The sequence below is a fragment of the Eubalaena glacialis genome, chromosome 11 (genome assembly GCF_028564815.1).
Source record: "Eubalaena glacialis isolate mEubGla1 chromosome 11, mEubGla1.1.hap2.+ XY, whole genome shotgun sequence".
Lineage (NCBI taxonomy): Eukaryota > Metazoa > Chordata > Mammalia > Artiodactyla > Balaenidae > Eubalaena > Eubalaena glacialis.
This window is the reverse complement of record NC_083726.1, coordinates 53,282,358-53,333,639: the sequence shown is the minus strand read 5'-3', so window position 1 is coordinate 53,333,639 and position 51,282 is coordinate 53,282,358. Positions and strand designations below refer to the sequence as shown.

The window sequence follows — 51,282 nt, the reverse complement described above, 5'->3', positions numbered from 1 at the left end:
TACTTCTCATTTAGGGCAATGGATCACATGACTGAACATCAAGGCAAGGCGCCTCTGACGGTGAGCTTAGTTTATCTAATTTAAAGCTGGTCAAGGTAAGTTGTTTTTTTTTTCTCCAAACTGTAAATGCATAATGATTTATCAGGAAGGATTTTCTACATGGTGCTCATTCAGGGATACTGCGCAGCAGGGACCACACATATACGAACGAGGTTTCCAGGTAGGGACTATGGTACCCAATGCGGAACAGCCCATCTCCAGTACTAGGTGAGTGATTAAAACATTAAACAGTATACAGCAAAGAACATTTTGTCAAAATTATTACTTGTGGACTAAAACAAAGGACACATTCCCACTAGAACAGAAATAAATTTTAATTCATTGAAAAGTGCAGCAGTGAACAGGGTCCTTCAAAGGGCACTTTCTTAGTCAAATGACTGAGATGACACAGAGCCAGGGCAGAATAACTTCTAAGAACAGATGATGCAAACACATGAATACACAAATTTAGTTGGACCTAAGCAGTGGTGAAACAAAAGACCCAAATATTCCCACCTAGTTCCACTGGTGAATCAGTTTAAATACCGTTTGCTTTCTCTTAATAAGGATCCTGGGACAATTTATCTTCTTTCATTAAAACACTAGTCCTTAGACACAAAAATATAACCTTCCATGGCTATCAATCATTACTATTTTGTACAAAAACCCTACTGTTGTCAATTAAAATGTATTTTGCAACAGCACCATGGTCAAATTCAAAGATACTCAAAAGGCATTCCCTACTTTTTAGTTGTAGGGACTGTTATTTTACTTGAGGGAGAGCTTTGTAATAGGCAATCTTATAAGGCAAAATCTCTATTCTTCCCCAAGACCTCTGTTCGTTCCTAATGGTTAACAGTTTTCTATTACCAATACATACGGACCTGGTCTTCTTAAAAGGGAAAATGATCAAAATTCAAATCAGTACAATTAAGAGAGAAACAAGGCAAGCCTCTTGCAGTGGGGCCCTTGTACATATCATTCTGAAAAATTCCAGTGCATTTTGTGGTCTGTAGTATAGAAACTGAGGTCTCTTTATGAAAGATGATTTTAGTGTAGATCCAGAATGCAACCAGTCCAAGAGAAAAAGTCAAATTAGAGGCCATTCAAAAATTAGGGGTACAAAAAAAGGGCTTCACTGCATTCCGCCCCGCCTGCCCCCCAAACAAAAAGTCTGATGAATGTAATAATAGCAGTGGGACAGGAATACTATCAGCAGCTGATTTGTGTCACTCTTACGATGTCATCTGTTTTCAGGAACCAGCATCATAAAACTGAATAATATGACATCACAGTACAAGACCTGGTAAGAGTTGGTTTCTCTTTATTCAGGAATAACCATGGTCAACTTCCATTAATGTGGAAGCTGACTGACTGATTAATGTTAAGACTCAAAAGTGTAGAATAAAGCCAATACCCATACTCAACATTGTAGTTTGCTTTTAGTTAGTTACAAAATTGTTAGAATTTCTTTTCCTAAAATGGTCACAGCAGAGGTATTCATTTCACTTGCCCATTTCACCTCTAAATACCACCAGTTACTGGGATTGTATGAGGTAAAGGAATAAACCCAATGGCTATTAACCCAACATGGCTATCTGGAATTGTGATAGAAAAGTTACTTATGGCCATGTCTTACAAAGTGCTTAAAGCTCAACCTAGGACCTTACATAAAGCTAAAATCACTACTGCCTGAGTTGAACAGGTTATAAACCACAGTTCCTCCTCCTCCCCTGCTGCCACGTCACCAATTAACCTTCTTGTGAAGAAAACACAAGAAATGGGATTGGTCTTCGAGCCAAGAGACAAAAATGCAGGTGTTCTAAACAGTGAGGAAATCTCAAGAAGATTGGGTTTCGACAGAGGAATAGTGAATTAGGCCCAAATTACACAAGACTCCAAAAACTCAAGAAGTTTTCTGAAAGGGAAGAAGGTAAGTAGTTGGTACTCTGCATCAACTCTCAGAAATTCTTACATCTTATAAAAATGAACAGAATGTCAGCAATATGCAGAGGGAGTCTCACAACATCACACATGGGACTAGAACCCAGGCCCCCTGCTGGACAGGCACTTACTACACCCTGATTTATAGCCCTTCAACCTGTCCACCAGAGAGCCCTACCTACAGAAGGCCCTCAGAAAGCACAGCCTTCACCAACCCTTGGAAGTCCTTCTCTGCTGAAATACTTAACCCACTTTATATTTCAGATCCGAGAAAGGAAAGTATCAAGAGAAGAGACATTCCCCAGATACCCCTGGCGTTCCCTGGCGCTTCATGTGGTTAGCAGCCACTGGAAAGTAGATGTCCATCACCTTCAGTAACCACCTGGAATTAGCCTTTACCAAAAGCTTGCTACTGTTCTATTTCAATGTAGCACCAGCCCAGAATTTCCAAAAAATGAACAGAGCTTCATTGATGCGTTTTGAATTTGTGATCCACTGTGATGGATATTATAAACAGTGTACTACTACTGATCTAAAAACAATGGTATTTGTTCTTAATCAGATGGGTCAGCTCTGATGGTTATTCTTCAAGCCATGTGATATTAGTATTTTTGATAGTGAAGTGTTCAATCTCGAATGCTATGCAGGTCCTCTGATTTTAGGTCAAGCTGTATACCAAAAACCTTGCCCCCCTAAAGCATTGCCATTTATCTGAATGGATTTACAAATCTAGACTTTGACCACATGGGGAATAATCAAGAACTGTGGCCCCAGGACAGAAAGGGTTTGGTGAGAACAAAGACCTCAGGAGTATCATCATCAGTTGAATAAAGGGACCAGGGACAGCCACTCCTGACACACAGGCAGAGTTCACAGTTTAACACATTGCACAAGGAAGTCAGCTGATTGGGTTGCTTTTTCAAACAGGACTTAAAGCCAGTCCAGAAACCCTTCCAGGCATGGTCTTGAAGACTAGCTACAGACACCTACTACAATCACTTCATCAGAAAGAGGCGTGCAAGGGATCCAACCGCAGAGGTGCTACAGATGTTTTGAAAACCTTCGAGTCCTGACGCTGCCATGATTGTTGAACATGAGACGAGGGTCAAACCTGTATCTGGGCACAGAAAAAGAAAAAAAACGATGCCACATTAACTACAGTTAGCCATTGAGTACTTCATTCAGAATATTAACTGGAAAGAATGGCAGGAAGGGATACAAAAGGAACAATTAAGTCACCAGAAGGGGATCTAGTGGGAAAGTCTGTAGTACAAAGCAAGAGTACTTTTAGTAATGAAGAGCACTTCCATCGTAAGTCAGCAAGCACAAAATAATACAGCGGAAGTGGAGAGGAGAGGAGAAACAGAAGTAAGGCTAATCCTGCAAGGGGTTAGAAGGAAAGGTTTGAGCTTACTTTTTTTTTGGGGGGGGGTGATTCCTCAACTATAAAGCAGCCTGGGGAAGAGTCTAGTCCTTGCTGAAAGCCCTTCCAACATTTTCAAAGCCCTGTCTTCTTTTTCAGTTTAGACACACAGACTGTGGTGGGTAAGAACGTAAGTCTGCACCTGACAGGAGCTTGAATCTGGCTCATTATGAACTTAGGTAAGTCATCGACCCCTCTGGCCACCAGCAAAACAGGAAGGCAACTCATGTAAAACATGTGGCACATAAAATCACTTATTTACCACTCGTGGGGAAGTAAGAATGAATGCCAATGGTAACTTGAGTTGAGACCTGGCAGACATGAAGAACACAGACTGGGGACTTCTCTGGTGGTCCAGTGGTTAAGACTCCGAGCTTCCACTGCAGGGGACACGGGTTCCATCCCTGGTTGAGGAACAAAGATCCCGCATGCCTCAGGGCGTGGCCAAAAAAGAAAAAAACAAAAAAACCCCCACGGGCTGGCTGGACTTTGTGTGATCTGGAAATAACATTGTATTTTACTTTATGATATCAAAACCAGCAACTGTGAGAAGAAAAGAGTACAAATCCAGGATATTGGCAATGCATTTGAAATTAAAAGACCAGCAAATTAAAATAATCTTGTATATATATACAGACTGCTATATCAAAACCTCATGGTAAATGCAAACTGAAAATCAACAGCAGATACACACAAAAAAGAAAAAGGAATCCAAACACAACAATAAAAAGTCAGGCATCAAATCAGAAGAGAAGAGAACAAAAGAGGAAGGGGAGAAAAAAGACCTACAAAAGCAAATCCAAAACAATTAACAAAATGGCAAATTGATAATTACCTGAAATGAAAACGAATTAAATGCTCCAACCAAAAGACACAGACTGGCTGAATGGCTACGAAAACAAGACCCATATATATGCTGTCTACAAAAGACCCACTTCAGATCTATGGACACACATAGACAAAGTGAGGGGATGGAAAAAGGTACTCCATACAAATGGGAATCAGAAGAAAGCTGGAGTGGCAATACTCATATCAGACAAAACAGACTTTAAAATAACACCCCACTTTCATCAATGGACAGATCATCCAGACAGAAAATCAATAAGGAAACACAGGCCTTAAATGACACGTTAGACCAGATGCACTTAATTGATATTTATAGAGCATTCCATCCAAAAGCAGCATAATATACATTCTTTTCAAGTGCACATGGAACATTCTCCAGCACTTATCACATGCTGGGCCACAAAGAGAGCTTCAATAAATTTAAGAAAATTGAAATCATATCAAGCATCTTTTCCATCCACAACACTATGAGATTAGAAATCAACTACAAGAAAAAAACTGTAAAAAGCACAAATACGTGGAGGCTAAACAAAATGCTACTAAACATCCAATGGATCAGTGAAGAAATCAAAGAGGAAATCAAAAAATACCTAGAGACAAATGAAAACGAAAGCACAACGATCCAAAACCTATGGCATGCAGCAGAAGCAGTTCTAAGAGGGAGTTCATAGCAATACAAGGTTACCTAAGGAAACAAGAAAAATCTCAAACATCCTAACCTTACACCTAAAGCAACTAGAGAAAGAAAAACAAACAAAACCCAAAGTTAGTAGAAGGAAAGAAATCACAAAGATCAGAGCAGAAATAAATGAAATAGAGACGAAGAAAACAATAGAAAAGATCAATGAAACTAAAATCTGGTTCTTTGAAATGATAAACAAAACTGATAAACCTTTAGCCAGACTCATCAAGAAAAAAAGGGAGAGGGCTCAAATCAGTAAAATTAGAAATGAAAAAGGAGAAGTTGCAATGGACACCACAGAAATACAAAGGATCATAAGAGACTACTACAAGCAACTATATGCCAATAAAATGAACAACCTGCAAGAAATGGACAAATTCTTAGAAAGGTACAATCTCCCAAGACTGAACCAGGAAGAAACAGAAAATATGAACAGACCAAAATCACAAGTACTGAAATTGAAACTGTGATTAAAAAATTCCCAATGAACAAAAGTCCAGGACCAGATGACTTCACAGGCAAATTCTATCAAATATTTAGAGAAGAGTTAACAGCTACCCTTTTGAAACTGTTCCATTGAAACTATTCTCCAAAACTGCAGGGGAAGGAACACTCCCAAACTTACTCTATGAGGCCACCATTACCTTGATACCAAAATCAGACAGATACCACAAAAAATGAAAATTACAGGCCAATATCACTGATGAACATAGATGCAAAATCCTCAACAAAATACTAGCAAACCAAATCCAAAAATACATTAAAAGGATCATACACCGTGAGCAAGTAGGATTTATCTCAGGGATGCAAGGATTTTTCAATATCTGCAAATCAATCAGTGTGATACACCACATTAACAAATTGAAGACTAAAAATCATATTTTCATCTCAATAGATACAGAAAAGCTTTTGACAAAATTCAATACCCATTTATGATAAAAACTTTCCAGAAAGTGGGCCTAGAGGGAACCTACCTCAACATAATAAAGGCCAATGCCTACATTGTTAGGCCTACACCTAACATCATACTCAATGGTGAAAAGCTGAAAGCATTTCCTCTAAGATCAGGAACAAGACAAGGATGCCCACTTTCTCCATTTTTATTCAACATAGTTTTGGAAGTCCTAGCCACAGCAACCAGAGAAGAAAAAGAAACAAAAGGAATCCAAATGGGAAAAGAAGAAATAAAATTGTCACTGTTTGCAGATGACATGACACTATACATAGAAAATCCTAGAGATGCTACCAGTAAATGACTAGAGCTCATCAATGAATTTGGTAAAGTTGCAAGATACAAAATTAATACGCAGAAATCTGTTGCATTTCTATACACTAACAATGAAAGATCAGAAAGAGAAATTAAAGAAACAATCCCATTTACCGTCACATCAAAAAGAATAAAATACCTAGGAATAAACCTACCTAAGGAGTCAAAAGACCTGTACTCTGAAAACTATAAGATGCTGATGAAAGAAATCAAAGATGACATAAACAGATGGAAAGATATACCATGTTCTTGGATTGGAAGAATCCATACTGTCAAATGACTGTACTACCCGAAGCGATGTACAGATTCAATGCAATCCCTATCAAATTACCAATGGCATTTTTCACAGAACCAGAACAAAAAAATTTTAAATTTGTATGGAGACACAAAAGACCCTGAATAGCCAAAGCCATCCTGAGAAAGAAAAACAGAGCTGGAGGAATCAGGCTCCCTGACTTCAGACTATACTACAAAGCTGTCATCAAAACAGTATGGTACTGGCACAAAAATAGAAATAGAGATCAATGGAACAGGATAGAAAGCTTGGAAATAAACCCCCTCACCTATGGTTGATTAATTTTGACAAAGGAGGCAAGACTATACAGTGGAGAAAAGACAGACACTTTAATAAGTGGTGCTGGGAAAACTGGACAGCTACATGTAAAAGAATGAAATTAGAACATTCTCTAACATCATACACAAAAATAAACTCAAAATGGACTAAAGACCTAAATGTAAGACTGGATACTATAAAACTCTTAGAGGAAAACATAGGCAGAGCACTCTTTGACATAAATCACAGCAACATCTTTTTTTGATCCATCTCCTAGAGTCATGGAAATAAAAACAAATGTGAACCAAGGAAACCATAAACAAAATGAAAAAATAACTCACAGAATGAGAGAAAATATTTGAAAACAATGTGACTGACAAGGGATTAATCTCCAAATTTTACAAACAGCTCAGGCAGCTCAATATTAAAAAAAAAACCCAATCCAAAAATGGGCAAATCTAAATATAGACATTTCTCCAAAGAAGACATAAAGATGGCCAATAAGCACATAAAAACATGCTCAACATCACTAATTATTAGAGAAATGCAAATCAAAACTGCAATGAGGTTATCACCTCATACCAGTCAGAATGGCCATTATCAAAAAGTCTACAAACAATAAATGCTGGAGAGCCTGTGGAGAAAAGGGAATCCTCCTAAACTGTTGGTGAGAATATAAATTGGTACAACCACTATGGAGAACAGTATGGAAGTTCCTTAAAAAACTAAAAACAGAGCTACCATATGATCCTGCAATCCCACTCCTGGGCATATATCTGAGAAAACCATAATTTGAAAAGATACATGCACCCCAGTGTTCACTGCAGCACTATTTACAATAGCCAAAACATGGAAGCAACCTAAGGGTGCATCAACAGATAAATGGATAAAGATGTGGTACATATATACAATGGAATATTACTCAGCCATGAAAAAGAATGAAATAATACCATCTATAGCAACATGGATGGACCTGGAGATTATCATACTAAGTGAAGTAAGTCAGACAGAGAAAGACAAATATCATATGATATCGCTTATATGTGGAATCTAAAAAAAAAAAAAAAAAAAGATACAAATGAACTTATTTACAAAACAGAAATAGACTCACAGACTTAGAAAACAAACTTATGGTTATCAAAAGGGAAAGGCAGGGGGAGGGATAAACTGGGAGTTTGGGATTGACATATACACACTACTATATTTAAAATACATAACCAACAAGGACCTACTTACACAGGGAACTCTACTCAATATTCTGTAATAACCTAAATGGGAAAAGAATTCGAAAAAGACAGATATATGTATATATAGCTGAGTCACTTTGCTGTACACCTGAAACTAACAAAACACTGTAAATCAACTATACTCCAATATAAAATAAAAATTAAAAACAAAAAACAAAAAAACCAAACCTTGCCTGGAAGTCAAGAGATCTTGCTAAATCAGTTCCAAACGATTGACCTTTGGGCAAATCACAACTCCAAGCACTATTTCCTCATGTGAAATTTACCTGTTTGGGCTCTAAGGGCTATAGGGGAATTCTATGGTCGAGTCCTTCTAACACTTAACGGGGCTGCTGCATCTGACCTTCTGTGGCCCAACATTACAGTCCAAGATGTCCAAGTCTCATGACCCTCTATGCAAGATTTAGTTAGATGCTGGCTTTAAATTCCTAGAGTCAGTCAGCGACTGCTATAGACATCTAACTTTAGTTTGGTAAAACATTCTGAGCAAAGTAGCTGTTAGAAACTGCAAAATCAGCATGTGTCAATTAGAAGTCTAGTGCTTTTATCTTAGAGAATGAACTTCCTTTTTCAAGGAACTGCCACCAAGTGAGGATCCATTTCACTAACTTGGAGGAAAGATTAAAGCTGGGTGGTCAGAATGCTTGATCAGTTACTAATTACACATTAACAAGATTACCCATATAAAAGTTAATTAGCTTAAATGATATAAAATTATGATAAATATTGTCTTTTTATATTGTTACCTTTAGTTTGCTGGCATCCATGTCTCTTTGGCTCTATGTATACTATTTAAAAGCAAAAGTACTACATTTCTTTAATAAATAGTCTACAATCCCCTTTCTCTACTTATTCACATATATTCCTCACTGATTTGAAGATACCACTTCACATGAAGGTAGCTAAATAATTTACTAGTTTCCATCAGCTTAGGACATCATTCTTCCCTCTCTCCTATAATCAGAGTGTAAGAACTGAAATAATCCTTTCCCAATGGAAGTCTGATTTTGAATTTTATAATCTTCAAGCAAAAAATGACAGGCTTCTTGCCACACACAGCTCAAATGCATGGTGTGCTGACAGCCATGTTACTGATGAAAAGTTACTGTTTAAGAGGAATGAGAGTAGGAGGAACAGAGCTGACTTAGTAGGTAAGCGTTAAATATCTTTCCAACCTTCACATATTGCAGCGGGCTTATTTATTTAGACACTTGAGAGTTCATACTTTCTATTTCATTGTGTGTATTTAATATATTAAATTTACTGGCAAGTATTCAAGTTTCTGTAATTGGGGCTTCTGAGAAATGAAATGAAAGCATATGCTCTCAGAAGCACTAGGGAACAGGGTAGCCCTGGGTCAGCTTACGCTAAAGCAACCCCAGATGTCACCAGTGCCATCAAGTGGTACCATGACAAGCATCACAGGGGGGAAGAAGAGCCCCGTGTGGTATGGGCAGGGCTGCGTCTCCAGCTGTAGCACCAACTGGCTGTGGAGAGCAGCTCATTTTCCCAGCACAACTGGCTGCTGCGCTGGGACACAGTGTTCCCCTTGTAAAGCAGAACAGAGAGAGACAGCTCAGCTCAGAGCAAGGAGGACCCGTCAGGCTCCCTGTGCCTTCAAGAATGGCAGGACTGCCGGAGACCACTGAACAAAGTTTCTGAGGACGATGCAAACTTACCCGGGGTCAAAGACCCCTGGAGTGCGGCAGGTTGGTCCAGAACAGGACTGTAACATCATTAGACGATAGTTCATCTTTCCTAAAAGCTCTGGGTCTATACTTTTAGCAATGTTATTGATTTGGTGTGGGTCTGCAGTCAGGTTATAGACTTCTACAAACACCTACAGGAAATGAAAAGATGGAGGCAAGAAAAAAGCAAGGGTTACATTTGAAGAAATACTCATGTGAGTTATTTCTAAATGGGAACGGAGGAGGCAGGTTAAAGACCAAGGCCCAGGAGAATATCATCGGGTCTCAAGATTCTCAGAAAGCCCAAGGGTATAGAGGAGACAATGGAGCATCTGTTCTGGGGGTTGAATTGCTTTGGGTCTATGGCCCACATGCTGGAAAGGGGCCTCCAGCATCCCTGTGCCTTCAGGCAGTCAGGAGGGGAGAGAGGGGAAGAAGCTTATTACCTTCTGTAATTAAAGCAGAGAACCGAAGGCAGGACCCTCAAATGGCAAGGGCTCAGAAACTAGACTTAGTAATGAGGTTACTGAGTGAGAGCTGACATTTGAAGTTTATCTTTGCCTTACAATTGTGAAGATTCAAATGAGAACAGATACGAAAGTACTCTAACCTGTGTTACAAAAATGTTAAGTTTTCCTATTTTAAAAAGCAGTTTTGGATAAATAACACCAATTGAGGAAAGATACAATATTATTTCTAAAATTAGACACATCTAATATCACTATTTCCCCATAATCTGTACTTTGTTCTCCAAACGGGAGTTAGTGATAGGCTAAGAAGATGTACTGTAGATAAATTTTGCCTATAAAGGCTTCAAGTAGTTGCCCTCGGACTATCACTTTTAAAGCAGAAGGAACTGAGTTTGAGGGAAGCTCTCTTGCTTGCTGTCCGAAGTGCTCAGAATCTACAAATAAATAGTGAGCAAGTCAATTTCTGAAAAACACGACGGGCACCGGCTCCATATGGCAAGATGTGGGCTGCCAGATGGGGTAGGTGCACACTCGCTAATAAACAGTAAGAATCCACACGGGACGGCAGTCAGTGTGATCCCTTCAGATAATCCACGCTGATCCGGGCTGGCTGAAAGCCACCTTCCTCCAAGGATGCTGCCTTTAACCTTCTAATCTATTTGATCAGCACTGGACTGCACTGTGGTGGCGACAGAAGGGTCTGAACCAAGCTGGTTGCCAAGAAACTTTCTAAGAGAGGCCCCAACTCCTTTCATCTCCATAGAAGTTGAGGCATCTTACCTTCACCCCAAACTATCAGAGAAGCAAACAGACCAGGCATGTAGTATCCTGAAAAAGTGAACTGCATGCACTTAAAGTGTACGTGCGGGTGATGGTGGGAGTGGAGAAAACCCCACCCAGCGAGGTGAGTTAGAGAAGTCAAGTATGGCCTTGTGCAATCCTAGTTCCTTAACTGACGGAAACCCAAGGGCAAGTACAGATAAGAAACCCATCCTCCCCAGGGAGCATCCTTGGAATTGTTCTTCTGCCACGAAGTTCAGCCAACAAAGCCCTGGCAGTAGACACAACGGGTGGGGGAGGCAGCAGGCCCTCTTACCTCCTGGTCATCAAACTCGCAATACTGTAAATTCCACATTTCTGACATGGTCCTCACACAGGCATACGTGTTGTTATATGCATCTTCACACACACAGTCTGGGAAACATTGCTGTAGGGACATTTAAAAAGTTAACTGAAGAGCATTCTTCTATAGTAACGAATGCGACTTGCTTACCACAGCGGCCAGGCTGGCTCAAGACAGACATACAACTGGACAGAAGTGAGGAAGCCTTTTACGGAGAAGTAAATCAAAAATAGATGTGAGGCTTTGTTCCTTACTGAGGGCTGACTGGATTAAGGAACATGGGGTGTGGCTGCTTTGTCTGTAGACTTGCCATCCCTGCCTGCTACTCTCCCGACAAGAATTAGCTGTAATGAACACCTGTGAAACATATGGGTTGGTAAGGAGAAGAAATCAATACACGGATGAGTCACTACGAAGGTGTATTAGGATCTTTCATCCTAAAGGGTTGGAGAAAAAGGCTAAAATGAGCTTTGTGGAAACATCTGTAAGTAAGTTGTTTATGAGTGCTCTTATCACCAAATAGGACTTAGGTCTTATTCCATCCTATCTTCCATACCATCTTTTGGTTGGTTCTTTACTATATTGTAACACTCTGGTGTTCGGCTTCCATTTGGAGTTGGCTCTCCTATTTCCCATTCTCTAAAGAGAGGCTAATGTCACTGTTACCACCTCCACGACCAGCCTGGCTGCCACCAAATCAAGACACACGCCATGGCATGGTTACAGGTGGAAACCCCATCTCTCTGTTGGATGCCACTGATAACATCCCTAATGAAAAATGGTACCGCGATTGGGAAGGGTAGAAAAAGAGGAGGGGGTACTGATAAGGTAAGAAGATAAGCAGATATGTGAACTTGTTCCGAAAACTGGAAGAATTCGAAGTGCACCTTCTGACAACAGGTGGGAAGCATCATTTTTCAGGATTATTTTTACCTCTGTCTATCTCCTGATCTCCCAGAGTCAAGTGACAAAGTGACAGGAGGAGGACTGAGATGAAGAGTTTCAGCACTTGGCACATCTAAACCAATGCCATACTGTGCTGTCAGTGAGAAAGCTACTAAGCCAACTCGGGCTACACTCACGGACACTCCAGGACTCAGGGAAGGACACGTTGGGTCAGTGACGTTACGGCCTTCTCCTTGATATTCCACCAGGACATCCGATCGCCAAGTCAGATTACTGGCTCCTTTCTAGAAGGAAGAGCAAAAGTGGTTTCTGTGAGGCATGTAGACTGTGATAAAGATGTCATTCATTAATAGTTATTCATTCTACTGCTAAAGGGGACTTGGGAGTCAAGACACATTGGACTGTTCGTTCAGTAACTGAAGGGAATGACTAAAACAGAGACACGTGAAGGCTACTGAGTATCATGTTTGGTATTTATAGAGTCCTCACAAGTGATGTGAATTGCTTTGAGCATTTAATAGTTATTTCCCAAGACTACTTCTGTGAAGCAGGTCAGGAGCTAAGCAAGAATCAAAGTCACAGGGCAAGGTGCTGAAGGTTCAGATCAGAGTAAACAATACTGTCTGCAAACCCTGTAAGAACTCTTCTAAGCTCATACTGAGAAATTCAACAGGGCTGGTGTGCTAAGGACTGTATTAGGGTTGAAGTACTTCTTGATGGTCAGAATGAAGATACCATACATACATCAACTCATTTACTTTTTGCTGCACATCAGTGGAGCAGAAGGAAAGCAGCAGCAGCATTTGCAGTGGGGAAGTTTAAGACAGGTACACAAATGGTGAAAGGAGGAAGGCTCTAGGAGTAAGAGGGAGTTTGGGATCAAAAGAACAACGTGGGGCTTCCCTGGTGGCGCAGTGGTTGAGAGTCTGCCTGCCAATGCAGGGGACGCGGGTTCGAGCCCTGGTCTGGGAGGATCCCACATGCCGCGGAGCAACTAGGCCCGTGAGCCACAACTACTGAGCCTGCGCGTCTGGAGCCTGTGCTCCGCAACAAGGGAGGCCGCGATAGTGAGAGGCCCGCGCACCGTGATGAAGAGTGGCCCCCGCTTGCCACAACTAGAGAAAGCCCTCGCAAAAAAAAAAAAAAAACAAAAAAACAAAAAAACAAAAAAACAACGTGAGCACAGGATGGAAGCAGAACACCTGGTGGTACGGGTTCCTGATATCCAGCTTTCAGACCAGGAAGCAGTGCCAAGGCAGGTGGAGAGGCAGGCTGGTACCAAACAGAAAAAGGTCCTGATAGCAGGCTGCCCACTTGTTCTACAAAGAACAGCAGGTGATGGGAAGCTACGGGAAGGAGGGGTGGGGAAGGGGGTTTGAGCAGGGAAGTAACACAGCTAAGGCTGTGCTTTAGAAAAGTCAGCCCAGCAGCCGCAGAATCTGGAGATGGAGTGAAGACAGGGATGGGGAGGCCAGGTTAGAAGGGGCTCTTAAAATGGTCTACAGCCTTAGTAGTCAAAGTCTGGTTTGTGGTCTATCAGCAACACCTGGGGGCTTGTTAGAAATGCACAATCTTAGGCCCTACTTTAGCCTTAAGGAGCCAGAGTCTGCATTTTAATAAAATCCTCTGGTGACTCATATGCACTGTGAAATTCAAGAAGCACTGCTCCAAAACAATGGTGCTCAAAATGTGCCCCCAGCAGGATCAGTATCTGCTGGGAATGTGTTACAAACACAAATTCTGAATTGCCCATGGGGGTGGGGGGGTCATCTGCATTTGAACCAGCCCCACAGGCACTACTGATGAATGCTAGTTTGAGAACCACTGCTCTAAGGACCCGAATGGACCTATTTAGCCTGGTGACCACAGTGGGGAATGCGTGATGGCCTGCACAAGGCCATGGAATGCCACAGCTGCCTGGAAAGGGAGAGTCAGAGAAGAACGTATTTCCTAATCACTATGCTATGATGAAACCCGAACAATCCTGTGCCGATGAAGGTCTCAGAAACCGTAAGTCACAGGAGACTTCAGAAGGTGCTGCTCCCCTATAAGAAACCATTCTGCCAACCCCGAGCCACGGAAGCTGGGGGTCAAGGGAAAAGCTTATCTGTCAGATTTGAGTGGACCTCAAAACCCCACACTTAAATGTCAAAGTATGTAGGGGTAAAAAGAGTGCCTGGGAGGTCTAGAGCAGAGGCCTCTAACTTGGCTGCAAATTAAAACCACTGGGGGAGACTTGAAAATCCCAAGGGCCAGGTCACATCTTGGGCCAATTAATCAGGCTCGCTGGGGCTGGGACCCAGGTGTTAGTATTTTAGTTTCCCAGGTGATACTAATGTGCCACCAAGTTTAAGACTGATGGTCAGGAGGGGTCATGGTCTGTGGCTTTATAGTCTCTGTTGCAACTATTCAATTCTGCTGTTGTAGCAGGAAAGTAGACCAATCAATACATACATGGAGGCTGTGTTCTGAGACACCTTCATTTACAAAAACCGGGGGTGGGCTCGACTTGGCCCACAGGGGTTGGCCAATCCCTGGTCTACAGCAGCCCTATCCAGCAGAACTTTCTGACTGAAATGTTCTGTAACTGTTGCCCAATACAATGGCTTCTGAGCAACTGATATGTGGCTAGTGCCACTGAACAACTGAATTTTTCATTTTATTCTAGTTAATTTAAATAGTCTCACGTGGCTAGTAGCGGCCGTATTAGGGCGGAGCTAGAGGTATAACAGCCACAAACTGCTCTGCAGCCCTAATACATCAGAGGTTTCACTGGACCAACCTCCAAAACAAAACAACACGGCAAAGAGCCATGTCCTAAGTGGCATTTCCAAAACTTTGCAGAGAAATTAACTATGAAATAACATAATGATTTTAGCCCTGTAGTGAAGGTTGTTTTTTCCTAATTAGAAATAAATAAGGTATACAGCATAAGATTTGTATGGGAAGAGTTAAGAAATGTAAATTTCCCTCTATCTGATCTATAGATTCATTGTAATTCCAGCCGAAGCCCAAAATGATTTTTTAGGCCATCTGAAAAGCTGTTTTTAAAGTTTATAGAGAAGAGAGGTAACTGCCTCTTAGGATACCCCTAAGAACAATGAGAAAGGTGTGCCCATGCAAAGATTTAATTATACAGCTTTATAACAAGATAAAAAGATACTGGTTCAGGGAGAGACAGATCTGTGGAACAGAAAAGACAACTGAGTATTTACAGAGAAAAAAATGAAATTGGATCCCTGACTCCTACCACGCAAGAAAACCAATTCTAGATACATCAAGGACTTGAATGTAGAGGCAGAACTACAAACCTTTCAGAAGAAAATTTGGGAGCACTGTTTTCTGACCTCAAGGTTCAGAAGCATTTTTATAAACAAGACACAAAGAACACTAACCATAAAGTGAGATGATTTACACATTCAACTCCTGTGTTCTCATATCTTAATTTAGGGAAAAGACAACAAACAGCAAGAATATAATGGGCAAAGAGAGGCATTTCACAAGGGAAGAAGCACAAAAGGCATAATGAAAGATGATTCACTGATCAAAAACCCAATTTAAAAAAATGGGTAAAGGATCTGAATAGACCTGTCTCCAAAGAAGACATACAAATGTCCAATAAACATATGACAAGATATTCAACATGATTAGTCATTAGGGAAATGTAAATCAGAACCACAATGAGTATCACTTACACCCACTAAGACATAATAGAAAGACTGGTAACAGCAAGTGCTGGCAAGGACGTGGAGAAACAGGAACCCTTTTACACTGCTGGTGGGAATATATAAAACGGTGCAATCACTTTAGAAACAAGTCTGGCAGTTCCTCAAAAGGTTAAACATAAAATCACCACGTGACCTAGCAATTCTACTCTTAGGGATACACTCAGGAGAATGGAAAACATTAGTTTGCCCCCAAATTTATACACAAATGTTCACAGCAGTATTATTCATAATAGTCAAAAACGGGAAACAACCCAAATGTCTGTCAACTGATGGGTGGATAAATAAATGTGACACATCCACATAATGGAATATTATTCAGTAATAAAAAGAAAAGTACTGATCCATGTTACAATGGGGATGACCCTTTTCAGCCAATCACAAGAGACCACAGTACTGTATGATTCTATTTCTAGAAAATGTCCCCAGTAGACAAATCTATAGAGACAGAAAGTAGATTAGTGCCTGCCTGGTGCTGGGAGAGGGAGCAATGGGGGAGTGACTGCTAATGTATTTGGGGGTTTCTTTTTGGGGTGATGAAAATGTTCTAAAATTAAGATTATGGTGTGGCTGTACAACTCTGAATAACTGTAAACTTTAAACTTCTGACTTGTATAGTAAGTGAATTAAGCTGTTAAAAAAATGATTCATCTCGGGCTTCCCTGGTGGCGCAGTGGTTAAGAATCCGCCTGCCAATGCAGGGGACACGGGTTCGATCCCTGGTCCAGGAGGATCCCACATGCCGCAGAGTGACTGAGCCTGTGTGCCACAACTGCTGAGCCTGTGCTCTAGAGCCTGCTCTCTAGAGCCTGCGAGCCACAACTACTGAAGCCTGCACGCCTAGAGCCCGTGCTCCGCCACAAGAGAAGCCACCACAGTGAGAAGCCCGTGCGCAGCAACGAAGACAAATGCAGCCAAAAATAAATAAATATATATTTAAAAAAAATGATTCATCTCATTAATAAAGAAATGCACAGTAGAACCAAATATAATTTTGATCTTTTTCACCCCCTAGATTGGCAAATATTAAGTAGTCGGACAGTTTCATATAGAGCAAAGGGAATTCTCATAAGTTACTGGTGGGAATGTAAACTGATGACGATTTTGTACAATAACTTGGTAATATTTGTAGGAATGAACATGTGAGGTTCCTGTAACCTTGGTGCATATACACATGCTCACTGGGAAACATGTATGAGAATGCTATAGAAGCAATGTTCCTAGAACAAAACTGGGAACGCCACAAATGTACATTGACAAGAAAACATGATTAAGTAGTGATGCATTCCTTCTTACAATGGAATATTAGGCGTCTGTGAACAATATGGATCAATTTGCAAACAATGATGAATTGAAAAAAGTCCTGATTACAACTGGTAGAATATCACTTTTACAGTGCAAAACAAGACAGGTATTTTTCCCCCCAAGATAGGTATGTTGTTTAGGGACACATCCATGATACTTACTAAAAAATAAAAGCCAGAGATTAACAACCATAAAATTCAGAAAAGCGCTCATTTGTATGGGCAGGTAAGGGGTGGGATGGGGAGGAGCCCATAGGAAGATGCACCAGTATGGGGAATATTTCAGTTCTTAAATGGGGTGATGGGTTCATGGGTATTTCTTGTGTTTCATAACTTATGTGAGTTATGGGTATTCTCTTGTATAAATCATATATTACCTAATAATAAATTGTGATAGACTCAGACAAATCAATGAGGAAGAGTCATCTATAATGAGTATTGATGCTTCAAACTTCTCTATGCTTAAACATATTTACATACATATTTAATGAGAAAGATGCTGTTTTGAAACTTTTTCTCCCTATAGTATGTGGTGGGCATCTTTCCAAGTCAATGTATACATACCTACATCATTTAGTGTTGGTTTAATGGTCTATTGTTTAATTGTGCCACAATTTGACCAATTCCCTACTGTATATTTAGGTTTTCAATTTTCTTCTATTAATAATGTAGTTTTTATACTTAGCTCTGGGCAGTGCTAGGCACTAGGTACTCAAATATTTCCTTTTTTTAAGTTTCTTTTTATTTATTTATTTTTGGCTGCATTGGGTCTTCGTTGCTGCGCACAGGCTTTCTCTAGTTGCAGCAAGCAGGGGCTACTCTTCGTTGCGGTGCACGAGTTTCTCATTGCATTGGCTTCTCTTGTTGCGGGGCATGGGCTCTAGGCACGTGGGCTCAGTAGTTGTGGCTCACGGGCTCTAGAGTGCAGGCTCAGTAGCTGTGGCGCATGGGCTTAGTTGCTCCGCAGCACGTGGGACCTTCCTGGACCAGGGCTCGAACCTGTGTCCCCTGCATTGGCAGGCGGATTCTTAACCACTGCACCACCAGGGAAGCCCCCTCAAATATTTCTTGAATGAATTTTCTTTTCTTAAAATAAATTCTCAGATGGGACTGCTTGACGTGTATTTTGCAGTGATGGGTCTTGTTAAATTAGCCTACTGATAGCTTATACTGATTACACTTCAATGAACAGAGTCTGAGTAGCTTTCATTTTCTCAAACTTCTGTAAATACAGGGTATTAATCATTTTAATCTTTGCCAGTTCTACAGGTGATAGAGGCCTCCTTTAGTTAAGCATTTCTTTAATCAGCATTGAAGCAATTTTTTTGCACTGACTTTGGCCATTTTTAATTCCTCTGGGAGTTGACTATTCACTTCTTTTGCCCATTTTTATACTGGGATATTAATCTTTGCTTTTAAGAACTCATCTATTAAAACTAATTACCCTTTTTCATGTATGTTGCAAATATTTTCCCAATTTGTCACCTGTTTTAATTTTATGATGGGGCTTTTGGGGGAGAAGGGAAAAAGGGAGGATATAGAACTCTGTTCATGTGTGTCCCATCTTTTTTTAAGAGAACTCCTTCCCACTACAGATAAGAGAAAAATTCTATCCTCTGCTCCCCTAATTTAACAGCTTTAAGATTTAAATTTTAAGCCTACTTATATAACCTGGAATTTATTTCAGAATCTTGGCTCAGGCCTGATTTAGGGCTTTATACTCACCAAAATGGGCAAGAAAGACATCCCATCCATCTGTGTCTTATTCAGATTGTAGCCAGCGATGTCCAAAATAGTAGGACCCAAGTCAATGTTGGCAACGAGCATCTATGAGAAAGAGGAAGAAACAGTCAATTGATCTAGAACACAGTTCGTCCCATTTTCCTTTTCTATCTATACTAGAGTTCACTTCCCTCCAACCCACCTGTGAGACAAACAGCACTTACTATTATCTTTTGTACAACCCATACTTCCTATTGCATATATTCAAATATAACTATAATAATTTAAAACAAAAAACATAAAGCCTTATAAAGTTTATAATACATGCTCCTGGGAAGTTAATGTTTATTCTACCCATACTGTTACGATTGATAAAAACATTTTTCAAGATTCCTTTAGGATTGATTGCCTTGAGTCTGTTATGAACGATGAGAAAAATGTCAGGCTATTTTATACAAAGTGTTTCCCAACTTGATTATTCTTATTAGTTCACTAAACTTGACTTCAAATTGACTCCTGATGTTTTTTAAAGGCTCAAAGGTTGAATGCTTGTCACCAATGAGGATGTTAGCATTTTTAATAGTTTTTTGAAGTGACAACACTGGTAAGAAATGTTTGCAGTAGTTTTTGAAGACTGCAGAAAACTCATCCCAACAATGCATCAATAAGTTTCCTTAAAGAGCACAAAACTTGGATGTTTTTATTTTCTTTTTTTAAAATAAATTTATTTTATTTATTTATTTTTGGCTGCGTTGGGTCTTCGTTGCTACACATGGGCTTTTCTCTAGTTGCGGAGAGCGGCGGCTCCTCTTTGTTGCGATGCACAGGCTTCTCATTGTGGTGGCTTCTCTTGTTGCGAAGCATGGGCTCTAGGCGCACGGGCTTCAGTAGTTGTGGCACACGGGCTGTAGAGCGCAGGCTCAGTAGTTGTGGCGCACAGGCTTAGTTGCTCCGCGGCATTGTGGGATCTTCCTGGACCAGGGCTCGAACCCGTGTACCCTGCACTGGCAGGCGGATTCTTAACCACTGCACCGCCAGGGAAGTCCCAAAACTTGGATGTTTTTAAACAAAGATTCTAGAAATTAAAGACATTGTCCAGCATTTATACCTTGCCATATCTCCTTGATTTATTGGACTATTTTTCTTCTGTATACAATACCGCTACCAGACCTAAACCAGCATAGTCCACTGTCCAATAGAGATAGAACAGGAGTCATACGTGTAATTTAAAATTGTCTAGTGACCACATTAAAGTAAAAAAAAAAAAGAGGTGAAATTCATTGTAAATATTTAAATATTACTATTTCAACATGTAAGCAATACAAAAAAGTGATGAGATTTTACTTTTAAAAAATTTTTGAACCAAGTGTTTGAAATCTGGTATTTTACAATTATAACATCTTAATCTGGACTATCCCATATATGTTCTGGCTCAAGAACCACATGAACTTTTGTAGCAAAGGGTCTAGAAGTCACATGGTCACAGGCTAGAAAAAGCCTTGGAGTGATGGAGACAATCCACCAGGGAAACGAAGGGAACTAGTGTTCACTGAGCACCTATTCTGGGCCAGTGCTTAATGCTTATCCTCATTTAATCCTCCCCACAGTCCTAGAAAGCAGTATTTTCCCCATTTTACAGATGAGGAAATGAAAGAGAAGTAACTGACACAAAGTCAGCAGCCTGTAACTGGAAAAGCTGTCGTTTACTGGAAATAAATAATCTTTAAAACTGTTGAGAGGGACTTCCCTGGTGGTGCAGCGGTTAAGAATCCACCTGCCAGGGGCTTCCCTGGTGGCGCAGTGGTTGAGAATCTGCCTGCCAATGCAGGGGACGTGGGTTCGAGCCCTGGTCTGGGAGGATCCCACATGCCGCGGAGCAGCTGGGCCCGTGAGCCACAATTACTGAGCCTGCGCGTCTGGAGCCTGTGCTCCGCAACAAGAGAGGCTGCGATAGTGAGAGGCCCGCGCACCGCGATGAAGAGTGGCCCCCGCTTGCCGCAACTAGAGAAGGCCCTCGCACAGAAACGAAGACCCAACACAGCCATAAATAAATAAAAATAAAATAAAAAAATAAAAAAAAAGAATCCACCTGCCAATGTAGAGGACAGGGGTTCAAGTCCCAGTCCGGGAAAGATCCCACATGCCATGGAGCAACTAAGCCCGTGGGCCACAACTACTGAGAGCCCACGTGCCACAACTACTGAAGCCTGCTCACCTAGAACCTGTGCTCCGCAACAAAGAGAAGCCACCACAATGAGAAGCATGCGCACCACAACAAAGACCCAATGCAGCCAAAAAAAAAAAAACTGTTGAGAAAACTCAGATCATCTCAGGAGAAGCCAAATGGGGATTAAAAAAAAAACTAATCCTATTACTTTTAATTTAAAAACAAAACCAAAGTACAGACATGAAAGGCAAGAAGCACTGTTCAGTAGCAGCCAGGTTTCCTGGTAGCTAGGATGGCTCCTGGAGGGCAAAGTGATACACATATCCTGGCTCTGAACCAATCAGTGTAACTCTGCAGCTGTTGGAAATTACCCTTCAGTGGCAGGCAACTCACGGGAAAAGCAATCCATATGTTGCTGAGGATAAAAAACACAAAAACTATGTCTCTAGGGATTACACAAGACCCGGTGTTAGAGATATCTTTCCTGGTTCCAAGTACCCCAGGCAGACTGAGTGGCTTAGAATACAGCGAACAAGAGTGAGTATGAATACGGAAGAGACCATAGCAGCAAAGGAGAGACAAGCAGAGACACCACCTCCAGAATCAGATAAAGGCAAGAAGACTCCAAAACGTGACTGACAGATCTCCAGTGATGTCCAGACATGAATGAAGTCAAGTCAATCCCACAGGTATTATTAACGTGTCCAAGGCACCAAAATAATAAAACCCACAGAGATAAAACAGTGACTGCCAGTCTCAGCAGGAATTGCCTCGAGCCATCAGCGATGGGTGGGAGCGCCCTCTAGTGGCAGTTTGCTCTATGGGGGGAGGGGAGGAGAAAGGTCTGCAAGATCCAGGACAAGTCAAGTCGCTAATTCGGCACAAGTACCATAAACGCCACCACCAGGACTCTTTCCTCCCAGGTATCTACAATGATCACATCCTCCCTAAAAATGATGGGCAAATTCTCTTCCTACTGGGTTTTGTTTGACTAAGAAGTAGAGTCTCAAAATTAGCATACAATGTCAGGAGATGGGAGACTTCTAGTAGATACCAAGTATGAGTGAAGAATTCAAGAGAGAATTATACCTCTCTCTTGTTTTTATACAGCCAAGGATTAGAATGGATACTATGAGCCCATCACCCTAATGACATCTAGAAACATTAGCATTTCAAGTTCCTAAAATGGTATTATTGCTTTTATCACTGAGTACAAAGATCCATTTAAGGACTGGAACAGAAAACGCTCTGACAAGACCAAGTAAATTATTTCATGAATCACAGCCTCACAGTTTGTTTGGGAATGTTCTTAGGATTAAAGTATATATACATTTTGATCAAATATAAGGCCCTAAAAAACTCTGGGGGGCATGAGATCGAGGGAAATCATGCCTTGAACCTGCTTATTTTTTAGCTCTGGAAGAAGGACAGTGCTGCAGAATTACCCAAAAGAATAAGGGCTCCCAGGAAGGTATATCAGGTTTTCAAACAGACTTTTAAGCCCTCATGTTAAAGAGTTCATGTAAGGCTTTCAAAAAAAAGACTCAAAGCACACCAGAGAGCACCCCAAATGCATCTACTGAAAAGCACTAGGGAGGATATATGGGGATATATGTATAACGGATTCACTTTGTTATAAAGCAGAAACTAACACACCATTGTAAAGCAATTATACTCCAATAAAGATGTTTAAAAAAAAAAAAAAAAAAGAAAGAGAAGCACTGAAAGCAGAGAACTCTACACGTCTTGGGCTGCTTCATCTGGATTTGCCCCTTACGCCCCACTTCCCTAACAAGGAGTAAGCCAGGGCGTCACCTAGTTACACTTGAGAATTTGCCCTTAGCATCCTCCCAGTTTCACATGGGGAAACCAAAGCTTAGTCTATCCAAAGTCTTAAAGCCAATAGGTGGTCTTCCTGACTCCCAGTTCAGTTTTATTTCCCCTGGATCATGCTATGTCATTTCCATTTTCGTACTAACCTTTTCCTTTCTTAAAGCCAATCTGAAGAAATTCTACCACCAGATCTAAAGCTAGATTAATTTATAGCCAGAGGAGAAGACCTCAGCAGCCAATGTTTGGCATCCACCCATACCACCTGCCCCTGACTCACCCCAACAGCCAACACAAAGCCAGATCCACTGGTCAAACGTGTCCTATTTTGGCTACTAGGTTGTTGCCAGCGCAGCTCATTATGCTCAACTCACCACCCTGTGGCCCTCACACAGAACCTGCACCAAGACAACTCTGCTGCCAGCACACGATGAATCACCCACCATCTCTGACACACTGTGCTAGATGGAAGCGGGGCACTTCATACTTCTCAAACCACATGTGTCAGCACAAAGTGTCAAACACCATGGTTTTTTTTTTTTTTTTTTGGCTGCGCCGCTGTGGGATCTTAGTCCCCCAACTAGGGATTGAACCCAGGCCCTCAGCAGTGACAGTGCAGAGTCCTAACCACTGGACCGCCAGGGAATTCCCAAAAAACCATGGATTTTGAGAATAGACAGTTAATTTTCAGACCTGGTTTTGCCACTTACTGTGTGACCCTGGTAATATATCCATTCACACAACTTGGATGTCACCCATTGTATGTTAAGGGCCGGGTATTCTTTTTTTTTTTAATTATAGTTGATTTACAATGTTGTGTTAATTTCTGCTGTAGAGCAAAGTGATTCAGTTATACACATATAGAGATACATTCTTTTTTTTAAATATGCTTTTCCATTATGGTTTATCATAGCATATTGAATATAGTTCCCTAGGCTATATAATAGGACCTTTTTAAAAAATTTTTATTTTATATTGGAGCATAGTTGATTAACAATGTCGTGTTAGTTTCAGGTGTACAGCAAAGTGATTCAGTTATACGTGTATCTATTCTTTTTCAAATTCTTTACCCATTTAGGTTATTACAGAATACTGAGCAGAGTTCCCTGTGCTATACAGTAAAAGGACCTTGTTGTTTATCCATTGTATATATAATAGCTTACATGTGCTAACCCCAAACTCCCACTAAGAGCTGGGTATTCTAAGTTCGGATAATACCTCTCAACTAGGGACTCCTAGAGTCAAAAAGACAAACTCAGTCGGGTGTGGTAAGTGTGAGGCCAGCTGGGAAGCTGGGAAAGGCACCCACTCCATGTGGGGCGGGGGTCTACAGTGACGTTCATTTAGGGGAGCCCTAAACCGAAGCCCCGAAGGACAATTAACTTAGCCAGGTGAAAGGGGTATGAGGTGGGCATTCACACAGAAGGAGCAGCCAGCTGTACAAAGGCAAGGAGGTGAGAGAGATGGTTCAAGTAGGAAGTAAAGTAGTTCAGGACAACTGCCACCTTCTGTCCCTTGAACAGGCCAAGCTCATTCTCCTATCTGTGACTTCACATGCACCGTTCTGCCGCTCGGGATACCCTCCCACAGATCTTTGCATGACTCAATCCTTCTTGACACCCGGGTCTCTGCCCAAATGCCTCAGAGACTTTCACTGACAACTGAAGCTCAGGTATCTGGCTCCCCCTGACACAGGGAGTTAAGAACTGATCTTCTCTGACTGCTCTTGCTGTGGCTCCAAGGCTCCTGGTATACTGTGTTGGCACAGGAAGATACTTAAGAAATACTGTTGTCTGAGCTGTAGTGTAATGGTTGAGTGTACGGACTCTGGTTAAGTGTATAGCAGCCAGACTGCCCGAGTTCAAGTGCAGGGCTCTGATATTCTTTGGCTACATCATCTTGGGTAAATCGCTGAACTTGTATACCTCAGTTTCCTCATCTGTAAAATGGGGATAACAGTATTCATATCTCATAAGGCTGTGAAGGTTAACTGAGTTGATACAGGTAATATACTTGGAACAGCACCTGTCACATCCTAAGCATTCAATAACGGTTATTATTGTTGAAATGGCTTCCTAGGACCTGGTTTCACTTAGCTGGCTTAGAGAAAGTGAAGTTTCTGATTGTAACATTTAGTGCCATTGTTAACTTGAAGGAAAAAGGAACAGTCTGTTCCATGGGCAGCTGGCTGACACGTCACTCTGTTCTCATCAGCCTCCTTCCCCACACCGGTTAGACATGGCCCTGTTCCTCGGAAATGCACACAGGTGCAGACGTGCTCTCCTCAACCAGCTCCCAACACCAACATCAAGAAAACACTTTTAAGACTGAATGGTCTTCCAAACTTGCCTACCTCCGCTGACAGGAGAGGCCTGTTTAGAGGGTAATGAATTTGCAGTGAAAGGTGACTGCCTTTAGGAATGTGGGTCTTAAAAGAAAAAGAAAATTCAAAAGGCACTTATGAAGGCCATTTTAAGTTTCCGAGAGAATTTTAACAGAATTCCATCAAGAGCATTGTGGAAGGAAATAAGTGAAGGGCAGACGTTTAAACAAAGTAAACATTAAACCTCAAATTAAACTCAAGCACCAGTATACCCAGAAATTCTGACCTATTTTCCAGTTTTAGCTTAAATAATCCATTTGCTCATTTTCTTTTGTCTCACAGAGCTGGGACTGAAATTGTGGTATTAGGGAAGAGAAAACAACTGGTAGAGCCTATCAATTCTTATCTCCCGACACTGGACCAGTGTTTTGGATCAAGATGCCCACGAACTCTAGGAACAAAGTACCTCAGTATTAGGAACCCAGTTTGAAGCCAAATGGGAATGGTAACAAAAGAATGTGGTACTTTATGACAGTACTAGGAGAGAGAATCAGTAAAGTAGAAAGGCGTTAGAGAGGAAGAGTCCCACAGGGAGGGGGACTAAATTCTCAGACAACACCCTTTCTGTAGCCTTATACTCAGAGGGAGGTCAGACCAGCAGCAGACATCACCTGGGAACACCTGGGAGCAGGCTGGAATGCAGAATCAGAATCTGCATTTCAACAAGGCCCCCAGGGGACGTGCACACACAACAAAGCCTGAAGAGCTTTGCTCTCCCGGGCTATGGGCCCCAAACTGGGCTGCCTCTCAGAATCATTGTGAACTTGAGGAAAAAAGCAGAGGCAGGGATTCTATTCCAGTCCAAGTGAGTCAATCTGAACCTTTCTAGATGTTGAGCCTTTCAGTTTCAGAAGGTAGTTTTGATGAGCACCCTGGTGGAGAGTCACGGCTCGAGGACCAAGTAAAAATCTAGTCTCAAACCACAAGCAAAAGCTATTCATGCTGATATGATACGTACACATCTAATAGTGGGTGGCCAGCAGTTTACTGGTATTATGCTAAGTGAAATATGTCAGACGGAGAAAGACAAATACTGTATGATATCATTTATATGTGGAATTTAACAAATACAACAAACTACTGAACATAACAAAATATAGAGAACAGATACAGAGAACTAGTGGTTACCAGTGGGGAGATGGGATGGGAGAGGAACAATACAGGAGTAGGGGATTAAGAGCATTAGGTATAAAATAAGCTACAAGGATATGTTGTACAACACCGGGAATACAGCCAATATTTTAAAATAACTAAATGGAGTATGACCTTTAAAAATTGTGAATCACTGTATTGTACCCCTGTAACTTATAGAATATTGTACATCAACTATACTTCAATTAAAAAAAAGAAAGAAAAAAGAATCACTGTTTGCAAGGCTTATAAATACACTTGCAAAAAAATCTTAAGCCAATCAGCCTTCATCCTCAAAGGAGGAGAAACTGAATCAGCCTCCTCTTAGGAGGAAAAGCTTTCTTTCCTCAGGCAAATGCTACATCACCTTGTCAGCAACCTACCTTGCTTGTCTGATTTGGTTTGATCCCAGGCCCTCGAACCAACAGTGGAACTTTGATATCAAACTCATACAGCTGTCTTTTGTCTATTGGCAAAGAAAACTGTCCTGAAAAAAAAAATGCATAGGGTAAAGATGGAGCCAAGATAGAAATGTCACTCATGCATGCATTCATTCAATAAACAGTAAAAATCAAAAACAGCCTTGCTCTACTAATTATGGTGTTTTAATGGAAAGCTTAAATTTGCCTGGGTCTCTTATTACTACAAGGCAGGAAACAATGAGCTCATCTTTAAAAAAAATGCCTAGAGGGACACCCTGGTCTAAAATAGGCAAATTCAGCAAAAAGAATGACTAGAAAGTATTGAAGCAAAAATACGCTATTTATGTATGACACTCGACCTGATCACAATTGAATGAAGTTACTCTAAAAGCTGCGAAATAAAGGGACAAAACCATTTATCCAGCCTTTCCTGAATAAACTATATTTCAAGATAACCAAACAGTTGATGAGGGGAATTTCCTGAGGAACTCCAGCCAGTAAATTCAGAAGGAAGGACAGGGTTATGAAGTCAAACTTTGCAATTTCTGAGGGAACAGATTTAAGCAACAATCATCAATGGAAGTTTTAGCCACAAAAGGTCATAGGATGGGCTCAGGATGATACCACATGAGCCATCAATCAGTAACAGCATCCCTAAAGTGAGGCAACCAGACACCCCAGCGGCATGATGTGAATGAAGCAATAAGAAGTACATAACAGCATCAACAAGAAAGCATTCTTGTTGAAAACGTGAACTTCTATTAAGACTCTAGATCTAACTACCAATCTATACAAAATGTTGAGTATAGATAAATGAGTTAAGGCATCACATGAGCAATTAGCTACATCTGGAATGTGAGATATTCTAAAGGACAGAAGACCAGTTTCCCCAATAAATCAGTGGCAAAGGACAGCCTTAAGACACACAAAAACTAAAGGTAGCATGTGGACTTTGTGTAGGTTCTGAAAGGTAATGAACTAGTCAGATGCACAATCAAGTGCTGACATATGGAATCACAACATCTGGAGTTTCTTCAAAAACTTCTAGCTAAAAAAGAAACATGAAGAAGGCATGAGGAATTCAAAAGACTGGTCTCATGCAGCTGAAAATCAAAGCTGGACAATGGGAGTTATTTTACTAGTCTCTACTGTGAGCGCTTAAAAATATTCATAACAACACATGAAATGCCTAATCAATCTGCTCCTGTGCAAACAAACCTCAGATTAATTCCCTTCAAGTTTAGGAAATTTAAAAGAGTGGAGAAAGAAAAAAATACTGATTTTTAACTAGAGAAGGTCCAAGTAGAAAGGATGAAAGTCAAGGACATGGGGGTGACTCATACTGCAGTTGTGAAAAGACAAGAAACACAAAACAAAACTCACACACACCAAAACACCTCATTTCACAGGCAAGTTTTTCCCCAGGACAACCCTCTCGTGGTCTTCCTGTGTCAAATGTCACACCCCTATTCCCTGAGATCCACTGTCCTTAAAATCTAGCTCAATTTCTCACCTACTTCATAAAGCCTGCCTCTAACCCATCAAGCTCACTCTCTGCTCAGACTCCTAGAACACCATGTAATTCAGCCTGTGAAATAGCAAATAATGAAACCTGGTCTCTCACCAGGGGAAATGAGCTGGCCCTCTAACCAGAGGGGCCCTGAGGGCAAGACCCTCCCTCTGGCCTGTCCACTGCTGCAAAAGGACAGGAGCTCCCTGCCAGTGCTACTGATTGAGCGAGAAAGGAAAGGCACCTCGCAAAGGTCATGGTGCCCCTTACCTGTGTGATAGCCATTGTCTGAGGTGTAAAAGATGTAGGTGTCATTGAGCTCCCCGCTGAACTCCAATCGCTTGACCAGCTTCTCCACAAGGTCATCAACTGACAGCAGAGTCTGCCACCTGGATGTGAACAGAGGGCAGCAATGGGACTTCAAAGACAATGGCTGAGGTACTGCCATCTTGCCAAAAAAGCAAAAGCAAAGTCCAAAAAACACCCCAAAACCAAATCAAAACAAAAACACTCCCAACCTCCTTCCCCAAAAAAAACCCCTCAGAGCCACTCTCCCCAAAAGCTCAAATCCCCTATTTCCTTTCCTTCCATTCATTGCAAAACACAGATTAGAAAATTCCAGCACACAATTAGTTGATTCCAAATTTAACCGATTCTACAGAAATAAATGAGGCTTTTTATAACCAGTTAGCTTTATTATTTATCGTGGCTGGTGATGAGAATAAAAGACTATTGGAAGGGGGCTTCCCTGGTGGCACAGTGGTTGGCAATCTGCCTGCCAATGCAGGGGACACTGGTTCGAGCCCTGGTCTGGGAAGATCCCACATGCCGCGGAGCAACTGGACCCGTGAGCCACAACTACTGAGCCTGCGTGTCTAGAGCCTGTGCTCCGCAACAAGAGAGGCCGCGACAGTGAGAGGCCCGCGCACCGCGATGAAGAGTGGCCCCCGCTCGCCGCAACTAGAGAAAGCCCTCGCACAGAAACGAAGACCCAACACAGCCAAAAATAATAAATAAATAAATAAATTAAAAAAAAAAAAAAAAAAGACTATTGGAAGGGAAAGTTGTCAACTCAGCACTGACTGATAGAGATGAATTCAGATAGACCTGGCTACAACAATGTTTAATGGTCGAACTAGGGGTCAGCAAACTATAGCCATGGGCCAAAGCTTGACCACTGTCTGTGTTTTTGTTTTTAACTGTGGTACAAAACACATAACATAAAATTTACTGTCTTAACCATTTTTAAGTGTACAGGTCAGTAGCGTTAAGTGTATTCACATAGTGGAACAGATCTCCAGAACCTTTTCACCTTGCAAATCTGAAACTCTACGCCCATGAAACAACTCGCTGTTTGCTTTATGTATAAAGTTTTACTGTAGCACAGCCATGCTCATTCATTCTTGTCTTGTCCAGGGCTGCTTTGCGCTCCAACAGCAGAGCTGAGCAACAGCGAAACAGACCATACGGCCGACAAGCCTGTAATATTTACTATCTGGCCCTTCACAAAAAGTTTGCCAACTCCTGGTCTAAAACTAAATGCACCTTAAGAGGAAGTAAGAATTTCCTGAAAGCTAAAAACTGCAAAGGCAAATATTCTGCTCTAGCCTAAGCCTTTGGGTCTCAGGCAAATATTGGGGCTAATCTCTCAGAGAGTGACCTTTTCTTTAGATATAGAAAATGGTTAAAAAAACCAAATGGCTCCAATTTGCAATGTTTTAACAAGTCATAAAAACGGACTGTTTAATTAGACCTGAGGTCCAAAGGCCACCTTGTAGCTAAATGTAAAGACCTCCCATCAGAGTCTCTCCCAACATCTTGCCACCAATTTCTTCTCAGAGATAACCACGTGGTGCAGTTCCCTGTTCATGGGCTGCTTCTGAGGGTCCTCAAAGACCACCAAGACTGGAAAGGAGCAGCTCTTACCTTTTCCTAAATGCATTATCTAAAAACTGTATTGAAGAATTAGTCATTGGCGTCTTGGCTTGCCTAATTAACCAGTGCTTGTTCTAGAATTTAAAAGAAAAACAAAAGTTAACACCAAGTCACCACAGTCAAACTACTAGAATAGATAATGAAAAGGATCATGTACTCGAGCAAAAAAGGAACTAACTGGAGCCTGTTTAAGCAACTTCAGATTTTCCCTCCACCCCCCACCCCCCACTTCCCTGCCCTGTGTTCGTAAAAAAAAAACTTTCTGCAAATTATCACTCATTCTTTAGCTTCTTCTCATCACTTCCTTAATGGCAGAAGGCCTGGGCTCCTTTGTTAGCAGCTTTAATAAGAGATTTCGTGAAAGATACTGGAAACTACTAACCAGAAGATTAAATTTATAACTTGGGTCTACCACCCAAACTATAAAAGGATAAATATCCACTTTACCTTCCTCTAAGTTTTGCCTAATAAGTCATCATTCCATGGCCCTCTATTTTCCTACCTAAGATAGCGATCATCCTTGGACCTTAGGAAAAATCTCGTCATAGCAATTTCCTAAAACTTCAAGTCCAAACCTAGAGGATTCTTCTCATATAAATAAAAAAGTCACAGTTAAAAAAAAAAAAAACAAAACATTGCCAAACACCATTGATTCTCTCCTCCCTATTCATAAAACCCTAAGCTGCCATCTCGCAAACTGTGATCCTCAAAGCCTTCTTTAGTTAGCATGCTTGACAAATGCTATAGAGCATCTCTTCCTGTTGCAAATTCATGTCAGAACACGAATAACTCTGAGAAATCCTGTAGCAGAGTGACTTATTTAACCTGAAGTTTCTAACCTTACTTAGTCATGGGAACTTCTATGAACTTCTTTTGGAACACAGAGAAAATGGCACCCAGGTTTCAAACTCGGTTCACTCATCTTTAACGTCATCCATGGCAAGCACATGCCTACAGTGTGCCAGGCAACATGCTAGACGTTTCTGTGTATTTTAATCCATACAAGAATTGCAGGAGAGGTCAGGATCCCCGGCTTTAGAGAGAAAAATGCAAGTTAAGCACCTTGCTCATGGTCAGGTCACCTAGCCAGAAAGCGGTAATACTGACTCTAACTCCAAGACTCATTCTTTCTACCACCTCGCAAGCAACTAAGATTTCTGGGTAACAGGCATGAGGCAGTAGAAGCTTTCTGCCTTTGAACTAGCAAACTGCCAATCTCCTGTGCCAAGGGAAGGGTAAGTGGCATACGAAGTGAACAGTATTTAGGTCATGGCCTGCTCTGGCTCATTTCTCCATTCAATTTCCCTTCCCAATCACGTTGCACCGTGTCACCCCTCTTCTTCCTATGCCTTGGGCCTGGTAAGGGCCACCCACAGGAGACTGCTGCAGGCCCAGCTCAGCCCCGAGGGACATGTCTCAGCCACTGCCAGGCAGGAGGAGTGCCAGCACAAAGGTTATCAAGAGCCTGTAGTCAGGAAAGATGGCATTTCTTTACCATTCTCCGCCGACTCTCCAGCTGCTCACTGGGTGTGTGGCAGGAACCTCATCTGACTTCTGAAGCAAGTGTATACTACCTAGCATGTTAGCGACAGGTGCAATTACCTTTAAGAGATTTAGAAGGAAGACGAACTATATGATTCAAAGGCTCCCTGACAAGTATATTACACAATTAATCACATCGAGCATGGCTTAATGCAAGGGTTAGGGGAAGCTACCGTTCCATGGATGTTGAAGTTCTTGTTTCTTGGTGCAAAGACGTTCTGGAAGGTGTTCTGGTACTGAGGTGCAGCTGTCCAAGGCGAATGAGGTGCCGGAGTGGAGATCATCATGAAGAACGGCTCAGAGTTGGACTTGTAGTCCAGGAAGTCCAGGGAGACATTGGCCTGACATATACAAAGATTTGTCATTGCTTACCCTACCTCACAGCTGAGGACTTGAGAGATACCTGTTCTCTGGTGAACAGGTGTACAGGGTCCTATTAGCTTTCCACCAATCTTAGCATACAATCTATGTCACAGTCACTTGCAAGCGTGTTGCTGGAACAGATCGTTTGGCTTTCAGGCAAACACAATAAAAAATTGAAAAGCACACCATCGAAGAAAGCAATTAGGATTTTGATGATTTTACATGACCTAAAAATTGTTATGCCTCCCATAAGGAAAAAAAATAGTAATTCAGCCATTTTAGTATTAACTTATATTAATGTAGCTTAGAGTATATACATTTATGCAGCTTAGAGTATATACATTTGATGCTTTAAAGAACATAAAAAGAGAGCCAACCTAATTCACAACAGTGGGAAAAGTGAATTAAGTTACTGTAATTTTACAAAAATATGTAGAGAGTAGATATCCTAAGTTATGCCAGCTGAAGTAGCTAAACTAAGTGAATAATATTAAGTCCAAATACACCACACCAGGGTTTTAATTTATATGCACTTAAATCTTTCATTTGCTTCTCTGGAGATACTTTACGAAAATGAAAGCTTCCCACATACATGCTGTGTTTTTAATTTTCTAGTTGATTTACATCTTCATTTATTCCCAACACTAAACTCAAAAGATACTATCAATTTCTTATCACCATCCCGTCCCCCTACTTTAATCCAGCCCTGTCAAGAAACCCTGTGGTTTCTCCAACCTGTCAGGCACACTCCTGGTTCAACACCCTCACGCTTTTTGTTCCCTTTGCCTGTGGCACTCTTTCCCCTGATCTGTATAGCTCACTCTCATCTCCTTTAGGATTCTGCTTAAATGTTACCTAGTAACTCCCATCCCCTGCCTTATTTCTCTAACTAATCGCCATCTAACGAGACGACACACATATGGGTAAATAAAATCCTCCACTAAAAGGTTACCGTCCACAGAATCAGGGACTTTGTTTCATTTACTGCTGAACACCTGCTATAATGGGTGCTGAAGTACTTGGTGAATGAATGCCCTATGGGGGGACTGTCATTAGATACATCTTAGACAGGAAAGGACAGTCCCAAATTCCCGTCCCGATTTCGGTATTTTTTATATATAATATACAATGCCTGAAGAACTCCCCATCCCTATCCCGCCACCCTCATGATGAAGCTGCCACCTTGTAGCTTGTGAGTAAAACTGGGGTCAAGAGTAGGAACCCCTACAAAGTAAAACCTCTTCAAAGTAATCTCTATAGTCTTAGAGATTAGCCTTTGGAAAAGGGATTTGCTGCTGGAATTTCAAGAACATTAGATCTGAGCCTGGCTTAATTACAAAGAAAAACACCCTCAGGAGTTTTTAATCAGTTGGAAATATTCTTTGGCGGTTAGACCAAGTTATTATTCATGTTACCCAACATTAACAAATACAAGTAAATATTTCCTTGGCAGAGACTTTAATTAAACATGAGCTAAAGTGCAAGGACAGAGCTTCAGTAACTCACCAAAACATCTGTCAGGTAGTCCACACTGTAGTTTTCACCGTGCTTCCGTGCCTTCCCATTGATAGAGAGGGTATAATTATAGTATTTAGAATTCTTTTCCTATTAAAGAGAGGAAAGTAAGATTTTTTATGAGGTCAGCACACAAAATGAAAGTTGGAAACCATGCTGGGCTAAACTATACTCTGTTTAAATAGTGATAAGACCCAAAAAAAAAAAAAAAAAAAAAAAGGTAATTGCTCCAGTGAATATTGAATTGGACTTTCTGACTAGGGTTTTATTAACTACTAACATAGTTTCAATAATATGTCCTAGTTTAAAAAGCCAGAAATGGATCCGGTAGGACAGCAAAATATGTTGCTAAACCTTGTGGAATGCAAGAAAAGTATCCCACAGCTGAGTGACTCACAAATCAACAGACTTTCTTCTAAGGAGACAAAATGGCCAATCATAAAAGCAAACCAAATAATGTCAACATCAGAGCTACCGCAGAAAGTAAACAGCATCTGTAGGGTTGTGCAGAATTGTCACTGACTTCATTAATCACTCACCAGGGCGTACCAGTAACTCCAGCCTAGAGGAACGTGTGCTAGTCCACCCGCATCTGGGGCTCCGTACTGGAAAGCAAAACAAGCAGCGCATTAGAAGTCCTTAGGACAGGACCAGACCAGAAGGAAACAGGAAACTTTCAGAATCTTTTTAGATCAGTGCCTGAAACATGGTAGGTGCTCAATTTCCTCAAACACATAACAGTCAAAAAGTAAAGAACATTAGGGCTTCCCTGGTAGCGCAGTAGTTAAGAATCTGCCTGCCAATGCAGGGGACACGGGTTCAAGCCCTGGTCTGGGAAGATCCCACATGCCGTGGAGCAACTAAGCCCATGCGCCACAACTACTGAGCCTGCACCCTAGAGCCCGTGAGCCACAACTACTGAAGCCCACGTGCCACAACTACTGAAGCCCCTGCACCTAGAGCCCGTGCTCTGCAACAAGAGAAGCCACCGGGATGAGAAGCCCACGCACTGCAAGAAGAGTAGCCCCCGCCCGCCGCAACTAGAGAAAGCCCGCGCACAGCAACCAAGAACCAATGCAGCCGAAAATAAAATAAATTAAAAAAAAAAAAAAAAAGTAAAGAACACTATCGTGCTAGGAACTTCTGAAGCAGGAGTTGGCAAACTATGGCTGGAGGGCCAAATCTAGCCTGCCAACTGTTCTGTGTGGCCGGCAAGCTAAGAATTTTCTTCCAAACATTAAAAAATATAAACACCAATCAAAATCAACTATACTTGAATAAAAAAAAAAACAATCAAAAGAGGAATATTTTTGTGACAAGTTGCATGAGATTGAAATTTCAGTCACGGTGAAGTTTTACTGGAACACAGGCACACTCATTGGTTTATGTAAGTCTGCTTTCTTGCTACAACAGCAGAACTGTATAGTCACTATATAGACATATGGCCTGCAAAGCCTGAAATATTTATTTCTGGCCCTTTACAGGGAAAGGCCACAGAGCTTAGGCCACATGGCTCATTTGCTGAGCTACTGATGGCCTAGACTGAATGGTCCAGCCAACCTTGTGGCTAACAGCCCAAATCATCAGACTACAAGCTACCAGCCTATCACTTCAGCTGTCCTGCTGATGAAGTCTACTTTTGGACTCAATTTATCTGATGAGATGAATTAAGTGAAGAGACCACAGAATCATCCCATTTTATCTCGACAAGGCTTAATACTGCCCATTTAAGGCAGTGCCTCTAAGAACTAAATCTTTGTATTTTTTTTTTTTTTTGGCTGTGTCTGCGACATGTGGGATCTTAGTTCCCCGACCAGGGATCGAACCCATGCCCCCTGCATTGGAAGCACAGAATCTTAACCACTGGACCACCAGGGAAGTCCCCTAAGTCTCTGTATTTTGAAGAATTTCTAATTTTGTATATGTTAGATGATCTTCAACATGCAAAGTAGTGTAAGGTCTCTTTATGACCTATAGCTTTAACCCATCACACTGCTCATGATTCTTTTCAAACTGACTCATTTTTCATCAAATCCACAAGGTTGCAAATCCCCCAACTGTTGCGGGGAGGGGGAGAATTAACAAAATTCAGATCAGATATTAAGATCTCTAGCAACCACAGATAAAGTACATAAGAAAACGTACATCTTCTCTTTGTCCTGAATCCCCAGTTTTATTTTAAGAGATAACCCCAAATACTCTCAAACACATTATTTCTTTTAAGCCTGAACTTTGACTAAATGCTAAGGCCAATGTGGTGGACTTGAGGCCCTGAAATTTGGCCTTGGCAGGTCACAGTGAGGCCTCCCTCCATCCAGGCCCTCAAGGCCAGCACACTAACCACTCAGTCACATGCTTCAATGGCCTGAATGTCTCAGGCTCTGGGTGCTTTTCCTTCATCACTGATCTCTCCACAATCTGCTCCCAGTTTTCAGAAAATGGGTTAAGCATTAAGCTGTTATAATTCAGGAAAAGATGCCAAGAGGAAAAAATTCTTCACTCCAGTCCTGATAAAGGGGAAATGGAAACAAAGATACCATGACAGCCAAAGGACAAGCAGAATTCTTCAGGAAAAGGGGGAAGATGCATCAGACCACAGCAGTCCTAAGACAATTTTTAAACAAATGCTCCAGAGACTATTTAAAGAAAGAATAACCACAGTGCCCAAATCATGTAAATACGTTCATGTAAATTCTGGTTTAACAGGCAGATTAAGAGAAAACAACATATACCAAAAACCGTTTAACATGACTTGAACGGATGCTAATTAAAAAACAATTAACATGAATCATACTAATTCACATTCAAGCTGTTTTTAAAAAGAAAGAAAGGGAATAATTAGACCATTCAACATACCTCATTTAAGTATTTCCCTGCAAAAAAGGTTTGATAACCACACATTGATCTGAGAATTGCTGGGAAAGTATCTGGTTCTTGGATCTTCTGCCAAGACTTACTACTGCAGTTTCCCTCCAAAGTGTTGTTAACGACGTGATGGTTATGTGGGTACTTCCCTGTCAGGATACTGGCTCGGCTCGGACAGCAAAGAGCGCTTGGCACATACTACAAACGGAAGAGAAGCAAAAAAGGCAAAGTTACACGAGACAGACGGATTTCTCATCATTTCTAAAGAGAAAGCAAGCTGCTCAATGCTCCAAAGTCAAATTTCTAGTTTCCCATGGAATAGAGGTTTTCTTTATACATGACACATTTCAGAGCTGCTTTAAGTCCCCTAGTGGAGACAGTAAAGCAGATAGAACCCAGAAAACAGATTTCTTTTTCAGCTGGTTTCTTTCTACAGGATAACCTAAAGTTGTTCTAATTTCATCTGCCAAAGAAATATTTACATGCAAGGAATACAGCATGGTGGGAGCTAGGTCTTGAACAAAGATGAAGACTACTACTTGAATCTAATGTGGCAGAGAAGCAGAGGTTCATTTTCAGGCTGATCTGTAGCTTTATACCTTTCCTGCATCACTTTATACACTGGACACAAATTTTTTTCCTACTCTAATTATACTTCTATTAGCTCCTGTGATCAACGGAATTACCCTATTCAACCCAGTATTTGTCTAGGTCTTAATACTCATCACCGATCCACTTTACAGAAGGCTAATAGTAGCTTATACTCACACCAGCAGGGAGGGAATGCTCATTTGAGCACGCCCTTGCCAGAATTACATATTATCCCTTTGAAATACTTAGCATTTCTTTGGCCTTTCAAACTGGATTTGGCATTTTTAAATACCGGTGAGGATGAACATTCTATTCTCATGCATACTGACCAACTGTGTTCATGTGAATGGCTTGTTCATGTGCTTTGCACATTTTCCCCTCTTGTTACATAAAATTTGAGTTAAGGAAGGATTCAATCACATTACAAATACTTCCCATGTTTCACTTTTGCTTTTTGATTTTGTTACATGTTTGACTTTTATAATTTTCACATTGGCAACTCTTTTAATTCTCTCCCTTTTATATTTCCTGACCTATTTTTTGGCCAATGCCACACTGCTCACTGGATCTTCATATGACATTTACTATCCAGTAGAGAAATCTCTTCCTTTAAACATTTTACCTTGATTATTCTAACCTACTTATTATTCCAGATAACTTTGGAATCACTTAATTCAGCCTAAAAAAAATCTTGTTGGGATTCTGATTAGAATAAGCGTTTTATAATCTTGTGTCTTTCCACAGAAAATGATGTGTCTATCTATGTATGAAGTATTGGGTTGGCCAAAAAGTTCGTTCGGGTCTTTCCGTAACATCTTTTTTTTTTTTTTTTTAACTTTTAACATATTTTCCGTCTTTTTTTTTTTTTAAATCAGTCATCAATTTTATACACATCAGTGTATACATGTCAATCCCAATCGCCCAGTTCAGCACACCACCATCCCCACCCCACTGTGGTTTTCCCCCCTTGGTGTCCATACGTTTGTTCTCTACATCTGTGTCTCAACTTCTGCCCTGCAAACCGGTTCATCTGTACCATTTTTCTAGGTTCCACATACATGCGTTAATATACAATATTTGTTTTTCTCTTTCTGACTTACTTCACTCTGTATGACAGTCTCTAGATCCATCCACGTCTCAACAAATGACTCAATTTCGTTCCTTTTTATGGCTGGGTAATATTCCATTGTATGTATGTACCACAACTTCTTTATCCATTCGTCTGTCGATGGGCATTTAGGTTGCTTTCATGACCTGGCTATTGTAAATAGTGCTGCAATGAACACCGGGGTGCATGTGTCTTTTTGAATTACGGTTTTCTCCGGGTATATGCCCAGTAGTGGGATTGCTGGATCATATGGTAATTCTATTTTTAGTTTTTTAAGGAACCTCCATACTGTTCTCCATAGTGGCTGTATCAATTTACATTCCCACCAACAGTGCAAGAGGGTTCCCTTTTCTCCACACCCTCTCCAGCATTTGTTGTTTGTAGATTTTCTGATGATGCCCATTCTAACTGGTGTGAGGTGATACCTCATTGTAGTTTTGATTTGCATTTCTCTAATAATTAGTGATGTTGAGCATCTTTTCATGTGCTTCTTGGCCATCTGTATGTCTTCTTTGGAGAAATGTCTATTTAGGTCTTCTGCCCATTTTTGGACTGGGTTGTTTGTTTCTTTAATATTGAGCTGAATGAGCTGTTTATATATTTTGGAGATTAATCCTTTGTCCGTTGATTCATTTGCAAATATTTTCTCCCATTCTGAGGGTTGTCTTTTGGTCTTGTTTATGGTTTCCTTTGCTGTGCAAAAGCTTTGAAGTTTCATTACATAACATCTTCTGTAATGAACTTTTTGGCCAACCCAATACTTTATCACTCACAAAATTCTGTAACTACATTTATAGGTCTTAACCATTACTGGCCACCACCAGCTATTCCTAGGGTCTATATCTTCCTCCCCCATGTTTCTCTAACTAGTTATATGGAAGAAAGTTACTTCTATTTTTTCATTTCTACCTTACTAAATTCTGTTAATTTTAAAAGTTTTCCAACAACTCTATGTTTTCTAGGCAGAAAATCCAGACAAGTGGAAATAACAATTTTTGTCTTTTTCCAGTACTTTTACCTCTGAATTCCACAAGACTTATGCCAACGACTAGACAGTTCAGAAGAACATTAAGTGAGAGATATTGGGCCCTCGTCTCTTCCATAACAGCAGTGCTCTGAGACTTTAACCTTAACTCTAAGTTGTGCTATTTGTTTGAAATATTCATCATAGTACGGATGTAACAGTTTAATAAGTTACAAGGAAAGGATGCCAACATTTCAGAGGACTTTCAAGCATCCACTGAGATGAGTATCTAATTTTCCTCCTTTTAACCACTGATATGTTGGTGAACAATATAATAACAACCATTATGTAGTGGTACTTACTCTAAGTTAGGCACTGACATAAGTGCTTGCTTTACATGTAACAATCCATTTAACCTCTGAGACAGGTTTTAGTATCCTTATTTACAAATGGGGAAACCAAAGGCCAAAAAGGTTAATAAGTTGCCCAAGGTCGCACAGCTAGGAGAGAGGCAGAGACAACATTCAAAACAGGGTGATCTGGTTCCAGAGTCTGCTCTTAACCACAACACTATGCTGCTGTTCAATGGATTTCCTGATATTAAGCTGGGCTACCACTGACTTGGTTATGAGCATGGTTCCTGAATTTGATTTGTTAGTATTTCATTTTGGATCTTTGTATTTATGTTTACACATGTACATATACACATATATTTGTATTTACATATATGTACACACACGTACACATAGTTGTTGTTGGGTTTCTTTCATTTTGCTGCTATTATCTTTGTTGGGTTTGGTTATCAGGGTTAATTGGGTTTTGTAGAGTAGCCTGCAAGCTTTTACCATGGAACATTTTACACAGTACAAATGTTAACCGATTCCTACAATTCATTTTCAAACCTCAAATAGTGAAGTTTTAAATAAACTTCTCTAGTTCTGAGTTGTAGATGAGAATGGCTTACAAAATATCTATAATTAATCTTCAATTGTTAAGAAGTAATATTTCAATTAAACAAATTTATATCACATTAAATAGATTCCTTCCCTCGAATCAGGCATTTAATTAGAAAAAAACACATAAATTACAGTAGACTACCCAAAAGAAAGTGTTTCTTCTTAGAATATAAACATAATTAAAGTCTAACAAAATTAAATCAGCTTCAAAACTTACAGCACTGGAGAAAGTCATCCCCATCTCTCCAATGAGAGCCTTGGTTTTCTTTAGTGGTGTCTGTAAAGTAAACAGTTATCTATTAAACAATTTCTTCCAATAAACTAAAACACACAGAACAAAATTCGTGTTTTTTTGTATCTTACTCTCAACCTTTTATTCCCAAATGATCAGCTCTATGTGACACTAAGGAACAGCCAAGTGTCCAGTGTGATTCTGGAGATGAACCAAACAAGTTTGGTTACAGTCAGTTATGTCCTGTGCAAAAGTTCAGGGAGTTATAATGCTTGCAGGAAGGGAAAGTTCACAGCTGATGGCATTATTCTAGCAATGTTGATTTCAATGTAATGAAATTTTGGTGCCCTTCTCTCATTTGTCACCAGCTGCCTTACAAACAGGTGGGGCAGATCAATCTCTATTAATTCATCTTTAGAAGTAGGATATGGAAAATGATATGAAAGGAGCCTTCCAACCTTTAAAACAGAAATAAAACAACACTTAGGTTCTGAAAGCCAGACAAGGCCCCGACACTAACTCAAATATCAGACACTCGGTGGTGAAGCCCAGATGCACACTTTTTGACCATAAGCTCATGGCCCTCTACACTAGACCAACCACCACCTCCGGCAAAGACTTGAACTAAGTGGCAAACACATGTACAGAAAACCTTGTCAAGCAAAAGACTAGTCAGAAAATTATTTCATTTATATCCTTGCTTTTTATCTTTTGCTCAAAACTTAAGATCCTGACAAGTATAGAGAACAACTAGTTTCAAATCCTAGAGTGAGGATAAAAAGTATGAAGATGGTCACTTAGATATAAATAATAACAATAAAAAATACTAATAATCTTTATCCAGATTCCAGATAGCAAGAAAGGACGATGTGAAGAAACTTATTTTAGTTGTATTATGAGTCAGTTCATAACGATTCTGAAGTTCCTGTGAAAGCTGAGACCATACTGAACACAGTTTTAAGTGTATTTTGTCGTGTAATAATTTCTTAAAGACTAATAACCCAAATACATAACAATGTTAATAAGAGGGTCATTTTCAATACTGTAAAAAAGTTATCCCCATTGTTTTACACAGATGATAGAAAACCTAAGTAACCCATTAGCTAGAGAATTCTAACTTATTCAGGAATTTTGAAAAATCATGTGACAAAAGTCAACATCTGTTTATGATAAAAACCCTCAAAGTGGATATAGCGAGAATGTGTCTCAACATAATAAAAGCCATATATAACAAGTCCACAGCTAACATTCTACTCAACAGTGAAAAAAATGAAAGTTTTTCCTCTAGGATCAGGAATAAGACAAGGATGCCCACTCTTGCCATTTTTATTCAACCTAGCATTGGAAGTCCTAGCCATAGCAATTAGACAAGAAAAAGAAAAGGAATCCAAATTGCAAAGGAAGAAGTAAAACTATCACTGTCTGCAGATGACATGATACTATACATAGAAAATCCTAAAGACATCACCAAAAAACTACTAGAGCTCATCAATGAATCTGGTAGGGTTGCATGATACAAAGTTGATATACAGTTAATATTAATAAAATTAATATAGTGTTGCACTTCTATACAGTAACCATGAACTATCAGAAAGAGAAATTAAGGAAACAATCCCATTTGCAATCACATCAAAAAGAATAAAACACCTAGAAATAAACCTACCTAACGAAGTAAAAGACCTGTACTCAGAAAATTATAAGGGACTGATGAAAGAAATTGGAGATTACACAAATAGATGGCAAGATATACCATGTTCATGGATTGGAAGAATTAACATTGTTAAAATAACTATACTACCCAAGGCAATCTGCACATTCAATGCAATCTATATCAAAATATCAATGGCATTTTTCACAGTACTAGAACAAATAATTTTAAAATTTGTATGGAAACACAAAACACCCTGAATAGCTAGAATAACCTTGAGAAAGAAGAACAAAGCTGGAGGTGTCATGCTCCCTGACTCCAGACTATACTAAAAGCTACAGTAATCAAAGTAGTATGGTGGGACTTCCCTGGTAGCTCAGTGGTTAAGAATCTGCCCGCCAATGCAGGGGACACAGGTTCGATGCCTGGTCCGGGAAGATCCCACATGCTGTGGAGCAACTAAGCCCGTGTGCCACAACTACGGAGCCTTCACTCTAGAGCCTGAGAGCCACAACTACTGAGCCTGCGCATCTCAAGCCTGTGCTCCACAACAAGAGAAGCCACTGCAAGATGCAACTAGAGAAAGCCCGTGCACAGCAACAAAGACCCAATGCAGCCAAAAAAAAAAAAAAAAAAAAAAAAGCAGTACGGTACTGGCACAAAAACAGACACGTAGATCAATGGAACAGAATAGAGAGCCCAGAAATAAACCCACGCACTTATGGTCAATTAATTTACAACAAAGGAGGCAAGAATATACAAAGGAGAAAAGACAGTCTCTTCACTAAGTGGTGCTGCCAAAACTGGACAGCTTCATGTAAAAGAATGAAATTCGAAAATTTTCTCACATCATGTACAAAAATAAACTCAAAATGGCTTAAAGACTTAAATATAAAACATGACAACATAAAACTCCTAGAAGAAAACACAGGCAAAACATTCTCTGACATAAATTGTAGCAATATTTGCTTAGATCAGTCTCCCAAGGCAAAAGAAATAAAAGCAAAAATAAACAAATGGGACCTAATCAAACTTATAAGCTTTTGTACAGTAAAGGAAACCATAAACAAAACAAAAAGACAACAGGCCGGGAGAAAATATTTGCAAACATTGCAACCAACAAGGGGTTAATTTCCAAAATATACAAACAGTTTATGTACCTCAATATCAAAAAAAACCCCAAAGAACCCAATCAAAAAATGGGCAGAAGACCTCAATAGACATTTCTCCAAAGAAGACATACAGATGGCCAACAGGCACATGAAAACATGCTCAACATCATTAATGATTAGAGAAATACAAATTGAAACTACAATGTGGTATTACTGTATTACCTCACACCAGTCAGAATGGCCATTGTCAAAAAGCCTACAAATAATAAATGCTGGAAAGAGTGTGGAGAAAAGGGAACCTTTCTACACTATTGGTGGGAATGTAAATTGGTGCAGCCACTACAGAAAACAGTATGGAGGTTCCTTAAAAAACTAAAAGTATAGTTATGATATGATCCAGCAATCTCACTCCTCAGCCTATATCTGGAAAAGACAAAAACTCTAATTTGAAAAGATACATGCACCCCAATGTACACAGCAGCACTATTTACAATAGCCAAGACACGGAAGCAACCTAAATGTCCATCAACAGATGAACAGATAAAGAAGATGTGGTATACATATATATACAATGGAATATTACTCAGCTATAAAAAAGAATGGAATTTTGCCATTTGCAGCAATGTGGATGGACCTAAATATTATCATACTAAGTAAGTCAGACAGAGAAAGACATATAATATTATATGGTATCACTTTTATGTGGAATCTAAAAAAAATAATACAAATGAACTCATTTACAAAACAGAAACAGACTCACAGACATAGAAAACAAACTTATGGTTAGCAAAGTGGGGGTGTGTGAAGAGATAAATTAGGAGTATGGGAGTATATATAAAACAGATAAAAAACAAGGATTTACTGTATAGCACAGGGCACTATACTAAATTATCTTGTAATAACCTATAATGGAAAAGAATCTGAAAAAGAATATATATGTATTTATAACTAAATCACTTTGCTGTACACCTGAAACACAACATTGTAAATCAACTCTAGCTCAATTAAAGAATAAATAAAAAGCTTCTGCAGAGCCAAGAAAACCATTAACAAAATGAAAAGGCAACTTATACTGAATGGGAGAAAATATTTGCAAGTCATATATTTGATAAAGGGTTAATATGCAAAATATATAAAGAACTCATACAATTCAATAGCAAAAAAACAGCCAATTAAAAAATGGGGAGAGGGGACTTCCCTGGTGGTCCAGTGGTAAAGAATCCGCCTTATAATGCAGGGGACGCAGGTTTGATCCCTGGTCAGGGAGCTAAGATCCCACATGCCACAGGGCAACTAAGCCTGCGTACCACAACTACTGAGCTCACACTCCTCAACTAGAGAGCCTGCGTGCCACAAACTACAGAGCCCATGCACTCTAGAGCCCGCACACCACAACTACAAAGCCCATGCGCCCTGGAGCCTGTGCACCACAAATAGAGAAGAGAAAACTCAAACGCTACAACTAGAGAGAAGCCCGTGCACTGCAACGAAAGATCCCTCATGCCTCAATGAAGATCCCGTGTGCTGCAACTAAGACCAGACGTGGCCAAAAATAAAGTAAATAAATAAATAATAAATAAATCTCAAAACAAAACAAAACAAAACAAAAATGGGCAGAGGATCTGAAAAGACATTTTTCCAAAAAAGACATACAAGTGGCCAACAGGTAAATGAAAAGATGTTTAACATCACTAATTGTTAGGGAAATGCAAATCAAAACCACAATGAGATAGCACCTCACGCCTGTTAGAAAGGCTATCATCAAAAAAACAAGAGATAAAAAGTGCTGGTAAGGATGCAGACAATAGGGAACCCTTGTGCAATTGTTGGTGGGAATGTAAACTGGTTCAGGCAGTATGAAAAACCATATGGAGGTTACTCAAAAAATTAACAATAGAACTACCATATGGTCCAGCAAATCCACTTCTGAGTATTTATCTGAAGAAAATAAAAACACTAACTCGAAGATTAAATACCCCCCATGTTTATTGTAGCATTATTTACAATAGCCAAGACATGGAAACAACCTAAATGTCCATCAATGGAAGAATGAAAAGGAAGATGTGGTATATATATACAATGGAATATTACTCAGTCATAAAAAAGAATGAAATATTGCCATTTTGATAACATGGGTAGACTCTGAGGGCATTATGCTAAGTGAATTAAGTCAGAGAAAGACAAATACTGTATAACCTCACTTGTATGTGGAATCTAAAAAAACAAAAAAAACCAAGTTCAGATACAGAGATCGGACTAGTGGTTGCCAGAGACAGGAAGTGGGGGGTGAGGGTGGGTGCAGTGAGATGGGTGAAGGGTGTCCAAAGGTAAAAACTTATAGTTACAAAATAAAGAAGTCATGGGGATGTCATGCACAGCATGGCAACTACAGCTAATAATACTGTATTGCACATTTGAAAGTGGCTAAGAGAGCAGATCTTAAAAGTTCTCATCACAAGAAAAATAATTCTGTAACTATGCATTATGAAGAATGTTCACTATATTTATTGCTGTGATCATTTTGCAATATATACAAATATCATTATGTTGTACACCTGAAACTAACATAATGTTTTATGTCAATTACACCTCAATAAAAGAAATAAATTTAAAGAAAAAAAAAAGGTCTTTGATGATGTGGTCTTAGATCCACAATAGGTTCCCAGGGGATGCTAGAGATATATAAGGTCTTTGCTAACCTTCAGAAGGAATGTCACCAGCCATGATCTCCCACAAAACATCACTGGGTGCTATCCTCAAGTAAAAAACACTGGGCTGAATGAAACATTGGGTTGATGAATAATCTGAGTTACAGTGAGTACACAGGAAGGGGAAACAGGAATGCAAAGTATAAATAGGAAAAGGACTATGTGAGTTGATTATAGGGAACAATGGTCAAATTGTCTGGTATTTATGCAAAGCTACTGAAGAATATCTGATTTATAGTAAGATTAAATTGTGTGATTATAACACATTTACTAAACAATAAATGTGTGCCAGGCATTGATCTAGGCAATGGTGGACAAAAGATAGAAGGTCCCTGCCCTCATGATCCTTGTACTCAAACAACAGGTAAGCAAACAAACAATTATTTCAGGCAGTGAAGAGTACTATAAACCAGGACCATGTGCTTGCAGGTGATGAGAGGAAAGGGGAAAACTACTTTCAACACGTGGTCAGGAAAGGCCTCTTTCAGGATGTAACTTCAGTACTGAGAGTCACATTATGAGTCAGCCAGGCAAAGCTCCAGAAGAAGATGCTTTCAGGTTGAGTGAACAAGTAATATGCTGCCAGAGAAGGAAAGCAACACATGTGAGGGCAGAACAAAGGTCAGCGTGCTAGAAGCAGCACAGTAAGTAAAGAGAAGAATGGGGTAATAAGACAAGGTCAGAGAGGTAGGCAGGAGTCAGATGATGATGCAGGGCTGCATAGGAATTCAGATTTTAGTTTAAGTAAGAAATGTATATTAATAACCATAACCTTTATACTGCTAATGGTAGTACAAGTGATAACCATACTCTGTGCTTAATCAAACAAGTCCCAAACAGGAAACCACACTGTACCAAAAAACGTGTATGTGTGTCCATGCTAACCTGAATGATAAAGTGGATCCTTAAGATCTAAGCAAAGATAGTGGCTGGTCACGTTAAGGCCAAACTACATTCTTTAAGAAACAGCCAATCTTACACTTGCATATGACTAATGTGCTACTTTACTCATCTGAAGCAAAAAAACCCCCTAAGGAGTCATCTGCTTTCCTGGGCCCCATATACAGCTGCTCTGAAATAAAGTTTTGACAATTCGGATAATTCTATAGCTAACTTTTAACAATGAAAGATCACTTTGCCTTAAGCAAAGACATGATGTATTCATTCTTCCCCTACATCTCCTTCCCTCACTTCCTTGAGGTTTTGACCAAGTGTCAGTTTTTCTAGAGAATGATTTTAAAAATAGCAACCTGTGCTTCAGTGAAGAACAGTGTGTCCATCACACCATAACAACATTCAAGTAAAATCAAGAAATGGATGAACGGTTCCCTGGGCAAAAACTAAAAATGGAGTCCCACGGATGAAAGCTACAACAAATACAATGAACTGTTAAAGATGATGCTACCACATAAAAGACTACTTCAAAGATGATCGCAACATTCCACATCAAACCACAATCATACAAGTGCTATAATCGTTTGACCTGAGTTAGTCTGGGGGACTGATACTTGTTTATTTGCCAACTATGGCAGCAATTCATGATCTTTTTTTGGGTCAGAGACCTCCCTCTCTCCATAAAAATGAAAATAATACACATGAAGTATTACGTGTAAATTAAGGAGTTCCATGTCACCTGAAGAAATCTCTGATCTATGGTGTGACTATGCTGATGTGGAATGACATCTGGTAAATCAGTATTACCACAGTATTCTAGAATAGGAGAAAAAGCATATAATCTCAGGGCTCTTACACTATAAGACACCAGGCTTTGCCCCTTATTATAGCTATATGAACCTTGGCCAAGTTACTTAACCCCTTCTAAGTTTTAGTTTCTCATTTTTTAAGATAAGGACAATACCTACAGCAGAGGATTCCTGTGATAATTGAAGCACTGTATAAAACACTTCACACTCTGACTAGCTCCAAGTAGGTTCTCAAATGCCGTTATTTCTTAGCGCTTCCCCTTCAAGTCCTGTTGGACAATCAGTGGTATTTAGAGTATTCTGTAAAAGGTTACAGGAGAAGACAGAAGTCTCCAGAGAACTGGGAGTATTAAATTTGACTTTTTCCCTCCACTTAATTTTGGCTCTTCTCTCCAGCACAAACATCTGTATAAAAGAATCTGCTACTGGTTTAAAGGAGCAAATAGGATTAACAGGCTAAAGGGAAGAAACCTCAAATATACACAGACCACATTGGTGGTCTACAATAATTGAAGAAACTGAATTCTGAATACCTTATATTTAAGTGATGGATTTTGTTTTCAACAGAGCCGTGAAAGCTGGGCCTTTTAATTAAGTCACTAAACCATTATTAAGTTTTGATAGAGACGGCTTGCTTTTTCTGGACAAAACACTTCAAAAGCACACACACAAATTTGTTTTAAAAGGAGTTTTGTGTGGAGGATAAGTGTAGCAGTTGGAATGGTGGAAAAAACAAAGTAAAATCCAGGAGGGCCATTAAGTCAAGACTCTTCATTGTCAGTGGGGCTGGGTAGAAACTAAAAGGCAATGAGGTACATGTGGCAGGAACCAGCGGGGAGTCAAAACGCAAGCATCTTAAACATCATTTAGAAAAGACTCTCGGGGGCTTCCCTGGTGGCGCAGTGGTTGGGAGTCTGCCTGCCAATGCAGGGGACACGGGTTCGAGCCCTGGTCTGGGAAGATCCCACATGCCGCGGAGCAACTAAACCCGTGAGCCACAACTACTGCGCCTGTGCGTCTGGAGCCTGTGCTCCACAACGGGAGAGGCCACGACAGTGAGAGGCCCGCGCACCGCGATGAAGAGTGGCCCCCGCTCTCCGCAACTGGAGAAAGCCCTCGCACAGAAACGAAGACCCAACACAGCCAAAAATAAATATAAAATAAATAAATAAATTAAAGAAACGTTTAAAAAAGAAAGACTCTCATACCCTTGAACACAGCCCTGAGGAAGAAATACATTTTAATGCACAACTAAAACATATCTATATATGGATATGCTTACCTTGACCTCATGTATCACACAGACATTTTCTATTCTACTCTATTCCACAGGGAAGTAAAAATGCTGGTAGCTACTCACTAAACTGATTTCACAACTCACTTAAGGGTTGAAATCAGCAGTTTGAAAGACACTCAGCTAGGGTGTTCCCACACAGTAAAAGTTAGGAACCTCGTGCCTAAAGTGTTTTCATAGCATTTAGCTGAAAGCAAAAAGAGAACTGAAAGGAAGAAAGCAATAAAGCACTTGTTTTTAAAAAGGTAAGAGTAATGCCATACCCAGGGTCAGAGCACTAGTGAGGATTTTGTCTGGACTGCCACAACTACTCACGAGCCTGGGGCAAGCCACTTTCTAGGCCTCCGTGAGCAGGGGGTTGGGTAGATGTTCTTGAAGGTCACAAATTCGAGAATTCTAAGATCCAGAAGCAAAATTCACTCTGGGAAAGAATGAAGTCTCAGGACACCCCCCCATCTGATATAAAACGGAACGCTGACAGTATCTAATGCATCAGCCAGGTGTTCAATTAGGCTAATTGAATTTTCTTGATTCTTCTGAGGCAAAGCACACCCTGAAGAGTTCTACAACCTACCTACCAGAATAGTTCATATCAGCACTTATTTTATAAATATCAGGCACAGACACTGCACACAGGGTCAAATGCAGAAGTGGCCTAGGTTCCTCAAAGAGGGGGCTGGATTTGTCCTCTAACCTGAAAGACGAACAATCAATGCTTGCGTGCTCTTAGCCAGCACCTGCTCCTCATTGGTTCATCCCATCCCTAACAGGCGTCCACATGTTTGTCTTGAGACATGAAGCAAACTCCTCAGCAGTAAGGTCCAGACTAGAAGCTCTGTGTGGTGCGTGCATGTGTGTGGACCCAGGAGAGACTCGGGGGAAAGAGGAAATAGAGTCCCGCAGCTCCATAAGCCTGCGCCAAGGGCCTGGCGCGGCAAAAGCAAACCTACCCAGGGTCGAGGCAGCTAGTTAGGAATGGGGAACGAGGGCCAGAAACCAGGGAGTCAGCCCGGGAGATGGAGGGGCGGGGCAGAAACAGAAAGAAGAGTTACCATGCCGCCGAGCACTTCGTCCTGGTCGTCGGCGAGAAGCAGCACCACATTGGGCCTCCGAGAGCCCGCCGCCGCCGCGGAGACCCCCAGGCAGCCTCCCAGCAGCAGCAGCAGCGGCGCTGGGCTGCAGTAGGGCAAGTGGCGAGGGCTGCCCCGCCGGGGCACACCCAGGGCCAGAGGCAGGAGCCGCATGGCGGACAGGGCTCCGGGGGTGGACCCCGGGCGGAGGGGAAATAACGTGCAGAAGGCTAGAGAACGAGAAGCCCACGAGCAGCTGGAAAAAAATGACTGCACTGTGAAGGCCGGGGTCTGCGGTCAGGCGTTTTCTACCGGGCGCGATCACGTGAACCGGGGGCAGGAGGCGGAGCACGCCGTGAGGTCACGTGACGGGTGGCGGGGCGGGGCTCCGGACCGAACGGAAGAGGGGAGACAGCAGCAGGGAGGGAAACCCGGAAGTGGGCGGAAAGGGGGGAAAAGCCATAGGGGAGTGAGACCCGCGCTTGCTCCCACCTCAGGCAGGGGTTGGGTTTTGGTAGGACCTGTTCCAGGGCGCTTTGTTCAGGGATTAAAATGGGGGGGGCGATCAGATAAGAGGAGGAGGGAATCAGCCAGTAGGAAGCAGTTAAGAGAAAGGAGGAATGTGCCTATGAGGTAGTAAGATCAGCTGGTGGGCAAAGTCTGGGCCGTACCGTATTTAATCCCTGAGTCAACAACACTTGAGTGCCCTTACATTTAAATGCTTTTAATTTTCTCTACAACTCAGTTTAACTCCAAGCCTGGTTATGCTGTTCCTCAGCTGATATCGTGGTTTCAAACAAACGATTTAGGGATATTCTGACAGCCTAATATTCCTTGATGAATTTTGGAATATTTACAATAACATTAAATTGGTGAATTTAAAAAAATTTTTTATTTATTTTTGGCTGCGTTGGGTCTTCGTTGCTGCGCACCGGCTTTCTCTAGTTTCAGCGAGCGGAGGCTACTCTTCGTTGCGGTGCGCGGGCTTCTCATTGCGGTGGCTTCTCTTGTTGCGGAGCACGGGCTCTAGGAGTGCGGGCTTCAGTAGTTGTAGCACGCAGGCTTAGTTGCTCCGCGGAATGTGGGATCATCCTGGACCAGGGCATGAACCCGTGTCCCCTTCATTGTCAGGCAGATTGTTAAAAATTGGTGAATTTTTGAAAGACCTTTTAGATGATGTTGGAGGATGTGCACATTGAACAAAAACCAAAACACTGCGACATGGTCACCCAACCAAGTTATTAAGTAATGTTTAGGGATTAAAAATTCCATGAAACTAGGGCTCCAAATATTT

General features: G+C 40.7%; 1 protein-coding gene across 1 annotated transcript; it reads right to left on the bottom strand.

Moving 5' to 3' along the window:
* Positions 1-349: 349 nt before the first annotated feature.
* Positions 350-50,337, bottom strand: GNS (glucosamine (N-acetyl)-6-sulfatase). The gene is made up of 14 exons (XM_061205079.1): positions 49,971-50,337; positions 40,439-40,498; positions 36,594-36,800; positions 34,277-34,342; positions 33,729-33,827; positions 32,033-32,200; positions 30,309-30,391; positions 28,653-28,771; positions 26,834-26,937; positions 18,943-19,044; positions 12,365-12,472; positions 11,256-11,366; positions 9,681-9,841; positions 350-3,100 (listed from the first exon to the last, which is right to left on the bottom strand). Exons 1-14 carry the CDS (start codon positions 50,160-50,162, stop codon positions 3,025-3,027), a joined length of 1,656 nt encoding a protein of 551 aa, XP_061061062.1. The 5' UTR covers positions 50,163-50,337; the 3' UTR covers positions 350-3,024.
* Between the last annotated feature and the right edge of the window lie 945 nt (positions 50,338-51,282).

What these genes read in the sequence shown, in the direction of transcription:
- GNS (XM_061205079.1), bottom strand. Translation starts at nt 50,162, where the DNA reads ATGCGGCTCCTGCCTCTGGCCCTGGGTGTGCCCCGGCGGGGCAGCCCT. An exon ending in GGAGTTACTGGTACGCCCTG is followed by an intron (nt 33,828 to 34,276) that starts GTGAGTGATTAA and finishes TCTCTTTAATAG; the next exon opens with GAAAAGAATTCTAAATACTA. An exon ending in GATAATGCATTTAGGAAAAG is followed by an intron (nt 28,772 to 30,308) that starts GTAAGAGCTGCT and finishes GTTCACATCCAG; the next exon opens with GTGGCAGACTCTGCTGTCAG.